Source organism: Anopheles ziemanni, chromosome 2 (assembly GCF_943734765.1).
Source record: "Anopheles ziemanni chromosome 2, idAnoZiCoDA_A2_x.2, whole genome shotgun sequence".
Classification (NCBI taxonomy): Eukaryota; Metazoa; Arthropoda; class Insecta; order Diptera; family Culicidae; genus Anopheles; species Anopheles ziemanni.
The window spans coordinates 49,546,351-49,618,439 of record NC_080705.1 but is presented as its reverse complement, the minus strand read 5'-3'; the positions used below and the strand labels follow the sequence as shown (position 1 = coordinate 49,618,439).

At 43.6% G+C, this 72,089-nt stretch overlaps 1 protein-coding gene and 2 pseudogenes across 1 annotated transcript; 1 reads left to right on the top strand and 2 right to left on the bottom strand.

Moving 5' to 3' along the window:
- The first annotated feature begins 204 nt into the window (after positions 1-204).
- On the top strand, positions 205-828 carry LOC131293760 (putative nuclease HARBI1; annotated as a pseudogene).
- A 10,050-nt stretch (positions 829-10,878) lies between these two features.
- LOC131293759 (uncharacterized) lies at positions 10,879-18,173 on the bottom strand (annotated as a pseudogene).
- A 32,957-nt stretch (positions 18,174-51,130) lies between these two features.
- Positions 51,131-55,725, bottom strand: LOC131293757 (uncharacterized). The gene is given in 4 exon segments (XM_058321821.1): positions 51,131-51,292; positions 51,484-53,375; positions 53,446-53,871; positions 53,874-55,725. Coding segments are annotated over 4 exon segments (4,332 nt in total).
- Positions 55,726-72,089: the final 16,364 nt, after the last annotated feature.

Sequence of the window (72,089 nt, the reverse complement as noted above, 5' to 3'; positions counted from 1 at the left end):
CTACTCGAATTGGTATCGCGAATGTATTCAACTGAGCAGTCGGTAAAATTATAACAACCCATAAAAATACCTATCGAGTAGTTTCTCCGTCTGTCAAATTACCATGGAAACCTAGAGTTTGTTTACTTGTAACAACGTTACAATTAATGCGACTTCTATCGTATTGAGAAGCATTTTAGTTCGTGAAGCATCCAAAAGATTAGAATGATAAATTCATTATTCTTTTTAAAAGATGCGGAGAATGAAGAGGGAATAAATCTAGCAGCGTACCGTAGGCGATTGAAGAAGCATTTTGATCCGGTTGAATTGTCGGATAAAACGTAAGCGTATTGGCTCAACAATCGTTGCCGCTGTGTTAACATGTTCCTTTTTCAGCTTCATTAACAATTACCGAGTTCCGAAGAGGCTGTTTGAAGAAATCCTTGCCAAAGTGGAACTAGCATAAGCATAAGCGTGGGTTATCGGCGAAAGAAAAATTGGGAACAAAACTGCGATTTTTTTCACAAGGGTCGTACCAACAAGGTGTTGGTAACGATTTTACTATGGCAATTGCCCAATCTACTTTTTCTGAAACGCTTAATCAAACTCTAGCCTCGTTGGAATGTAAACTAGCGTATTTCATAACCATGGATATGACTGCCGACGAAAAAGCAGACGCCAGGAGATTTTTTATAAAAAATTACCTGTCCTTGTGTAGTCATGTGCACCGATGGAACTCACATCAGAATTGTCGCACTTTACGACAACCCAATCCAATATTTGAATAGAAAAGGGTTTTACAGTTTAAACGCTTTAAAGGTAAATATTAAATTTAACACTTCTTTATAAAAAGCTTATTGATAATGATCTTCTAGATATGTGACCACAGGCAAATGATCCTATTTGTAGATAATACAATACAAGCCCAATATCTTCATACTTAGAAGAAATATGAAACAGTGGTGACCGAACGATGAAGCTGTTGGGTTTGTCTATTTACATATGACATTCTTGTACCCAAAATTAATTATTTTTTTTATTGTTGTTTAGGGGACTCTGCTTATCCTTTAAAACCATGGATGATGAAGCAACGAATATTTCTATTTTTCTATGCCGATACGACAATCCAATCAATTGTAATTTGAATATAAAACTACATTAACTACCCGTGTAGGCGGTTACATAAAAAACAAATTTTAAAACAAAAAAAAATTTCACCAGAAAAATAATTTTTTTGATGGGCTAAAGTGATTAAAAAATAATAAGAAGCGAAAAATTAACACAGAATAACATGTTTACATATTTTTACATAAAATTTTCCACGGTCAACAGCTCTTTTCAGTATATCGGATGGGTTGAGGCAGTAGTTAAATATATCGGTCGATATAAAAAAAATGTTTCGTTCGCGATGCAAATTAAAGACTTTTTTAACAACTGCTTGATTTTTTCCCCACGATTTGTACGGTAGCCATGGCAATTGTACACGCGTTTTTACGGGTTGATAAATTTGATGCGTTGCGATACCATTCCGCCATTACTGTCATTATATCGGTCGATATGTTTATCGACCGGTTGTTAACTTGGTTCGCGATAGGTACCACTGTTCGCTTTTATATATGTTAGTTCATCAGTATTTTTTATCTTCTTCGACAGGGGAGGGTCCGGTCTCGGTTGGGATTCGAACCCACGCCGTCGAGGTGGTGAGCCTCGGCGCTCATGGGCCGATTTTCTAGCCGGCGTTACCGCTCGGCTGTCGCGGACCCCCCGTATTTTTTATGTTAACTTTAAAAAACTCAAAAATGCGACGTTTGATTACCTTTTCGTAATCAAAGCCCAATTCATTCGCAAATTCATCACACATTTGATAAGACATGCAACTTTTTTTGAAAAATAATAAAATTATTTCAACATTAAAATTTAAGAAAAATAAGGTGGGTAAATGATGGGGCCCTCGATAACTCGGGGCCCTAAGCAGCTGCTTAGTTTGCTTACCCTATGATCCGCCTCTGCATGTGTGCCTCACGTAATTATATATTTAACGTGTTCTTCAAAGTTAAAATTCAACATTATTTCTCTCGATTTGAGGTGACGCACATTTATGTAAATCGTGCAGTGCTGTACGAAATTGCAAGGCTGGAACATATACTTCTTCTTTTTCTTCTGTTTTACGATTTCGGGGTATATCCTCTTACGTTGATTCGAACACTATGTTCACTTTCACGTAATCAGAGGCGTATCGACTCTGTCCGAACTCCTATATAGAGGTTCGTCCTTTGGGAGATATATAGTAGTAGTTAGTTGGTCTGTTTTGATGGTAGTAGAGTGACAGTAGTAGTTAAGGTTGGTATGTGTTTCCATACATAATTTTTCTAGTGATAGGAAGGTGTTATATGTGAGGGGGCAACAGTATTATTTTTCAGAGTTTTTTACCCGGTAGAATGCTCAAGCGGTAACCTGGCGACACTCGTTTTTGCAGAAGCTGCATTTGAATGCTGGAGTTAATTGGTGAGATAATTTTCTTTGCATTTGGAGCATTTGGCAGATTTAGCTTTGTTTAGATTGTAGCTACACCTATTCTGCAACGAAAGGTATACAATGCAATCTAAAGATATACAATGGGTGATATAAATACCGTTATGTGAATTGTTCGTATTAGGTGTCGTGTCAAACTTTTATCGATGAAAGAATAAATGAGACTCCTGACTTCGTTTTCTTGTGCGATGATATACCTAAATTTATGCAATTGGTGATATATTAGTTCGGCAACGCAATCAACCTAGTGGTGCGGTATGAGGGGGGCCCACGGGGGTGTAATGTTAGAGATTTTACATTATCACAAATGACATAGAATGTATTAATTACAAATTCCTAATTGATAGAAAATTTGTGTTCGTCTCGCTTACGCACACGATTTTTTTCTGAAATAACTGAACTATAAGATGAATCATTAGCTGTTACTCTTACATTTGCAAAATCTGCGGGAAAACTCTGGATGAACACTGATCCTTGCAATAGCTCACATTCAACTGTTTGAGGCGTCTTGCTAGTAGCATTTATTTTCTGAAGCAGCGTGTTCCAAATTACGGCCATTAAAACAACCTCATATTTATTCATTTGATGGAGAAGCGTGTTTGTTTCATCTATTGTTATTGCTTTTTCATCTTTAGCGTTACAAATTTTAAGCAATGCATTTTTGATTTCTCCAAACCCGGGTTTTAAAGCTAAGACCGCGTCGACTCTAGTTGACCACCGAGTCATTGAATGATTGTTTTCCTTTTTCATTTTTTTTTGTTACAATTTTCCAAGGATGGGTTGAAGAGGTAAAAATGCGTTTTAGCTGAAAAAATTGCACTGCTGCTTATAATTTGTAGCTGTAAAATTAAAAATTGAATTTTATGAGTGATTTGCACATGGTATATTCCACTCATAGTACCTGCACTGTTCCGCTTAATGCTTGCGCAAAGGCTCAAGTATTTAGCAGACATATTGCAACGTCAAATGACTGTGCTCTACAGTTTGCAATCCCACACAACACGAAGTCGTATTAAGTTGAATAAATTGAATCTCATATTAGTCTATTTCGAATCGGAATCTCATTATGCATAGACAATGTACGGGCAATGTATATTCTTTGTTGCATATGATGCCGATTAAGAATGTAATATGATTTTCTTTATGCATACGTATAGATGAACGAGCAATGTACGGCTGATGTATATCGTAAGTCGTATATGATGCCGACTTAGAAAATATACGACTAAACATATACATTTTGAATAATGTACGGTTAGCGCCTCCACTTTTGTACGTATAGGCATTACTTTTGTATCATTTACGATTCAATCATCAGTCGATCTGTCAATCGGTCATATCGGTCGCGTTCCTTAATCGCTCCGCTAAAATTGTAAAATTTGTGCGTTAAATCAGTGTTGTTAACTATCGGATCTGCTCTTCGTTAGATAGTGATACATACTGTTCATAAATATCACTCACGCTTATTAGCAGCCTCTTCACATTATCACGTTAGTTCGTTATCCTTGGCGTCTGTGTTTTTGTTCGAGCCAGGCCTGAGCTAGAATGGCGTCCGTTTGTTTTGCCTGTGCTAATGAATTTGCCCCAGACGCGGCTACGATGCGATGCTGCTATTGTGAAGAACTTTTTCATGATTCCTGCACCACTTTGCCTGACGATATGGTGACCAATATCAAGCTACGGCACGATGTTCATTGGAGCTGTCCTGGCTGCACCAAAGCTCTTGCCAATCCAAGGAGCAAAGTTATGAAGGAGGTCGGCCTACAGGCGGGGCACGCCTCCGCGATTAGCTCAATCGTTTCATCACTGAAGGACGCTATCCTCGAGCCGTTGTCCACCGAAATGCGTGCCATGGTGGCCCCATGGACCCGGGCCCTTCCCACTCTTTCGGAACCGGCTGATGGTCTGACCAATGGATCTCCACGGCGTCGTGGGCCTTCTTCAGATGCTGTGCGTAATTCGGCCTTTTCAACCATCCGGCGGGCTCAACCTCAGGAATTGTTCGAGACTGTCGCTGAGAAGCCCATTGATTATGCTCGCGCAGTGATCACCGGTTCCAGCATTTCCTCACCGAGCCTAGTTGCCTCCCAGAACGCCAGGCCCCTGCGCTTCTGGTTGCATCTTATGGGCGTTGCACCGAGTGTCACCGTCGATCAAGTTGTCGCGTCGGTGCAACGCAGGCTTGGCACTGACGATGTGATAGCATTCTCTCTTCTGGCGAGAAATGTGAATCCGGCAACTCGCAGTGCTCTCTCCTTCAAGGTGCGGATCCCCATATCCTGCAGTGAGAAAGCTCTCTCTTCAGAAACTTGGCCTACTGGTATCCGTGTCCGGGAGTTTGTGGTCCATTCACGCCCAGAGAATCGCTTTCGTCAACCATCTCCATCTCCACCAGATTCGCCACTCTCACCACTATCGTCCCGCCGTGATACTGGGCGTCATCAACACACTGCTACCCAACACGTAAACAGAACACTTATACACTCGGGCACACCTTCCACTTCAACACCTGGCACCAACTCATTCACCGCTCCTGGTCATCCTTCGCACACCACGTTACCCGCCGCTGACCCGCCACGCAAAAGGAAACGAGGGCCGGCTCCTGATATCAGCCCGAACCAGCCCAAACTGGATACCTTCTTTCGGACAAAGTAATCGGGATGGCATTTCTTTCATTAATCAGAATCCTGCCTTAACTGCACTCCCGATTAACCCACAATCATCGCCTCATACACTCACCATTACGAAAACAACTGCCAAGCATCGTCCTGTCACCCGTCATCAAAATCACAACAGATCAGCACTTTCTATCTACTACCAGAACGTGCGCGGTCTGCGTACGAAAATCACTGACCTGCGGCTGGCTCTTCATGAGTCGGACTATGATATTATTATTTTCACCGAAACATGGCTCATCAACACCATACCCACATCTCTCTTCGCCGATGGACGCTACCGCATTTATCGTTGTGATCGCGCCCCCGATAACAGTATTTTTTCTCGCGGTGGCGGTGTCCTTATTGCCTGCAAAGCTGCCTTGGTTTCATCAGAGCTCACACCGTTTACTGACAATCTTGAGCAAGTCTGGATAAAAGTGCAATTGTCCAATACCTCTGTTACTGTTGGCGCTGTTTACATTCCTCCAACCCATACCACTAACCTAGTCACTATCGATCTCTTACATGATAGTATTCGCGATATGTCGAACCGGACTAGTGATCGTGATCCGCTGTATGTTTTTGGCGACTTTAATAGATCCGATATTGTATGGAAGTGCTCCAACACATCGTCACATGTTGATAGTTCTCAACTTTCCTCGTTAACACACTATGTGCCCGAGTCGCAATCTATGGCCAACACTGGATTCACTGATGGCATGACATTCAACGGTCTATTTCAAATTAACGCTGTTCGCAACTCCTTTGGCCGTCTGCTTGACTTGATCTTCGCTAATTTCACTGCTGCTTCAAGTGTCGCCGATCCAGTTATAAAGTGTCTTAAACCACTACTTAATGAGGATTCATACCATCCTGCCCTGATTTTAGATGTACATCTACCACACTCACGTCAAACCAGAACTGCGACTCCTGGAGGTTCTCGGTCGAATTTTTATAAAGCTGACATCTCCCGACTGACCGATCTTATTGAATCATTTAACCAAAGCTTCGATTGCAATGCTTTCAACTCGGTAGACGATGCTGCAAATCATTTCGTAGCTTACATGCAATCTGCAATTAAAGCATGTGTGCCAGTTTTCAAAGCCAAGTCGGGACCCCCGTGGTCTAATGCTACCCTGCGACGCTTGAAACGCATTAAAGTGAATGCATACAAACTATATCATAGAACGCAGTGTGAAACACATAGCTCTAACCCAAAGCAATTTTGGAAGTTTTTCAATTGTCGTCGCAAATCCGACTCTACTCCATCTATGATGAGCTACAATGGTGAATCCAAAACTGAAGTCCACGACATATGCAACATGTTAGCAGACCGCTTCGCCGATACTTTTCGCCCCACAACTGCGAATTCTACAACACCGACGAATCCTACAATAAATATTCAACCTGACGTCATTGAATTTCATCCACCGACGATTGACGAAGTCCTAGTGTTATTTAAACTTGACAAACTGAAACCAAAGGTCACTTCGGGTCCTTATAACATCCCGGCCTATATTCTTAAACACTGCAGAGTTGCTCTTGCCCCGGTGTTATCTAAATTATTCAACGCATCACTTCAGACAGGCACATACCCTACAGTCTGGAAACACGCGCGTATGGTACCAATCCATAAAAAAGGCAGTCGTAGTGATGCCCTTAACTATCGAGGAATCGTCTCACTATGCGCTTGTGCTAAAGTCTTCGAACAAATTATGTACACGCCTCTGCTCAATGCTGTCAGCAACTACATTAGCCCTAGCCAGCATGGATTTATGCCCAAACGCTCCTCAGCCACCAACCTAATCGAGTTCGTGAGATTCTGCCTGCAAAACATGGACCGTGGCTCACAAGTCGACGCCGTTTACATCGATTTCAAAGCTGCCTTCGATAGCATCTCGCACAAGGTGTTACTCTCCAAATTGTGTAAATTGGGCTTTCCCGGTTCTTTTATCGGCTGGCTTCGTTCGTACCTTCATGGTCGAACCTATCAAGTTGGTATTGGACCACATCTATCGTATACCTTTGCCAGCTCTTCGGGAGTTCCACAAGGCAGTAATCTGGGCCCAGTTTTGTTCCTGATCTACATTAACGATCTGGCGTCCATTCTACCAGCAGGCTCATTCTTGATGTATGCAGATGATATCAAGATATTCTCGGCTGTAAAAAATACGGATGACTGTCTGCGGCTTCAAAACCTGCTCGGGAAACTAGGAGTTTGGTGCACTGATAACAATCTGCAGTTATCTCATGAGAAGTGCTCATCTATTTCATTTAGTAGATCTCGACACCCGCTTCATTACAATTACGTACTTAATGACAATATCCTGTCCAGAACGTCCTGCATTCGCGACCTTGGTGTCCTGCTTGACTCGGAGCTTTCGTTCCGTGAGCACTACGAGTACGTCATCTCTAAGGCCAATCAACTGCTGGGTCTCGTTTTAAGAGTTTGCCGTGACTTTCGCGACCCGATGTGTATCAAAGCTGTATACTGTGCAATTGTACGCTCCGTTCTTGACTATTGTTGTGTGGTTTGGTCTCCACAATCTGCGCACTTCATCACCCGCATCGAGAGTATCCAGCGCAAACTGACCCGGTATGCAGTTCGTCTTCTTCCGTGGCGAAATAATCAGGTGCTGCCTTCCTACAAACAACGGTGCCTTTTGCTGGGCCTTGATCCTCTTGACAAGCGTCGTCAGGACATGCTGTGTACGTTTCTATTTAAACTGCTGAAAGGCGAAATCGACTCCCCTGCCCTTCTGGGTGGGGTCAACTTTTATGCACCCAGCAGATCACTTCGTACGAGGTTTCATTTCCGTACTGAACGTACCAGGACAAACTATGGGCAATGCGACCCGCTACAAGTTATGTGCAACAATTTGAACTCAGTATTAGACTTATGTGACTTTAATCTTTCTACGTCAGTGTTTCGTGAGCGCCTACGTCTTCGCCTCGTATAACGATTCTGTAATCACGCGTTTTAACCCGTTTTTGTAATATATACTTAAGTTGTGTCGTGAAGACCTATGAGATCCGACGACTATACAAATAAATAAATAAATAAATAAATCATATTGCATAGAAGTACGATTATTTCAATTTGATATTCGATTTACATGCATATGTGTTGTGTGGGATATCCATAATTATTGTGTTTTACTTCTTGTTTTCAGTTTTTTCTAACATCTTAGTACTTCTCTCCAATAATTGTGTTTCTTTCCCCTTTCATTTATTAACTTTGTGTCTTCAGTTTGGGTTACCGTATTTAATCGAATATAGTGCGCATTTTTTCTCAAATAAAAGATCGATCAAATACTATCTGCACACTATATTCGGAAGTAACCCATTAGCAAGTAACCAAGATGAACTTCTCAATACTTTTGTTTTAGTTTAGGTGCGCACTATACTCGTCTGCGCACCATACTCGATAAAATACGGTATACTAAACCTTTAGTACAAGTTACAAATAGATGTGATGTGTTCTTTAGATCCATGGGTAATAATTAACACCTTTGGTAGTTTCCGAAAATAACAACCAAGTGCTTTCTTCTGATGCTCCGTTGGTTTTTTCGTCAAAAATGTTCTGTATTGAACTTTCTGCAGTAAACGTCATCCTCATCTTTATAAAGAGGTTTTAGAACTCTTGATATTGCCATAATCTGCAGGTTTTTTTCATTACGTGGTCAATGAAAACATCGGAAAAGATTAGTTTTCATGTTGCAACAGTTTCAAAATCAAAATTTGAAATTGAAACAATTATTTCAGTTTCTTGTTGGTTTTAAGACAAGGTAGTTGTTTCTGGCTCCAGGATCTCCGGTGCTCCTAGAGACGGTTGAGGAGTCTGCATTTTAATTGTCAACCAAGTTCGAACCATTTTAAATCTTATAAATTTACCCAAACCATTTTCTTGAAAATGAATAAATTCTTCTTCTTTTTTAATTTTCAACGGTTTACTGCTCCACTTTCAAACCGCTTCATTTAAGTCGCTTGTTTTGCGTAATTTTATAGTGGTTAATTAACATGTATGTCGCTAATAATTACCAAATTAAACGTAGTAATATGGTAATTTCTAGTAAGAATTGCAAGAATTCTTCACTTCTATCGGTCGTTTGCATACACGATCTTGGTTAACTCGCAATTATGTAGTATGTTTAAAGGGGTTCTCTGACCGGCGAGGCCCCTAGCCAACTCCACCCATAGGATAATCTGCCACTGCGAATGATTTATTGTAGAAATTTGCGCACGATGCGCTCCCAGGTGGCACTTCCATCGACGTAGGAGCTAAGAGGCGTGTTGTCGCTTGTCGATTACTAACTTTATTTTTCGTTCGATACGCTTTTTTACAAATTATAAACCTGTAACTAGGTTACTTACTTGTTTATCGGTTTTTGCCCAGGTAACCGCTTCGCTTCGTCGGCGGCTTTTTTCGATCCCTACTGACCGACCTACTGGCGCTGTGCCTAGTCTACGGTTTCGCTTCCTTCGACGACAATTATCATACTTAAAATTGTTCATGGCTTAACGCTTGGTTGACGGGCGCTTTCCGTTAAAAACAACGTTACGCCAAGCTACCCCGAAAGTGCACGGGCCCCGTCACCAAAGTGTTAAGGCCTATAACTTGGCTTACGTTGTTTTTAATATTATTATATCGTTTGTGTCACTCAGGTTAATGGACAATCGTCGGTAATTCAACATCGGTCGCATCTGTCCCACATGCGGTTCGTGGAGCTGGCGGCTCGTCTTTATCTGAAAACATTTTTAAGCTATCTGAAGATGTCGCCATCTGTGTTCACCTCGCTGTCCAATCTTTGCGCGCCTTATATTCCACGAAAAACATCAGGTGGAATACAATTGTCCACACAGGAACAATAAGCAGCTACTTTGCGTTATCTAATAACCGGGTGAACGGTACCGGACTTGGTGACGTCCACATTCATTGAAAGACGCATGCTGCACCAAGTTATCGCCAGCTGCTGCAAAGCAATCCAGACGGCCTTAATGAACAAATTTCTGCGCGTATGTGCAAATTTCGAGTGTGTTGTATTGCATGCCAAATTTATTAAGGTACACATTTTTCAGTTCCCACAAACCCAACATGAATGGGACACAATTGCAGCGAAGTTTGAGAAAAGTGGGACTTTCCATGCTGCGTGGGAGCCATTGATGGAATACACGTACCAGTGGCTGCCCGGAAAGGAGAAGAGAAGATGCTGGAGAATTATAAACATTTTCGTAGTATTGTTTGGCTGGCATTAGTGAATGCAGACTGTGAAGTTCTGTTTTCAAATGTCGGTGCTCCAGGTCGGATGGCAGACGGTCGGGTCTATCGATCCAGTAGTTTGGAAACTGCTGTGAAACGAATGCCACCTGTAAACGTGCCAGGACCAGAGGGAATTTCAAAGCATGTTCTTGTTGGAAACAAAGCATTCCAAGGATCAGAACAAATGCTGGTCCCGTTTAAAGTTGAGGACACACCAGAACGGCGTATGTTTAACAAGAGGTTTTCTCGGGCGTGGCAAGTGGTGGATCGTACGATCAGCCAAATCACCAACCGATTCCGAATTATAAAAATGAGCAACAAAAATTTAACAGCAGAAAAAAAATTCTCATTGTAACAACTTGTGTTGTTTTACATAACTTTTTAATTGCGGCCGGTAAATGCAATTTCCACGCAGACCGGTTAACAGAATTTATCCATAATATTTCAACTCTAGAAGACGTTAATTTTCCCGATGATGAGCGCCCCATTATCACCGAAGATGAGCGCCTACAACGAAGCGAAAGAGTTAGAGAATTATTCGTTCAAAATTTTCAATCCAACGTAGTTTCTTTTAAATAAGTTCAGTATTCAGTAACAGTAAATTCAAGCTTCAATATTCCATTGCCATTTTATGATTTGGAATCCTTGCGGTATCTGGTGTCTTTACTTCCATCAGTTGATGAACATTCGCTGCTCTGGTGTCTTTCTTCCTTTAATCAGTTGCCAATATTTCTGCAGGAGTGTCTTTTCTTGCAAAAAACATATTGAGATATTCAGTCCTGGCACGTTCAGCAGTATTCGTGGCTACAGTGGTGACTGTCTGTTAGATGACCTGTTGATGTATCCTTTGAGAATATGGCTTCTTTATGTCTGCATAATTTAATGCCCCAAACAACACTATGAAATGTTTAAAGTTGAGCTCATCTTCGAAGCGTCCCACGGCTGAAACTCGGTTGGTACTCCTTCCTCGTGCAATTATATACTGTAGCATACGCTATGCACAATCTTAACTAGACACACTTTTATTGGTCGAAGCCAATCTATTCATATTTGATTCAACCGAAATTATAAAGATGCAGCATAAGCAAATTCCGATCAATGCATCGAAACAGCGCAACTCGTAAACAAGTTGCGACTCAATTGTGCGCCAGCATTGCACCCTAGTAATATGACCCATGGCAAGCCGGCGTCGGGCATTCGAGCCAAGTAAGCATGACCCACAGCGGGCCGGATGTTAGGAAACAGACAGGGAACGATGCGCGCAAAAACCTTTGCGCGATCGAAGTGAATAACCTAACTATTCTTGAAAAACATCAATATATCCAATCAGCATTTATAGAACCGATAAACAACTTTTGTAAAGTAGGTCAGCCTCATTACCAACACTTATTCAACCACCTGTAAACTAGCCCTAAGAAACCGTATAAATAAATCGATACCATTTTCCCTCCGTTCACACTCCTTCGCGCCGATTACTCTGCAAACAAACAACCACCACGACATCCTCGTTCCTGACAGTGTGGCTCACAACTTTCGCCGGACGACAGGCCAGACATCGCATAACCACAATGCTAGAAGTCTAAGCACACAGTTGCATGATCACCGATTGGTTACTGAAGTTCCTAATTCAAATTCAAATTTGGTTAATACGACCGGAACTCGGCTTGACGAGGACTTACGCTCACCCAATGGGGTAATTTGCTTGAAGTGCTACTACCAAAATGTTCGTGGGCTGCGTACAAAACATACCGACCTACTAGTCAACGTCCAAGCGGCCAACTATGATATTATAATGCTCACCGAAACTTGGTTGGATGATTCCTTTCCCTCCTCGCTTCTCTTTGATTGTTCCCGTTATCTAGTATTTCGCTCCGATCGTTCATCTGCGAACAGTGCTAAGAAGCGAGGAGGTGGTGTTTTGATAGCTGTTAAAAGGAATCTTCAAGCTCAACTCTGCCCTCTGAACTCTGATAACATCGAGTGTCTCTGGGTTCGTATCATGTTCCCTCAATGCTGTGTTGCAGTCGGTACTGTATATATTCCACCGGATATCGCAAGCGATGCCAACGTTATTCGCTCCCACTGCTCAGTTTTACGAGGTCTCGTCGAACTGTACCCTTCGGATTCAATACTTCTTACTGGGGACTTCAATCAACCTCTTCTAGTTTGGGATCGTTCCGTGACAAGTGCCATCTCGCTGAAACCTTCACTGTCACGTGTTACTGCAATTAATGCACTTCTTCTAGACGAATGGAACTATGCTGGACTTTGTCAACTGAATCATGTGCACAACGTCGGAGGATCACTGCTGGACCTTGTATTCGTGAATGATTCTTTGCTTGCACACAATTTTGCAGTTGAAGAATGCCTCGATCCTCTTGTAGGACTCGACCTCCATCATCCAGCGCTCGAAATCAACTTTGAAATTCCAAGCAATTCTCAATTGACTTCCGTTCCAAACGTTCAGCGTTTGACGTGGGACTTCCAGAGATCTAACTTTGCTGGTCTTTCCCATGCTCTGAACGGTTCTGACTGGAGTTTTATAGAGTCGTGCCATGACGTCGATGAGCTTGCTCACCAATTTTCGAGATCTGTGGTTGACCATTACGGCAGTTACGTTCCGACCTGCTCTGCTCCTTTAGACCCTCCTTGGACAACAAACGCCCTCAAAAGGCTAAAGACACGTAAACTACGCCTGCATAGAAGGTACCAAAGGCACAAGAATCCAAGAAATCGGATGGAGTATATGGCCGCGGCGAAGCATCTTAAAGAATCAAATAAAAAGGCTTACGCGCGGTATATTCGCAGAATAGAATCTAGATTCAGAATGAATCCAAAAACTTTCTGGAAATTCATAAGTAAATCTAAAAGCGACGGTGGACTTCCGGCATCAATGTCTTTAAATGGCAACATTTACTCTGGCGAAGAGAGTCTCTGTGAAGCTTTTGGCTCCTACTTTTCGTCTCTGTATGACAATGCTTCAGCATGGGTTTACACCGACTCCACAGTTGTTGGAGCCATTCAAGAGCAAGTTGACATTCCGCTGCCATCCTTCACCGTAGACGAGGTACTCGGTGCTGTTAAGGACCTCAAGCCTTCGTACGCAGCTGGGCCTGACTTGATCCCCAGCGCGTTAATCATCAACTGTAAGGAGGCTCTTGTTCCGATCCTAACGAAAATTTTTAACAAATCCTTGCAGTCACGAAGCTTCCCGTTGCTTTGGAAATCTTCTTGGATGTTTCCTGTGCATAAGAAGGCGGACCAGGGTGACATCACCAATTATCGGGGCATCACCATGCTATGCGCGTGCAGCAAGTTGTTTGAGCTTCTCATAGTAAAATATATCCAGCGAGGTTTTCGACAATCGATATCTCCCGTCCAACATGGTTTTATGCCAAATAGATCTATCGAAACCAACTTAATGTGCTTCCTGAACTATTGTTATACGTCCCTCGACAACGCCGGCCAGGTCGACGCTATTTATACGGACTTCCACGCTGCTTTCGACTCAGTCAACCATGCCCTGCTGCTAGACAAACTGACAAGGTATGGTGTTCATGGTGGCCTTGTCCAGTGGATTCGAAGCTTCTTGACTGGAAGACGCATTCAAGTGAACATCGGTTCGAGCTTTGGTGCTCCATTCTGCAACGCTTCTGGAGTTCCCCAAGGTAGTGTCCTCGGACCACTGCTTTTTGTGATTTTTATCAACGATGTCGTGCTACACTTGGCTATGGTCGCTAAGCTCCTGTACGCTGATGATTTAAAAATGTTTGTCTCTGTTAAAGATGTCTCCGACTGCCATCTTCTTCAGGACTGCCTCACTCGTTTCAACGCTAGGTGTTCAGCTAATGGGTTGCGAATTAATGTTAAGAAGTGTTCTGTGATAAGCTTTTCGCGTAAAAAGTCTCCTATTAGTTTTAATTATCATGCTGAAGGCTTCTCGATCCCACGTTTGGAGGTTGTCAGGGATCTAGGTGTTCTACTAGACAGTAAATTGACGCTTTCTGACCACTTCAACTCTATAATTGCCAAAGCTCTACGTCAACTAGGTTTTATTTTTCGTGTTTCTAAGAGCTTTAAGTCCGCGTTTACTTTAAAATCCTTGTACTGTTCGCTGGTAAGACCAATTCTTGAGTTTGCGTGTACTGTCTGGTCACCAGTTCAAACCACGTGGATTGATAGATTGGAGAATATTCAGAGAAGGGCCACACGTGTCTTGTTTTATCGTTTGCCATGGGCTAACCGTCCTCCTTATAGGACTCGCTGTTTATTGTTTGGTCTCGATTCTCTAGAAAATAGGAGGAATGTTTCTCAGTGTATTTTTGTTTTGAAACTTTTCTCAGGTTCGGTTGACGCTCCTGATCTCCTAGAAAAAATTAATCTCTATGCACCGTCGAGAATGTTGAGAAGCGCAAACGCTTTACAGCCGGAGTTCCGCCGGACTGTCTTCTGTACTCAGGACCCGGTGTTCCAAATGTGCCTACTGTATAATGAATGTAGTGCGTTGTTAGATTTTAATATGTCGCTTGGTGAGGCACGGTCCACGATCAAAAATATGCTAATGTGATTAGTTAAGTTTAAGCGTTATGTAGGCCAGCGGGCCAGATAACCTTGTTATTAAATAAATGAAATGAAATGAAATGATACCGAATAGACCAGAGAACTATTCGGTGGACACTGATCGGACGTGGTCGTAATGCCCGTCGCGTATCCAGTAAGTTAAAAACTTCTGAGTTTTCATCTAAGTTCAAGTTGTACACGATGACAAACCCTTCGATTTGATAAGTCCGTTACCGCGAGTGGTTTCACGCAGTATGCGTTGATACAAGGTGACCACGAACTATGGATAACGGAATATCCACCACAATACTATATTTTACAATTGCATTAACTCAGTATCTATTTCAGCCTAGCCAGGAGACACTACATAAGATGACTTCGTAGGGATGTTTGCAGTACCAGCCAGCCAGTCAGCCAGTCAGCCAGCCAGCCAACGTCCGTGTGTCATTATAGGGCAGGGATCAGCATACATTTCTTAACACTCTGACGGCCGGGTACATCTATAGATGTAATGGATCCGTCTCAGTTTGCATCCGATCACATCATTTTGGTGTGCTGTCTCCTGACACGCACCACAGACTACTGGATGTAAACAAATATCAAATGGAAAGTATACAAATTTCACAGGGTGCGTTGCTGTTCGTACGTAAATTCTAATAAAGATTGAAAAAGATTGATCAAACAGGGCGGCCAGATACGGAGGGACTAGTGCAAACGCGCTGGTCGTAAAGCGTTGCGACACCGTGAATTGTGCGGACGTCAAAGTGTTAAAAAGGGCCAGATGATTAATAGAAAACCGAAACTACGGGCCGGATACCTTAAACAATGACTTACACGAATGGTAAGATAAAATATTTGAATTTTTATCATTAAACATTTTTTACACATTTTAATTCTTATTTTCGTTGTATTTTGATGGTTTTTTCAACATATAACAGGAACACCTCGTTGAACAATATCTTCATTTTTGGGAAGAAAACAAACCTGACATCGTTACCAAATCTTATAAAAAATGGGTTGAAGTTTTTGTATGAAACACTAAAATGTTATTACGGGCCGGATAAAATTGGTTGGTGGGCCGGACTTTGCCGACCCCTGTTATAGGGCATAGTTAGTCAGGGATGCGGCACGAGATAAAGTGTAGAAGTGATTATGGCTACTTAAGCAGGGATAGTGTACCATGTATTTCGTTAGGGTTAGGTTAGTTAGGACTCGTTTCAAACAAATAACTGATAGGGCATAGTTAGTCAGGGATGCGACACAAGATGAAGTGTAGGAGATGCGTGATTATGGTTACTTAGGCAGGGATAAGGCTTGGTTCATTTAGAAATGGGGCACTTTGTATTGCGTGTATCTTTTATACCATTAATCCAATTGAAAAACTTTGTTTGAATGAATCGTAGGTTTTGATTTAATATATTTAAAAATAATATTCAAAAAAATACGTTCTGGTTTTACGAATAAATTCTCGTACTTTTTTGTTGATACCGCCCATCAACCAGCGCACAACAGTTTTAGTCACTGTTTTGGCCAGTAAATCAAACCAATTCTTTATTTGTATTATGTCCTTAGTTACTTCTCCCTTCTTCTTTAATTTTTGTTTCATTATTGCCCAATATCGCTTTATTGGGTGAATCTGGAGGCAATTCGGTTGATTTAGCGTTTTTGATAAGAATTTCTCACCATTAACGTTGTACCATTGTAGCACGTCCTTGCTATAATGGCAGCTTGCTAGATCATACCAAAACATGACTGGACCATCAAGAGACCTAAGAAATGGAAAAACTCGTTTCTTAAGGCACTCCTTCTTATACAAGTCCGAATTCATATTCTTATTCGTCATAAACAAGGCGGTCTTTTTGCCACATGAGCAGATTCCTTCCCAAATCATAATTATTTTAGCGAATTTATCGGCGAAAACAATTTTGAACCTCTTTTGGACGTTGCCACTAGCATAAGCCATGTACAATTTTGCGCTCAAAATTTGTTTAAAATCGGATTTAATGTAGGTTGCACGGTCCATCAAAATTAAACCATGCTGTTTGGTCAGCACCTGATCGTACAGCTTTCCAGCCCGGTTTCTGGCCATTGTTTGTTGTTTTAAGTTTCAACTTGTATGTTTACTGACTTGAAAACATTTAAAATCTTCATGGAGTCGGATTCGCCGTTCAGAAGAACGGTCGGCGTTAAGATTTTTGGCCAATTTATAGTCCGAGATGCTTGGGTTAGCTTTGATTTTCCGAAAGACTCTCAATCGCAACTGACGATTCACGATTCCACTCCATCGCTTAGTTTGCACATTACGGGCAATCGTCGGTGTTTTCTTGTACTTTTTAACTAATGGTTTTTTTTTTGGAGTTTGCGGATCGTGTAACGGGGCTCTTAAACGTAGAACTACCCCAAGCGCCACAAGCTTCGGGTCGAGGTAGGGAATTCAATGGGCAAGAGCGAGATGGTGCACCATAATGATATTCTTGTCTCTTTTACACCAACGCAGAAATTCCCCCCTCCCGCCACCGCCAGAAATCTTTCCTTACCGCGCCCATCAATTCGATACATATATACAAATAAAATGAAACAATTGATTGTTAGGCTATCTTATTGAAAGAAAACCAAATTTCAACACATTTTATCTCTATATAATTTTTAGCTGAAAATAATAAATTTACCTTCACATATGACCGTAGAGCTTTAGTAAGGCAGGAGCAAGTTTCCTTGACTATATTGCTTATAGAGGAACGAGACACCTACGATAAAAAAAGAATGTTGAATTTTGTTTTGATCAAACGCGGTTAACTCACCCGAAACAAATACTTCAAGCTACTGAATGTTTCTCCAGTTGCCAAGTAGCGCAGCGTAAGCAACCGTTCTTGGGCTGTTATGGAGTCGCGCATATTTGTGTTCATTCTATTTATTTCTGGGCGTATCATGTCAAGGAGAACATCAAAATCTTCCTTCTTCATGCGAAGAAAGTTAATCAGGGTTTCATTTGCTTGCTCTGCTACAATATTGTCAAGCAAACGGTTGCCATCTTCTTGCCGCCGGAAAAAAATTCGACGCATCCACCACCTACGCACAATACGCCTGTTGCGTTGCCTGTTGCGTTGTTAAGAGTTTTGGGTACTTAACTCGATGACCCTGGATAGGCTAGTTAGCCACTCTTCATTCATCAACAGATTATCCATATTTAACTTTTTGTGTTAACTGAAGATGATATCTTGTTTGCTTTGAAGGCAGCTTTTTGAGCTAACTGATAACAAAAACAAAAACAGCAGAGACTGACGCATGCATAGACTGTCAGAAACTTTTCGCTTGCATTGACTGGCAACAGCATTGGTACCACAAAACGCGGCTACACGAAGCGCAAACTTATTGACGTAAACTTATACGGTTTTTGAGTTTGCGGTTGGAGTTTGCGGTTCGTGTAGCGGCCCGGTAAGTTGTTCAAATAATTTTTCACCTGAAGGGATCGAAAAGTAGTCTCGTGGTCTGTTATGATCTGGGCCGGAATATCTCACGATGTGAAGTATTGTGTTAGTGCACTTTGTACATATGTTATGTTTTTAGCTGCCATTGGAATTAGTTGGATGTGTTTAGAAAATGAGTCAACGAGGGATAGAAAATTACATCTGTCTATTTGGAAAATGTCCATTTGGACTCTTTCGAGAGGCTTGTTAGTAGAAGGTCTTGAAGTCATGATTCTGACTTTTTTCGCCATACATGGAAAAAAGTAGCTCCTTCGAATTTGATTTGCAACTTCCGAAATGCCTCTATGCGCTCGTTCGTGTTCTTTTGTGATTATTGCGTCTTGTCTGTCAGTTTCAGGTCGAAGACGTTACTAACACAAAGTCAGAATGTTAAAATGTTGCCTGTAAACGGATTGTATAAAACCAATCAACTCTTCGGGTGCCATTATTGCCGTCTGTTTTTTATCATGAAATGCTTCCAATGCATTTTTTATGTTTGATTCGTCAAAAAGTGGTTTGCAGATAGTTACTTGATAGTTACTATCTTGTTTTGGATATTTATTTTCTGAATAGGCTCTGGTTGGTTTATTCAGCGCAAACTTGGGCTTTTCTTCATTATGGTGGTTTTTCTGGTTTTGATTGTATGATTTCTTTGGACCTCTTTCATGAGCCATTGCATTCAATTCTTGAGCTTTGTATTTGCACAAGAATGCGTAAGCATCCTCAATATCTCTAGGCCTAGCTGCTGGAGCATGCCCAAAGTATGGTTCACGTAACCCGGCAATAAATGCGGTTAATGCATCTTCATCAATGAAACAATTGATACTGTCCTAATTGCTTCGACATTTCTCCTTCTGTTTGACCAGTGTTTTAATGTTCTGGACAATTTCCTGTGTAAAAGCATAATAAACGTACTTGCTTGGATTAATGTATGTCACTTGACAGTTAAGATAGTGCGTTTATGCCACCAGGTTGAACACCACAATGCAGGCTTCTTAGTTGATACGTATGCAGGCACGTATAAAAATTAAACGCAAAATTGTTCAAAAATACATAAAAATAGCTTTAAAGTATACCAAAATAATAATGTTCATTGTTCTTGGAGTCTTACAATGTATCATAACCACAATTACTTTGGTTTTTCCTTATTTTTCGGCTTGAGTGGGTTGCCTGTGTTAGATACATAGTCAGATGAGTTAGAGACAAAATGAAATGAGTTAAAGACAACTGTCAATGAGCTATGTCCATACCAGTTACTTTAGAGACAACAGTTGATGAGCTATTTCAATCAACGGTGGGTTAGAGTTGAACAAAGGTGGCAAATCCTGTATCTTGTTATATGTTATTTTTTGTTCTCCATATGTTTGACCATTTCCTGGTGTATTGCTAACGTTCCTTCTGTCAATATTTTTAGGGTGTTCGATATTTCTTTTAGATGCATGTTGGTTTCATCGTTCTGCCTTAAAACCTTTTTTTTTTAATCTTGTGGCACGACATCCCCAAGTGGGACAAGAAAGTTTTCGGTGACCGAAAGACGGTATATTTGTTATAGATCGGTGGTCAGCCGTTCGCAATAGCGGGCGGTGCACGACTCAAGATTCGATTCCACACCTGTGGCGTGGTGTTTCCTCGCGCTACCGCTGCGCAATGGGCACACTCAATTCGCATTCATTTCATCACTCATTATTCATTTCGATCGTTTCGTTCGTTTCAAGTATGTCCATAAAATCACTCAAGGAAGGCGCACTACTGTGGCATCTCTAGTGGCGCCAGACGGAAAAGAGAAGTTTTAGTAGTTTTAGTAACTAATAACAATCAAACTGTGAGAACTTCAGACTAGTAATAATTTTTTCCGCTAAATGCCGTACAATTGAAATTGAATGGCCTGAACTGAGCCCGCATAAAATACTGGAGCGCCAGTGCACGTATTGACCAGGCCTGGAATCCATAAAAAAGCAAAAACATTGACAATTATTTTTCTGTGGTACTGTTATGCATAACGTTTGTCATAAAAATAGGTTTTTACTATTTACGAGTTCGCTGTTATAAGCACTCTCACTTTGGGTCGCGTCCTCACCGATGCGCCCTCTCAACTCATGTCTCGTGCTTCCGAGCATCCCATGCACGTTAACATCACCAATCCTACCGACGTTCAACTGCCATCACCGCCTCCCCTCCGTCGCGGCACTGGAGCCCCGGATGCACGTGATCCTAAAAGTGTTCCACTGAACGCGCAAATGTTCTGGCTTTTTATCACCCGGCTGGGCCCGTCCGTCACGGAAAAAGACATTTCGGCCATGGCGTGTAGCCGACTATCACTGAGTGCAGAACACATTATAGTGTGCAAACTGATAAAGCGTGACACCAACTGCAGCACTCTCAACTTTGTGTCTTTCAAAGTTGGGCTGCCTGCATCAATGCAGCGTAAAGCCTTGTCACCAAGCACTTGGCCGCCTACGCTGATTTTTCGCGAATTCATCGATGATAGGACGCGTCGCGTACAACGTGAGTTTACCCCGGTATCCACTCCAGAGCAAGATATAACGCTTACCACGCCGCCTGCTGATTTGATGGCTGTTCTTCCATCCACACCGGCCTCATCTAGAAAGCGGACGCGGAACGACTGCCGATTGCCAAGTAGTCCGGTATCACCTTCGGCCGAAAGCGAGTAGCTTATTTTCCGCACACTAACCGTTGCCGCCCTCTCGCCCGCTGGTATCCTATAATCTGCTGTTATCACCTCGACATTTGGTCGTGCTCCGGTTTACACCCGCCCGCTAACCGCATCCCGCTCTACTGCTATCACCCGATCGCCATCCGTTGCCTGCTCACCTGCTGCTTCCCGCTCGCCTGCATCCACCCGCTCGTCATCCGTCGCCCTGCCAATCATTGGATCTCGATCGCTTGATGCCTTGCACTCGCCCGATGCGGCTGTCCTGCTCACCTCCTCTGCTTCGGCCGATCCGCTGGCTCGCACATCGTTGCAGGTATTTTACCAGAACGTCCGAGGGCTACGCACCAAAATCCTGCGACTTTCGTCAGGCACTCTCCGGCTCGCTGTATGATGTCATCATCGCTACGGAAAGTCCTAGATTCGCTCGCATACTGAAGGTACGGAAGAACTATTACGACTGGAACGCTCGAAACGTTTGTTGTCAGCATTGAAAAAGAAGCATCACATCATCGTCTTCTCCAATGACAAAATGTTCACCATCGATCCTGTTTCTAACACACGTACAGATAGGTTTATTTCGCCGAAGAACATTGAGAATGTTCCAGAGAACGAGAAATTCAACTTTACAACCAAACATCCGGCCGGAGTCATGGTTTTTGGGGCAGTTGCGTTCAATGGCTTGAAAATGCCACCAGTATTTATCAAAGCTGGATTAAAAGTTAATACCGAAGTTAACATGAAGATTTTGTAGGACCACGTTCTGCCATGGATCAAAGCCAACTTCGGAACGCACCAACACGTAATTTTCCAGCAGGATGGAGCACCGTGTCATACCTCAAAAAAGACTCAAACATGGTTGCAGGAAAACATGGAATTTTGGGAAAAAAAAGATTTGGCCTCCCAGCAGCCCGGACTTGAATCCTTTGGATTACTCAATATGGGCATATGTTCAGGCAAAGGCCTGTGAACGTTCACACCCCAGTATTGACGCCCTGAAAGCTTCCATTACCAAGGCATGGAACTCGATGACTGAGTCATTATTAAGGCCATTATTTTTATAATTAGACATTAAAAAGGTATGTTCCCGATTCCGTTCCCATTTGGAGCAGGTGACCGTAAAAAATGGTGGACATATTGAGTAATATTGTCATCAAAGGGTGAATAAACGATTCGCTAAATACAATTATGGCTTTTTTATCATTGTCTATGAAAAAAAAATTGAAACAGAGGTATGAATTTCGCATTTTTTTTAGGAGACATTCTGTAACTGTTGTTCTGTAATAATTAAACAAAACCAGGTTATGAGAAATTTCCATAAAAACTGTTTGAAATTGAATGTGAAAATCCTGCTGTATCGCAGGGCGTTTTCGTGATCTTTATGTAACTGAGGTGGCCGGAAGTGGAGTGATAACTTGGGGTGCTTGGTTATGGGACGTACTGGGTGCTGGAACTATTGAATCGGCTTTCTGTGAGTAATCATGGTCAAAAACTGGTGGTGGTAGAGTAGATGGTGATGGTAGTTGGTTTGCCGATGCTTCTGCCCTAACAACCCTCTGCAATGATACATATCAAGAACACCTATTAAAATTGGCATAAATAAGATTTATTCATCAGTCAACTAAAGAACAATGGACACAAATCTCCGATGAATTTGAGAAAAAATGAAATTTTCCCCATGTCATCCGAGCAATTGATGGCAAACATGTCCGTATTACTGCCGCGAAAAATAGCGGAGCAGAATATTACAATTACAAACAATTCTATAGCAACAGATTACTAGCAATGCTTAAACAGAAACGTCGCCGCGATGGCGATGTTTTTTTAGATAAGTATAAAAAGCATCGAAGGACGCGCCATCGGCTCGTCCGTTTGCTCTTTTGCAAGACGGAACATTGATAAGCCAGACAATTTTTTGGCCTACCAAATGACCTTAGTAGATAAATAATAAAGTTAGTTCAAAGGCAAGAAAAGCTGGTTGCCTTTCATTTCATTCCGTAAAGAGCGCCGCTAAAGGCAATCTGTTTTTAACACTTGTAGAAAGTGAACAGAATGTAAGCAATGGTAGTAGTTTTAACGATGGTATGGCAATACAGGTACAGATAGATAATGTAGGAATACGAAGAGAATAGTAATAGCGAAACTTTGCTAGTTTTGAGGAAGCATTAAGACATTTTTTAGGTATTTCTTGCCTGTCCCGCGGATTCGCTAGCCTGCTCCTGGTGATGTGCTGAAAATTTCTTAAATTGAAATTTCCACGCGATTCACGAACATTCTTAAAAAATTCCCACCAACGTCGGAAAGCAGTTAGCACCGATTGTTGGTGGAAACTTGTGGTATCAAGGGGTGGAGACGGTTCTAAGAAACTATTTTAGAGATATCATCCCGCAAGTATCACATTTTACCATCCAAGTGTCAGTCGACGGGCTTCCACTTTTTGAGAGCTCGGCTAATCAATTTTGGCCAGTTCTTATAAAAGTGGAAGAATTACCAGACCCTCCGGTTATGCCCGTAGCTATTTTCTGCGAGCAAACAAAACCGGAGAGTGTCGAACAGTATTTGCGGCCGTTTGTTCAGGAAATGAACATTCTTATGGAAAGAGGCTTGAAATTCGGCGATAAAGAAGTACGAGGGCTGCCCGACCCGAGTAACAAGAATATCCATGTTGCGCTATGAAAGGGGCGTTTTTCATGGTATCATCGGGCTCCTGATGGAACCTGCGAAATATGTAGGTTGCGTGACAAAAACGACGTGACGCGATGTTTTTTATACAATGCGCGATGTTTTAATGGAGGCGATGTTTTCAATATACATATTGTCATCATATACAAAGGAAAATTCCCAAGTTGTAATTTTATATTAAACGAACATTTTTTATTCAAATATATTTAAGCACTTTACAAACCGTTTGTTCACTTGGAGCCGCAAGCTTGGGACCGCAAAAATCAGCCATCTCCTTGCACCAAACTTTAATTCCACCGATGCCACCGGTTGAGCTTCTGGTGCTGCTGCTGCTCGCGTTGAACTTTGGAAGAGAAAATGAACAAAAATTAACATAGTTTGGATTCTTTCTGATTATAATTCATCTCAATAACGTTTACTTACCGAATATTAACGAAAACTGCCGTTATATTACTCTTTTCTTCACATTTTTGGTGAACTGCAATTTCACTCTGCAAGCGGTGGCAAAATCAAAACAACTCTGTTGACAACAGGCAAAACTGCCCAAGGCCTATAAAGCTGTAGGTTGGTTTACTTTGGATTGTTGACATTTGGTTCAAATTCATAAATGATTGTCAAAATAATATTTTATTTTTTCTTCATCGCTTGGTAATTATGAGCAGTGTTTGAAGTGATGATTGATATAAAACTGAACACATTGATTCTATTTGATGCTCAATATTTGAATCTGGTCCCTTATTTCTCTTTCAGTCACTCAAAAAAGTGTTTTTCAATTCTCCACCACACTTCTACGAATGAAAGTAATAGCTCGGTAGAATACCCATGTTTTTGACTTAATATTTTGTTTCTTTACATTATGAATCAAGATGAATCATGGTATGAGTGATGTATAGCGATTGTTTTGGTTTTTCGCATTCGCTGTAATCAATTAAGCCGTACACAAAGAACATAATAGCGTTACGTTGTCGACAGGCGGCTGTGCGAGCGATCGTTCTTACTCTCGCAACTGCTCAAGATAAAACAAGTGCAGTGCCAATTTTCAACCTATTGATCGAGTATATTTACTGAAGCAAGAAGTTCAAGAACTTCCTGCGAAGTTTGATTTCGCCTGAGATGCGCGAGAGAAAGTCCCTTACTGCGTTTAACGCAGCAATACATAGAAAGTACTGACAGTTAAGAAAACTGATTTCACTGGTATTTAATATAACTCATTTTTTAAGAGCCTTCATCGTAGCCATGGTTAAATTTTGATATGAATCAATTCTCCGATTCAACTTCAGGGTTTTTATGGTTTGAAATGTTTAACGTCATTTACCAAACCTACCCTGTTTAACACGCCTTGGTCCGAACCTGTCCGTGTTGCAGTTCTATCTGCAAGTATGGGTCCATCAGGGGTGGGATGGGGAAATTCCTCCTGATGCATCGCTTCGTCGCGGTGTTTTGTTCGCGATGTTGTGCTACCGCTTGCAAGTATAGACTCGCGGAGAGGAGCACTGGGGTAGCACTTTCATCGCCCGGGCAGTCTTGGCTGAGCAGCCGTCAACGATGGAGGTACCCCTCGCATCAGCGGCCAAGTGCGAATTGCGTTCTGTAATACGTTTTTAGAGTGCGAAAAAGGTGACATCTATTGAAATCCATCGTCAACTAGTTGAAGTTTACGGGGAAAAGTGTATGGACAGTAAAAACGTGCTCAAGTGGAGCCGCGAGTTCAATTCCGGGAGCACTAATGTTCACGACGAGGAGAGAAGTGGCCGACCGTCGGTCTCGGATGCGATTGTTCAAGCAGTGGAGGCAGAAATGCTCAAAAACCGCCGTGCGACAATTAGGGACTTGGAAGAGAAGCTTGGAGGAGTGTGTAGCAGCGAAACAATCCGTCATATCCTTGTGAACAACTTGCAGTATCACAAAGTTTCTGCCCGATGGGTGCCGAAACAGCTAACCGAAGACCACATGAAGCGACGCGTGGAATGTGCGACCAAAGTTGTGGCCCGTTTTGAAGAGGAAGGCGATGATTTTTTGGAAGGGTTTGTTACGGGGGATGAAACGTGGGCTCATCACTACACACCCGAAACAAAGGAGTCGTCCAAACAATGGTGCCATAGCGATTCTCCGAAACCCAAAATGTTTAAGGCGACACTGTCAGCCGGCAAGGTGATGGCTACGGTGTTTTGGGATCGCCACGGGGTATTGTTGGTGGATTTCATGCCAAGGGGAACCACTATCAATGCAGCAAGGTACTGTGAGACCCTGGAAAAGCTTCGTCGTGGCATAAAAAACAAACGCCCGGGATTGCTGAGCAAAGGAGTGAAATTTCACCACGACAACGCGCGCCCGCACACAGCCAACGTTTCCCTTGACCTGCTCAAGAAATTTGGCTGGGACATCATCGACCACCCTTCCTATAGTCCCGACGTGGCCCCAAGTGACTACCACATGTTCCCCGCCCTGAAAAAACATCTCGGAGGGAAGAAGTTTGAAAGTGACGCGGAGGTTCAGAAAGAGGTCAACACCTGGCTGCGCGAGGCGGACGGAGAGTGGTATTCTGCCGGCATAGACAAGTTCATCGTGCGGATGCGCAAGGTGTTGGAAAAAAATGGCGATTATGTAGAAAAGTAGCCAAGAGCTTGGCCTTTCCAACGGTGTATCGCTTTTTGTAAATAAATGTCATTTTCTATGAAAAAAAAAATTGGAGACCTTACTTTATTGTCAGCCCTCGTACGATAGGGTTAGGTTAGTGATCACATAAGCAGATGACTGCCCAGTTTACAGAAGACAGGCATCAAAGATTGCCAAGCATTCTCAACAGTGACAGAGCCAGGCTGGGAAGCAGTGTATCAGTGCAATCGTGCCTACTATGGGCTCCACAAACTCCTGAGGTCCAGATGGCTTTTCCCACACACGAAATGTGTCATATACCGCACGCTAATAAGACCGGTCGTTCTCAATGGGCATGAATCTTGGACTCTGCTCACGGAGGACGCTAACGCTCTCGCAGTCTTCGAGCGGCGCGTGCTCCGGTCTATCTTTGGCGGTGTGTGTGAGCAGGGCGTGTGGAGGAGAAGGATAAACCACGAGCTAGCTGAGCTGAATGGCGAGCCGGACATCCTGACGGTGGCGAAGGCCGGCAGGATTCGTTGGTAGGGGCATGTCATGAGGATGCCGGACTCATGCCCCACCAAGAAGGTGCTCACCAGCGACCCGCCCGGCACGAGACGACGAGGAGCTCAGCGAGCTCGGTGGATGGACCAAGTGGAGCAGAACCTGCGAGACATCGGATGCGACCGGAGTTGGAGGGCTGGAGTCATGGACCGAGCTACCTGGAAAACGATTGGTGACCAGGCCATGTCAGCACGACGTGCTCAACTGTGAGCGGGCCAGAAAAGAAGAAGAAGAAGTTATTTTCACGCAAAGCAGTGCTGTTTAAAATGCACCGGTCTAGGTGTTTACCATAATACTTTGAGGAAGGTTATTTTCCCCTCAAGTGCTGGACCAAAGCGAACGGATAACGCATTCCGAGCAGGCAGTTATAGCGAGCATCATCGATCGAGAACACCTCTACTGAGTATTCGCAACATAGCACTGCTTGAGAAGCTCGTGGATCAATGCGACTCCATTTATGGTGCTGGACACATCTCAAGTAATGTCCATCAATTGTTGCAGGTACAAGATGACGTAGCTAAGTTTGGGCACCTTGAAACAATTTCTTCGTATCGGTTCGAAAGCTTCATGCAACAGCAGAACCGCATGCTCCGTTCAGGACACAAAAATATACATTAGGTTGTGAATAGGACAGCAGAGAAAGAAGCTTTTTGCTTAGTTTACACGAGGCATAAAACTCTGAAAATACAGGCGAAAATATATTTTTTTCTGCCTATATATATTCAGTGTTAATTTGATTGTTTAACTTTAAAAAAACAGCACAGAGGTATTGTGTACACCGAAATCTTATCAACAACCGCTGTACATCATCACAAACAACTATATCCAAGAATAAAAAAGAAAGGGAACCAAACGGTCTTATTCGTTAGCCAGGGTTTTTCTTTAAGACAGAGAATGAGGAATGAATGGTTTTTAACATCGGATAGCAGCATAGTGCAAGTTATGTTTTCAACCCTGGGGCGAGGTTTTTAAAAAACTCCCGTCCTGGTCGACGGTCTTATTCAGACTAACTTTATTATGCTCTTGATCTTTCTACGCTCTTGATCCCTATGTTTGCATCGTTCCTCCCGTGGGAACGGTGCTGATGCTGCGTTTTACTGCGCATCGTGTTGCCGGTGGCTTACGGGCTGCCGCACGCGTAGTCGTTGTCATCGTACGATGCTGATGTTGCGTTTCGCGCGCATCGTATTACTCCACCGCAGAGTATGGGTTGCCGGTCGCGATGTTTACGTTGGCGTACGATAACTTGCAGTATCAGGGTAATGTTGAGGAAGCAGGGTCAATAAGAATATTAGGTAGGGGACTTAACAAGATATATTTCATTTCCAATGTGCAGCGTAGACGTTTTTTCGTTGCTTCAATGTAATCTGAGGAGGCCGCTTAGTCCGCTCATATTTAGATCCGCATCTGCTAAGGAGGGACTAATGATTACACGCCAAAGCAGAATGGAATGGCAGATCTTGCTAACAGAACCAACTTGGCCGGAAACCTAATTTGACTCATATTTGGGTGTTTGGTATCGGAAGCATTGTTTTGGTACCAAAGGTAAAGCGACAGAAATGGGATCCGAAATCCAAAGAGTGTACTTATTGCATTTAACACGTTGACTGCCATGTCACCCAAAAGTGGGTGACAGCAAAACTAAGTTCTAAAAAGTTTTTGACTCATAAATAAATGAAAATGCACATGAAAATTATAGTAATATTTTATATCAATTCTTTGGGAAGCAAAGTTTTTGTTTAGCCTTCATAAATAGTTGGTTTAAAAAATGTTATAAACAAATTTTATTGACATATTTTGTACTAAAAAAATGTGCTAAAAACGCTTGGCAGTCAACGTGTTAAAGAGGACACCAAATGGTATCGGGTTTACGATCCAGCTGCGAGGTGCTTATTGAAAAGTCGCGATGTTATTCTCCACAGTAAATGGGTCCTGTAAACGGGCCGTTTTACTTAGTACAAAAAAAAGCAAAAATATGTAGGAGATTATGTAGGTAGGAAATAAAATTTGAAACTGAAATTTGAAGTCTTATAAGGTTACAACAGTTGGAACTCGTCGGGAGAAGAAATCCCTTGCGTGCTGCTGAAATGTTAAAAACCATTGCTCGTAGACCGGGCTAGAGTTCGTGACCAAGCGATTTTACACCACTCTTGACCATGAGAAATACGGATATTCTGCGGCTGAAATATAACGAAGGAGGAAGATGCCGGACCCAATATTCTACAGATTCAAGCCTACAAGTAGATATGAAAAGCTGTTTCTACAATAAGATGTTTTTCGAATGAAAAATAGTATTTAATCAACTTTCGTTTTTTTTTCAGATCACGTAGAAACCAAAACTAAAGGACATTGTTGAAAACGAAGAAACTTCCTTCTGATATCTAGTAGATTGTAAATAATAGATTAATTATATTTGTAATATTTAGATTAATTATGTACGTGGGGGGACCCAAAAGTAACGGGAATCGGGTTGTAGGGAGAAGAGGGGAAAAAGGGGATCGGGTACAATATTTTTTTTAAAAAGCTTAACATGTTCTTGATCAGTATGCAAAGTTTAGTTTCTGTAAGTGCATCCGCTAGTCTTTGAGAATTTTTTCAGTGTAACGGTTTTAGTGTTTTCGGCGATTTTGTGAGATGGCCAAGTGAAACTGAGGTCAACCTCGTTCTGGGCTCCCCACAGCTTCAAAAGCGGACAAAAATGTTTCAAAACTCAACAACCTTGTTCAGAATGTGTTCCTCCAGGATGGAAAAATGGGTATCATGCCATTTTCGGTTAAAAACAGCCTCATGAACAGCGCTTTGTGGGCAGGTGCGTTGTCGTGGTCTCAGTTCCGTGGAAGAACCAGTCTCGCCACGGATCCGTTGTTTTCTTCTAGCTGTTTCTCCTAAACATCTTCAAATCTGCCTGGTGGATTTTTTAGTTTATCCTCCATCCTGGATAAACAAATGCTGAACAGGATTGTTGATTTTTGAAACATTTTTGTCCGCTTTTGAAGCTGTGGGGAGCCCAGAACGAGGTTGACCTCAGTTTCACTTGGCCATCTCACAAAATCGCCGAAAACACTAAAACCGTTACACTGAAAAAATTCTCAAAGACTAGCGGATGCACGTACAGAAACTAAACTTTGCATACTGATCAAGAACATGTTAAGCTTTTTAAAAAAAATATTGTACCCGATCCCCTTTTTCCCCTCTTCTCCCTACAACCCGATTCCCGTTACTTTTGGGTCCCCCCACGTATGCAATAGTTAGATGTTTTTTTTCAGCCAGCGACATCCGCAATGTTTATTCGCGTAAAGGAGCAGAGCCTTGCTCTAAAAACCGTCGAGCGAAACGACGGAAAACACTAGCTAGAATGCGACGGGAAACTTTTCCCAATCCCGATCACCAAGGTCGATAACTCCGTGGTCGTCAAAGTCCACGACTTGTCTGAAGACGTATCAAACAAGACCATCACAGATTTCTTCTCCCGCTACGGCGAGGTCTGGCGTTTGGTCCAAACCCTATCCATGCGCCGGAATCCCGGACGGATACCGGTATGTGACAGCGGTTATCACAAAGCCGGTGCCTTCATACGTCACTATCGGAGGTGAAGAAACGATGGTGACCTACCGAGGCCAGCACCAAACGTGTCGCACCTGTGGGCTTTCGGTGCACCATGGCATGACCTGCACCCAGGGCAGGAAACTTGTAGCCCAAAAGGCAAGTGTGAACGAGCGATTGTCGTACGCGTCTGCTATGCAAAGCTCAGCCACCGATGCAACAGCAACGAGCTACACATCAGCACCGGTTTGCACCACCAAAGAGCGCCCCGGCAAGTGCACCAGCCGTCCTAGCGTGCGCACCAACCGTCCCGACGAGCGCACCAATCCGACCGTCCCGGCCGACCGTGACACGATGGAGCGAAGCCGGGATAAAAATCAAAAATTCATTTTTGGATTTCAGAAAAATGAAACATGTTTTCTTAAACTACAAGATGAAACTAAGAAATGACCCAAAAACTAGAGCCTCTGTTCTTCCAGGTTCTGAGAAACAGCCCGTCAAAGTCAAGATTTGTGAAAATATTGCGTGAAAAATTGAAAAAAATCCATCAACTTTGAAGGTCTGCAACTCCTATAATAATAGCCGGAATCGGATTTCAAGCACAGTTTTGGAAAGGTATATTATCATGCTTTATAATTGTTGACTATTTGAGTAAATTGAAATTGAATGTCAAAAAATATTAAGCATTGTTTCGCAAAATTCCCGGAAAATTTTTCAATTTTCTGTTTTTAACCTTACGCCATTGCTAAGGATTGTGAAAGATTGTAATATGATGCATACCCACTTATAGTCTAGAATGTTTTGTAACAATAAATGATAGTTTTTTTTGCGCATACGTGCGCATCTCTACGTTATTCTGTACTTTATATGTGAAGCTTATAGTTTATCACCTACTAGGCGTCTCCATCATGCCATATGCAACATCGTGTGTGGTGAGAAATATATGAAATTCTCATTCAATGACAAATGTGAAGCAGGGTAGTGGTTGAACATCACGTAAAAGGTGAAAGACAAGCCAAGTTATTGGCAAAAAATGAAATTTGGTTTGGTTTGCTTTGAATGTATCAGGTCGCTTTTACTTGTTCTACAGCTCACAAATCCATCTTTTTATCCAAAAAATTGCTCAGAATAATGTACCCTACACTAACACTTTGTTCTGTTTGTACCCTTACATATCATATACGTTTTGTTATCATAAACGTTTTGATAAACAATGCTTCTTGCCAGGAAAATATTTGGTATGCGTTAGAGTTCATTGAAAGTAAAGTAAGCATCAAACCGTAAGCATCAATCACACGGCGTGTAGATTATATACAAATGCAGAAATCAAATACAAATACAAAAAGCAGAAATCTTGCGGCACCTTTCATCTTCTTTGTGGGATTCACTAAGCGTCGTATTATTGTGCTCGTGGGGCATTGGCGGATCTAGTGGACATAGCATTTACAATGAACCGCTTCATGGTTCCGGAGAAAATACTGCATCAGACAGTGATGTACTAGTATCGGCATTAACGCCAAAGTGTTAGGTTTTGCAGGCCAATTGTGATCGAGTTTGCGAAAAAGTAAAAAAAAAAGTTATACAAACAGTAGACGAAAGCAAAACCCAAATAACCAGGTTAGTTCCTTATACAATTCAGCTAAATGAAACAAGTTATGTGGCGGTAAACTATTCATTTTTCACGAGTTTATGTCTATGCAAACATGTTGTATATATGGTGCAAAACCAACAGAAATGAACAGTGTAGAGCAATTAGAAAATGGATTTATTCGAAATCCTGAGAATTTATCTTATAGAATATCTCCACTGCACTGTTGGATGAGATTTTTCGAATGCTTGCTTCACATTTCGTACAGAATTGAATTAAACAAATGGAAGGTTACTAAAAATTATAAAAACATGTACAATGATCGAAAAAAAAAATTTTTCATTGGAAAAGATGAACATGGAATTTGGTGTTAAAGTAGATGAACCAAAGCAAATGGGTAGAAATAGTTCGACGATAAATGTTTGTCGTAGGGCTTTTTCAAAGATAGAAAAATTGAGCGACATTTTGCAAATAGAAACAGAACTTATAGAAAGGTTTCTAAATATTTTAATAGCCATCAACTGTTCACAGCCTTTAAATCCAAAAACTATGAGTCTATATTGCCATGACACATACATGTTGTTCATACATCATTAAAATTGGTACAAAATGCCTTTTACTGTCCATAAAGTTCTTGCGCATGTAGAAAAAATAATTGTAAATGCCGCAGGTCCATTGGCATCCTTAGGAGAGGAAGCAGCACCAGGTAGAAATAAAATATAAAGAAGTGATAGAAGAGAACACGCCCGTAAATTGTAACGAGAATTCAATATTAAAGACATTTTTATGAGAGCATTACAAGCATCCGATTCATACATTTCAACAATATCTCTGGCTAAATGGTTGAAAAATTAAAAAAATCCCATACCTAGACGCAGTAAAAACATTTTTCGTAGATTACAGCTCCTTAAATAGTAACAATCCCTTGCCAATTCAAAACTAAGAAGATGATGGTACAAGTTCAGAATATTCAGATAGTAGCTCTTCGTTAGGCGACGTTATGTCCGCGTTAAATGCTTTGAATATCAATTATTTTCTATATGACAATGTTTTGAACGATAGTTTGTAGTAAATCTAGTTTATTTTATATTAAACTAAAAAAAATCTTTGAGTTAATATAAAAAGAAAGATTGAAAAAATAATGCACCCATAGAAAATTCCAAAAATATGTGGTTTTTGCAGCGCCACCTGGCGGGATTGTCTAGAAACATCATAGTTTCGTATAATATAATAGTATTACACGATATTACAATGAAAAAATTGCAAAACATTTGATTCCGAATTTTATCCCGGCAATTTGCTCTTTTCGCTCCATAGTGCGTGAGCGGTATCGCGAAGGATTGAAGAATCGCGCGTGGCTGAACTGACGGCACCTGACTAGTGGGCAGCGACGGCGGTGTGCGAAGGAAAGTAGAGAAAGACTCATTGACTTGCGCTTGCTCCCCGACGGCACGATCAGTGGGCAGCATAGTGCAAATCAGTGGGCAGCATAGTGCAGTGCGCAAAGACAAGACAATATAGAACGGAAGAAGAAAAGTGCGGTGTGCTCCGGTACGACGAGAGACGATGTGGTAACTTGCGACCAATGAGGCGTATGGTATCACTTGCGGTGCGTGAACGAGGACGATTCCGTTTTCAGCCGGGACTGGCAATGTGCACGGTGCGTCGAGGTGCCAGGGGAAGAAACCACGGCGGATCTGGCTCCCGGAACTCCCTTCACGCTGCGTTCCACAACACCGGAGAATCCAACCGTAGCATCATCATCGCTCCGACAATCTAAAATGGACGACACGAGATTTCAAAAATCTTTAAAATGGCGATTGACGCCTACAACGAAGAGCTCCAACGCATCTTGCAGACCACGTCGCAAAAAATGGCCGGTGCTCATGATGGCGAAAAAATGGTGCTCATGATGGCGAACCACCCACCAAGTTCAACGGTGATGTACCAATCGGCAGATGCTGAACCAAGCCGAGCTCAACTGTCGGCGCGACAAGCGGTTTCCGACAAACTTCCTGCCTTTGGTGACAACCCGGAGAAGTGGCCGATGTTTCTGACCACAACGAAACCACGCGGATGTGCGGGTACTCCAACGGAGAAAATATTCTACGTTTTCAGCAGGCCCTTAAAGGGAAAGCGATAAAGGCTGTGCAGTGTCGCCTACGGCATGCGGCGAATCTTAAAGAAGTAATGGACACCCTCCGAACGATGTTCGGACGACCGGAGAAAATCGTGGATTCACTACTGGACCAAATAAGAAGAGCTCCACAACCGAAGGCGGATAAGGTTGAAACTCATCGACTTCGAACTGACCGTCGAGGAGATTTGTTCCACAGTGCGAACGAGTGGCGTCGAAATTCGATTCGATGGTTCGATCCTGCAGGAGCTGGTCGAACGCCTTCCCGAAATAGTAAAGTTGCTATGAGGCCTTCATAGTCTGACGCTAAAGACTGGTTCACTAGAAGAGTTCGTTAAGTGGATCAAAAACACGTCACTGATAGTTACGAAACCTACGTCCACCACTTACGGCTCGCCCCACGAGGAAAAAATCACGTCGCACGGATCAACGTCCATACCGTGGGAGACTCCAAAGCTATTTTATTTCGCTTTAAGGATATTTTAAGTTGCTACTGCAATGTGAAGCTTTCTGGGCCATGCCGGTTACCGAAAGGTGGGAACATGTAAAAAGAAAAAAGCTATGCCTCAAGTCTCACTCCTCAGCCTGCCGGATCATACAACCTTGTGGTAAAGGAGGCTGCACACTAAAGAATAATCGGGCGCTCCACTCCACGGGTGAATCGAAACCTCGACCGGAAGTAGCACAAATGACACACCTAGCAGAAGGAGGCGGCTTGCTGAAGTATCTTCCGATTAGGATACACAAACCAGGTGGAAGCTTAAGTACCTTTGCCTTGCTCGACGACGGTTCTAAAGTAAATCTGATCGAGCATGATTTACTGACGGAAATCGACCTGGAAGGTCGACCAAGACCTCTGTGTCTCAAATGGACGGGCGGTCAGCAGAGAACGGAGCAGGGATCAGTAGAGCTAGCCATCGAGGTATTCGGCGCCGGACCTGAGGATAAAAAGTACTGGATACCTAGCTTACGCAGTGTGGACAAGCTGGATTTGTGTTCGCAATCTGTGAGCATGAAGAAACTGGTGAGCAGATATCCTCATCTGTTGACGGCGCCAGTTGCTTCATATCACAGCGCAAAACCACGGATCCTAATCGGAAGTTCCAGTGCCTTTCTAATGCGCCCGCTGCAGGCAGTGGAAGGAGCGGCGAAAGAACCAATAGCAATTGAAACCCGCCTCGATTGGGTACTATCCGGTAGCTACGGCTTACGAGGTGGACAGCCTCAACAGCTAAGTGTTAACCACATCAGTCTGTGCGAATGTGACGTCTGTGAGAAAGTTTAGAATTAGAAAGTCCAAAATATACTAATTCTCGACTTCTTTGCAGAAACGAGCAGCGGGCAACAGATCTTCTCCACAGCTTGACCAGATTAGTAGACGATACTGGCGATATGATGATATCAAGCTCCCCAATAATCGTTCAATGACCGTGAAGCGTATGAACTGCCTTGAGCGTATGGAAGGCGAACCATTTTTGTGCGACAGGATGAACCAAATAATCTCAGACCTCCTGGAAAAGGGTTACATTCCGAAGCTGCTGGAAAGCGAAAAGGTAATAAAGCACCCTCGCACCTGGTACCTCCCGATCTTCCCAGTGGTCAACCCCAACAAGCCAGGCAATGTTCGCGTAGTGTGGAATGCTGCAGCGGCGGTGAATGGCGTCTCACTGAATTCCATCATGTTGCTGTCAGGACCGGATCTTCTAGTTCCCCTTCCCTGCGTGCTTCGGAAATTTGGGGAATTTCGAGTGGCCATGGCAGCAGATATAACGGAAATGTGGATTCCTGAGGAGTACGTCATGACAAGGATGACGTTCGGTGCAACCTGTTCCCCAAGCTCCGCACAGTACGTTAAGAACCTTAACGCCGACAGGTTCGCCAAATGCTTTCCACGAGGGACTGAATACGTGCAGCAAGAACACTACGTCGATGACATGTTGGTGACCGTCGAAACTGTCGCCGAGGCCACCCAGCTAGCACTAGATGAAATGCACATTCACTCGAAGGGTGGATTTAATCTGCATAACTGGGCGTCCAACTTTGCCGATGTTCTAAGGTGGTTGGTAGAATGGAGAGCCAGTTGAAGGACATGAACCTTAATGCAACTGCGAGACCACAGAAAGTGCTGGGCATGTGGTGGAACACGCATAAACATACGTTCCAATTCAAGGTTCCCGGAAAAGAGCGAGAGATCTTGCAAGGGAAGACTGTGCCAACCAAGAGACAAGTCGTAAGCATTTTAATTTCAATCTACGATCCCCCCGACTTAATCGCAGCTCCGCTCTTCTTCCTCAAGGCTCTTCTCCAAGACATTTGGCGTTCTGGTGTAGGCAGCGATGACGTTGGGACGGTGCTCGACCCAACTTCATTTGTTCGTGGATGCCGGCAAAGACGGGTTTAGAGCGGTAGCCTACTTTCGACTCCAGGCATGTGGAGGGATAGAAGTAGCTCTGATCGAAGGACGAACCCGAGTAACTCCTCTGAAGTACGTCTCCGTTCCTCGGCGGGAACTACAAGCAGCAGTCATCAGGCTCCGGCTAGCAAAAGCTCTCATCGAAAGTCATCGTATCCCAGTTCATCGCAGGATATTCTGGGCGGAATCTAGGGACGTGCTGAGCTTAGTGGCAAGTATAAGTAATTATAAGTAAAGTCATAGTATTATAAGTGATTTTCAAACATAGAACTGTTGAAGATCGTTGTGTACAAGAGATACATTTTAAAACTAATCATTTAAAGTTGTGTTGTGTATGAGCTTAATTGAGGCAAATATGAATGTGTGGTTTGAATGCATGTCATTATTCTTATAAATATAGCTTTTTTGTTTTCCCAAATTTCTCCCATGACTATGGTTACTGTGCAGTGTTTTACCAAACAGAAAGTTCAAATTCCTATAAACTGTTACATTAATTGAAACAAAGACACATCATGAAAAGGTAGGTTTCACACGGAAACAATTATGTCCTCCGCGCGATCATGCGATAAGCGCATATTGATGATGTCCTCCGTGCGACCATCAAATATGCAAATCCTCTCCACGACCCGGAAGATCGTGTGACGTGCCAGACCGCGTGCTGGAATGTCAGCTTATCACCGCGTGCTGGTTCGTCACAGGAGAGAGTGCGTGGGAGAGCTTTCGCTACGGGCAACTCTCCCACGCGTAGGGAAGTGGAGGGGAGCGTTCATACGATAAAACTGTCGATCAACGGATCGACGGGCTCTTTCTGCTTTCGCCTGCCTTCGGTAAGCTTCAGTCATTATTCAATTCTCTCCGTGCAAATAAAGAATCTGGGTGACCCCGACGTGATATCGCTAAGTGCCTTGTATTCCTTTAAACCTTGTGCTTCGTGCCGCCGCGTGACTCTTTGGATTCTTTGCTTCGTGCCGGTTTTCGCTCGGTGCGAACAAACCCAAAAGCTCAACTCGTTTCCAGGTACCAAAGTGAAGCTGAACAGCGCAAAAAAAGTAAAAAAGATGAAGAACTGGTTGAGAGCCAGAGAAATGCACTACACAAGTTTTTGGCAATAGGTTTCTATTCCGTCGTCAAAATGTTCGAGTGAATCAGTGATATGTCCAGATACAACTAAATAGTGTTCAAACAATAAAGTTGCGAGCAAAGATGCCAGTGAAGATGCAAATGAAATTGTGAAAAATAAAACAAATGTAAACAGTAGATCCTCAACCAATTCAGTTAAATTTGTTGAACAAGCCGCTAGTGCTAAAACTTCCCAAGCAATTAATTACCAAACTACCGACGCAGTCACTGATATAGCTTTTTAGCCAACCAATTTTGGGGATAACTTTATTGAACACGTCCTTAAACATAAACCTAAAAATATTGGGGAAATATCTAAATCAAAATGTTTGTACAAAGATAAGGCAGGTGTTTACCATAGAAGTCTAACACTTGAGCATTTTCAACTGAAAAAATCTAATGGTCTCCCAAGTACCATATTTGATCAATGTGTGTTTTTTTTATAGAAGATCATCGAATCTGGAAAGAATAGATTCAAAGGTTGTAGAAGAGCGAATCAATGGAGAAGCATATTGGAAAGAAGTTTTAAAGAGAATCGTCTCGACGGTAAAATTACACAGCCGCTTAGGATTAGGTTGATGCAGGAAAAAACTCAAATAAGAAAGAAAACTATATGACATGTTTAAAATATTAAAGTGAATACGATGATTTTTTGGAGCATCATCTGCAAAAATTTGGAAAAATTTACAATATTTAAGTGAATACGATGATTTTTTGGAGCATCATCTGCAAAAATTTGGAATTGACCGCCAGGCAAGTGATGGGCAAAGATCTCCCGATCTTCAATTGCGACCCAAATGAGTGGGCCTTGTGGCATGCAAATTTTGGGCGAACAACGGAAGCGTGTGGCTTTTCAGAAGATGAAAATCTTCTGCGGCTTCAAAGGTGTTTAAAAGAGTAGGCACTGTAAATGGTGAGTGGGAGACTGTTGCTGCCGAAGAACGTGCCGGGAATTATAGAGCTGCTCAAAATGCGATATGGAAGATCGGAAATTCTCTTACGATCGTTGGTTGAAAAAATTATGGCCAGTCCGTCACCTAAGGCAAATAATCTAAGTAGCTTCAAATCAAATCTGATTCGAATCCCAAACAAATCAAAACAGATTCGAATCCCAAACAAATCAAATCAGATTCGAATCCCAAACAAATCAAATCCGATTTGAATCCTAATCGAATCAAATCTTTAGAATCCGTCAAGTGGGATCCAAATCTTTATAATCCGTCAAATGGGATTCGAATCTTTAGAATCAGTCAAACGGGATTCGAATCTTTAGAATCCCTCTAGGGATCGAATCTTCGAGTCTTCGAGATGAGATGAAGATGAAAAATTCCCAGAAGACTGACAAGCTGGAAATCAGTGGCATGAGTAGCACCAAAACACATCAACTAAGTGGTGTAAACTACCCTTACCTAGAAGGCCTACCGATCAAAGATTTCAAAGACGTGAAACCGAAGCTCTTAATCGGGTTTGATAACTTGAGCCTTACAGTGCCACTGAAGGTACGGGAAGGAGCGTGGGGGCAGCCAGTTGCACTGAAATGCCGACTAGGATGGGGTATAACGGGAAGATACCCAGCCAACATTTCGCTATGGAAAATGACCGCTGCTTTTCTGTGAAGTGTTCGGCTACTTTTCCTATTAAAGCAGCTCCGTTCATTTCTGATGCAGCACCGGAGTTCATGAAATAATTGAAGCGTATGAAATAATTAATGAAATAATTCAACAAATTTAAGCTTTGTTTTGAACCTTTGCAAAAAAATGTGAAAAAATTCAAAAAACATTTCACAACTCTTGTTCCGTTTGTTTCTCTTTCTTCTGTTCTGTTCTGCCTTTCTCGTTCTGCTGCCTCGCTCCCCTCGGCGGTCCTCTTGTAACCTCCTGATGTGTTCTGCTCGCCTGGTAGCAGGTGTTCCGCCGTTCCTTCGGCTTTGGGAGTTGATATGTTGCCTGATGGTGAAAGATGTATATATTTGTCTTTGTTATTAAAGTTTTTACTTACCATTTGATTCTGCCAGTCCGAAGCGTGTGGGGTGTTAATCTCGAATTGTTCCAGTAGTCCACCGAGATTCTTGTACACCCTCGGGTTTAACTAGGGTTTTCTTTAATCGCTTTGGTGTTTGCGTGACAGTACACGCACGCGTCGCTTGATACACACATGTGTATAACGCACGCGCGTTGACCTTGTAAATAGAACCGCTAACAAGAACCAGCTGATTCTTGTTTTGCACACTTGTGTGGCGACAACCGATCGCACCGTATGATTATTTTTGTTATATTTTCGCGCAGCATTAAATAAACATATGCGCATGGAATTTATTTTTGTTTTCATTACATTTGTTCCTCACATTTTTAATATGCAATAAAAGGTACTAAAATATGACCGCAAAATGTTTGATTTCAATTTCAATACAAACTGGCGCTAGTTGCATGCTTTTGTGTAACATGTGCGTTTTACGTAAAGAACATGCAAAACGAAAGTGGATGCTGAGCAAAGAACAATACGAATGATCAAAGATGTACTTTTTCCTCCACGAGGAACTTTGCTTCATACCTAGCTTGCAATATGTTACAGATAAGAAATTACTTTTACAAAGATAGGCCATGCCAAAATCTGGTTAAAAATAATTGCACAGCTTACCCACATCCACTACATCCAAATGCAAGTTGCAATGATTTTTTTTTTAGATTTCGATGTCGCATCGCATTTTTAATTGCTTAACATTTGATTGTTTCATGAGATTACGTCTTTTGGAAACTAGTAAAGATCTACACACAGATCTATAAACCAATTGGAGACAGTATTCGGAAGTAACGGATAAAAATCTAGCTCTTATCAAAAGGTACTTTTGTGTGCAAAATGCGCTCCAACATCTTCTTCTGCCGGAGACATAATCGTTTCCCAGCATAAGGTGAAATCATGTATTGACAGTTTAAAAGAGAGCAGGTTGATGGCACCCCTTAGTCAAAATGCATTCGTTTTTTAATGCTCGTAACCCTAATATAAATACATAAACTCGCGTAGCAACTGCTCAGGTGGATAGAAAATTAACCACTACCGGACAAAGATTACCGTTACTTTGTAATTAACCTTTGAACTGAGAAACACGGCCTTAACGTTTGCATTAAAAAATAGACAAATTTCGTCGGCGATAAGAAAAAAGTCAACCCAGTATATTGAATAAAGTAAATTTTATTGTAAGATTAAGATTTTAGTACTTTCAAAATAACTTCCGACGGCCAGTTGGCCTTGGCCGAAACTTTGGCATAGCCAACCAAACCAACCATGTAGGAATGTTTTCAGTTGTTGTAAATTTTTTTTTCGATTGGTAGTAGTTGATAGGCATGAGCAAGGTGAGCAGTGTGGGATATTTCAATTGTATTTGACCCATTCAACTCCTCCGATCCTCTTTACGCATGATTTACTGTGGCTATGTATGTCCAAACCACTGAATCGTCTTTATCGTGTTTTCTGTTAAAGTGGATTTATTCCGGAAGACACTGCACACTATACACTTCTCCATACGCCGGAAGTCTTGACAGGAAGAACAGCGACTTTGGGCAAATCCTTCTCGCTGATTTTCAGCCACGATATGCCGTTCTATGGGAGTTTAGCGACCACAAAACACTTAATATACTGTAACAAGCTTCAAAAGTAATTTAAAATACTAGGCTTTTTTACCACTTGTCTTCTTCTGGTTTTAAATAATCGTTGGTCACGTGGTCCGCTATTAAGCTGGATGTTTAACACACAATCAAACGTAGATGGTTGTCATCAAACTTGTTTTAAATTTAAACGAAATGCTACTCTTTAATTTGCTTTTAACAGAAAGTAGCTAACGTGTTCCGTTTTTTCATGAAAAGTCGTTAAAATTTGTCTCATATTTTAAATGCCAACGTTATTGTAATATTCCCGAAATGCAAACGTTCGTCATTAATCAAGATTTAATCGGTATAAGGACAGTCTATGTCGATTATCTAAAAAATAAAACGCCCCACTTTTGGACCTCTTTCACGCCCGAAGATAAAACTCGAAAAAGAATTCTATACTTCAAATATCAAATGGCGAACATGAATAATTAACATCAAACACCTCGCAATAATTGGCGTTCGAGATCATTGATTCAAATGATCAATGTATCGCTGGGATATATTTTTGATGTTTTGAATATAATGGACACACTTTGTGAATAACCGAACATATGTTAGTTTGATATGCATTCGTTTATTCACAGGTGTAACACGTACAGCGGTAGCAATGGTAGCAACTGCGGGAGAAGAGTAAAAATTGAATGCGGGAAAAAAAAATATCGCATCCACCCTTCTTAGAACATAACTTGAGCCAGCAACTAGCAAACTCGTAATTTGTTTTTCTAACGATGGAATTGCTGATATGCATGTGCATGTGCATGTGCAAACAGATCGTTTCGAGCCAACAGATAAATATCATTAATAAATTGAATAACATTTGTCTATTTTCTCGTTGTCATTATAAGTATGTAACACATATACGATTTTGTAATAACGTAAATGAAAACTTTCCCACATATATAAATTCTGTCGAAGGATTCTTTATTCTATCCAGTGTTCCTTTGAAGAGACCGCACGAGAATGCTTCGAGTGCTTTTGAAATCATACATCTTTGATCATCTAAAACACAGTCATTTCTGAGGCGATTGAGATGATATAAATATTGTTGCATAGGTATTAGGTGGAACTATGTTTTGTCTCAATGATGCACTTGGCTAGGAATAACCATTAAGGAGCTATTTTTGTGTTATTTCTTCTCTTTATTGTGCATCGATAACAGATTTGAAAGCGTCAATTTTGTTTACATTGGAAAATATTCTACCGTTGGTGGCAGTGCCGGTGCTTTCCGTTCAAACTGTAACGGTTTATGCTTTCCATCCATCGCTTTATTTCATTTTTCATGCAAAGTTTCACTCAAGAGCGGGTTGAAAAATTTCGGCGCTGCAGCGCGAATGCGACGCAGCATAAGTCAGTCGCTGCGTCTCGCTCCGATCCACGGGGATAGGCCTGAGTTCATTCAAAATTGGTAGTAGGGTACCAACCCGCATCAGGAAGCCAGTACGTCGGATGCCATCGTCGTAGTACAACGTATGCAAACGAAGAATTAACCAGCCTGATACGCGAGTTCATCATTCACGACGACCTTATAATAAAGTCAACGAGTCCTTTAGAATCGTAAGAAGATTTAAAAACAAAAAAGGTTCTAGAGGACACCACAAAAAGACTTGGCAGCAGATTCGAGACGGGATTACTGTGGAAAGAAGCTAAACGAGAGTTGCCTCCAAGTTTCCAGATGGCACGAAACGTCTATATCAACTGGAGAATAGTTTAAAAAAGAATGAGGTGGTGTACGATTGAGTACGACATGTAGCCCCCCCGCTTAACCGAGCTTGGGTAAACAGGTCCAATCCCACCCCTTTGGGAGGGTGGGATTGCATGGCTAAGGCAGAAGGGGGGTGAGCAGTCCGGGTAGCCGGGCTGCTTGAACGCCTGGGGGACAACCAGGCGCAACCAAAGCTGCCACTGGATCGCAGGGCAGTCACCCTGCCCCAGTATCATCGACTACTGAAAGACAAAGAAGCATACGGAATGGACTTAACGGTTACACAATTGGACGACGAACAAGCCAAGCTAAACATGGACCTCGTCGCACTTCAAGAGATACGCTGGCTAGGTAGTGGTATGCAGAATAGGCGTGGCAGTAGCTACGACATCTACTATAGCTGCCACGACCGCCACCACATGCTCGGCACGGGCGCTGTAGGTCAACGCGCGAAGTCCGCAGTCATTGATTTCAAGGCTATAAACGATAGGCTATGCTACCTGCGCATGCGAGGCAAATTTTATAACATAAGCCTCATTAACGTTCATGCCCCTACCGAAGACAAAGATGAAGAGGAGAAGGACCTGTTTTACGGCCGCCTCGCGAAACTCTATGAAATCTGGTGGTAGATTGGTCCAGTTCGAAGCAGCGAGCAATCTGGTCGTCGGAAGTACCAAGTTTGCGCGACGGGACATCTACAAAACCACGTGAGTGTCCCCGGATGGAGCCACTTCCAACTAGATCGACCACGTGTTGATAAACCGCCGCCATCAATTGAGTCTGTTAAACGTCAGAACTTATAGAGGGGCCAACATCGATTCTGATCATTACCTGGTTGGCTTAAAGATAAGATGCAGAATCGCCTGCCCACGAGCCAATGTGGGTAGAAACAACACGCAGACACGATACAACACGGACTCTCTTAAGGACAGTCGAGTCCAACTCTCTTACCAGGGAGCCATAGATGAGTCTCTACTACTGCAATAAAGAGAAACAGATACGAGCGGGAACTGTGCCAAAAACATTTTAGGAGAACGTCTTGGCAACACCAGATCTGGCTGGTGCGACGAGGAGTGAAGAACACGAGCATGCGCAGAAGAATATCACCGGTTCAGACGAGAAGAGAAACGAGTTTTCATGCGGTGACCTTTACTCCGAAGGTGACCGCACCTTTACTCCGAAGGTGACCTGCTGTCGCAGCAAGGATAGAGATCTGGTCAGAAACCAGCCAGAGGTCCTCTCGCGGTGGGCTCAGTACTTCGATGAATTACTAAATGATCAGTTTAACGAGCAGCTGGAGGCTCCACCAGCAGATAAAATCATGCTTCAGCCACCTAGCATTGAAGAAACACGAAAGGCTATCCGTCGCCTCAAAAACAATAAGTCGCCTGGCACGGACGAAGTAACAGCCGAACTGATCAAAAACGGAGGCAAAAAATCAAAAAATCTAGAGAATGAAATTTATCGACTGATATCTGAGATATGGGAAAGCGAATCGATGCCTTGTAATTGGAATCTTGGTATCATCTACCCCATAAACAAAAAGGGAGATAAGTTAGACTGCAGTAACTACAGGGGTATAACGGTGTTGAATACCGCCTACAAAATATTCTCCCTCGTTCTTCAAGAATGACTTGACCCATACGCTGAAGAGATAGTAGGAAATTATCAGAGGGGATTCCGAAGGGGGAGATCAACCACTGATCAGATCAGTTACTACCTGTGTATAACGACCCACTTAATCGGACTTTGATAATTTGTGAACTAAAAGGGGGTTGTTATACACGGAATAATACGGTAAGAATTTTATCGCGCCTACGGAACACCAAAGCTATTACGTGCGACTTATTACTTGTCGCCTAAAATCTTCACATCAATCTTTTGGCATTTCTCCTAAAACGAATAACATTCAAGTTTCAATGCCAATAATTTCGGTGATCAACCTAATAATTAAAAAGCTTACTCACCATTAAATTATGTATTCATCTTTTGTTCTGCCGCCAAACAATATGAATATCCTGGAACATTGTGTATTCAGTACATTTTCTGCACCTGTAAAGAAAAAAACGTGCAATCCCCGAAACGAAAATGAGTATCCGTGTTAACACGATTAAAATCAATCTGGCCAACGTTCCGAAACCCGCGTTTCAAATGATCCATGAGATGGTGGCAACCCAACTGGGTTTAGGGCAAGAGGAGGTAGTCATGTTGCAATGCTGCCGACTCGAACCCGTAATCTATGTGAAGGTCACCAATCTGGACATTGCAAACAGGGCGGTCAAAGCGGGACAAGGCGCAACACTAACCATAGCAGGAGAGACTTATGTGATCCCGGTGTCCTTAGTTGATGGGGCAGTGGAAGTTAAAATCAGCGACGCCCCGGACGAGGTCTCCGAGGAAGAGATTAGAAAGCTCCTGAGCGCTTATGGGAAAATCACGGAGATGAAAGCGCTCATGTGGGGAAAACAATATTTATTCCCCACAAAGACGGGAGAATACACCGTACAGATGGTCGTCAAGAAACAAATACCTCAAACACTCATTGTAAGTTAAGATAGTAAAATTAAAATCAAGTACCTTGGGCAGGAACCGGAGTGCCGGTACTATGGAAGGAAGGTGCACATCGGTCATGTGCACAGACCAAGACCTTCGCAGACGTGACCAAGGAACAAACGACCAATACAACATCACAAAAACCCAAACATAAAGTCAAGCTGTCACTTTCAACTAGATCGACCACGTGTTGATAAACCGCCGCCATCAATTGAGTTTGTTAAACGTCAGAACTTATAGAGGGGCCAACATCGATTCTGATCATTACCTGGTTGGCTTAAAGATAAGATGCAGAATCGCCTGCCCACGAACCAATGTGGGTAGAAACAACACGCAGACACGATACAACACGGACTCTCTTAAGGACAGTCGAGTCCAACTCTCTTACCAGGGAGCCATAGATGAGTCTCTACTACTGCAATAAAGAGAAACAGATACGAGCGGGAGATGGGATGCTCTAAAAACAACAATTACGAACTGTGCCAAAAACATTTTAGGAGAACGTCATGGCAACACCAGATCTGGCTGGTACGACAAGGAGTGAAGAACACGGACATGCGCAGAAGAATATCACGGGTTCAGACGAGAAGAGAAACGAGTTTTCATGCGGAAAAAGCAACTGTGGGAGGACGCTAAAATGCGAAAACTCGAGGAAACCAGAGTGCGTTACGGACCCACAAGACAGCATTACCAGGCGATAGCAAGCCACCGAAGCACCTTTACTCCGAAGGTGACCTGCTGTCGTAGCAAGGATGGAGATCTGGTCAGAAACCAGCCAGAGGTCCTCTCGCGGTGGGCTCAGTACTTCGATGAATTACTAAATGATCAGTTTAACGAGCAGCTGGAGGCTCCACCAGCAGATGAAATCATGCTTCAGCCACCTAGCATTGAAGAAACACGAAAGGCTATCCGTCGCCTCAAAAACAATAAGTCGCCTGGCACGGACGAAGTAACAGCCGAACTGATCAAAAACGGAGGCGCAAATCTAGAGAATGAAATTTATCGACTGATATCTGAGATATGGGAAAGCGAATCGATGCCTTGTAATTGGAATCTTGGTATCATCTACCCCATAAACAAAAAGGGAGATAAGTTAGACTGCAGTAACTACAGGGGTACAACGGTGTTGAATACCGCCTACAAAATATTCTCCCTCGTTCTTCAAAAACGGCTTGACCCATACGCTGAAGAGATAGTAGGAAACTATCAGAGGGGATTCCGAAGAGGGAGATCAACCTCTGATCAGATCTTCCACATGCCTCAAGTCTTGGAGAAGATGGCAGAGTACCAACAAAACATTTTCCATCTCTTCATTGACTTTAAAGCCGCATATGATAGCATAGCCAGGGTAAAACTGTATCAAGCCATGAGCTCATTTGGAATCCCGGCTCAATTAATCAGACTTGTAAGAATGACCATGACCAACATCACTTGTCAGGTGGAGGTGGATGGAAAACTCTCAAGTTCCTTTGCTACCACCAAGGGACTGCGCCAAGGGGACCATCTTCTATAAGTCAATCCTGATTGTTACCGGGCGAAATCGGGGTGTCACTAATGTCAGAAATTTCACCCGACGGAAGCGTTAAGTGTCAGCCGAGACCAGAAGTGACCAATTGAGAGAAAGATCTTTCGGTGCGGTGTATAACGACCCACTTAATCGGACTTTGATCATTTTTGAACCAAAAGGGGGTTGTTATACACGGAATAATACGGTAAGAATTTTATCTCGCCTACGGAACACCAAAGCTATTACGTGCGACTTATTACTTGTCGCCTAAAATCTTCACATCAATCTTTTGGCATTTCTCCTAAAACGAATAACATTCAAGTTTCAATGCCAATAATTTCGGTGATCAACCTAATAATTAAAAAGCTTACTCACCATTAAATTATGTATTCATCTTTTGTTCTGCCGCCAAACAATATGAATATCCTGGAACATTGTGTATTCAGTACATTTTCTGCACCTGTAAAGAAAAAAACGTGCAATCCCCGAAACGAAAATGAGTATCCGTGTTAACACGATTAAAATCAATCTGGCCAACGTTCCGAAACCCGCGTTTCAAATGATCCATGAGATGGTGGCAACCCAACTGGGTTTAGGGCAAGAGGAGGTAGTCATGTTGCAATGCTGCCGACTCGAACCCGTAATCTATGTGAAGGTCACCAATCTGGACATTGCAAACAGGGCGGTCAAAGCGGGACAAGGCGCAACACTAACCATAGCAGGAGAGACTTATGTGATCCCGGTGTCCTTAGTTGATGGGGCAGTGGAAGTTAAAATCAGCGACGCCCCGGACGAGGTCTCCGAGGAAGAGATTAGAAAGCTCCTGAGCGCTTATGGGAAAATCACGGAGATGAAAGCGCTCATGTGGGGAAAACAATATTTATTCCCCACAAAGACGGGAGAATACACCGTACAGGTGGTCGTCAAGAAACAAATACCTCAAACACTCATTGTAAGTTAAGATAGTAAAATTAAAATCAAGTACCTTGGGCAGGAACCGGAGTGCCGGTACTATGGAAGGAAGGTGCACATCGGTCATGTGCACAGACCAAGACCTTCGCAGACGTGACCAAGGAACAAACGACCAATACAACATCACAAAAACCCAAACATAAAGTCAAGCTGTCACTTTCAACTAGATCGACCACGTGTTGATAAACCGCCGCCATCAATTGAGTTTGTTAAACGTCAGAACTTATAGAGGGGCCAACATCGATTCTGATCATTACCTGGTTGGCTTAAAGATAAGATGCAGAATCGCCTGCCCACGAACCAATGTGGGTAGAAACAACACGCAGACACGATACAACACGGACTCTCTTAAGGATAGTCGAGTCCAACTCTCTTACCAGGGAGCCATAGATGAGTCTCTACTACTGCAATAAAGAGAAACAGATACGAGCGGGAGATGGGATGCTCTAAAAACAACAATTACGAACTGTGCCAAAAACATTTTAGGAGAACGTCATGGCAACACCAGATCTGGCTGGTACGACAAGGAGTGAAGAACACGGACATGCGCAGAAGAATATCACGGGTTCAGACGAGAAGAGAAACGAGTTTTCATGCGGAAAAAGCAACTGTGGGAGGACGCTAAAATGCGAAAACTCGAGGAAACCAGAGTGCGTTACGGACCCACAAGACAGCATTACCAGGCGATAGCAAGCCACCGAAGCACCTTTACTCCGAAGGTGACCTGCTGTCGTAGCAAGGATGGAGATCTGGTCAGAAACCAGCCAGAGGTCCTCTCGCGGTGGGCTCAGTACTTCGATGAATTACTAAATGATCAGTTTAACGAGCAGCTGGAGGCTCCACCAGCAGATGAAATCATGCTTCAGCCACTGTATGAATTTTCGGATGGTCTTCGTGCTGTGCAATTAAACCTTACACTTTGAGCTCCAGTTTGCTACTGTTTATTAATCTGTCAAATATAGTTCATTCGCGTTACCTTATAATTCATTTGACTTAGTTCCTATTTCCCTTTTCATTAATCCTTTTCGTTAATCCTTTTTTCTATGCTAATGATATCCGCCAGAATGTAGGCAACATACTTGACTTTAATTCCCACATTCCGGCCACCAAAAAAGGGTATCCCTTTTTTAACTGTTGCGTGAGTGTTTTTTTTTATCCTACGCCTATGGGTTTTACACTTGGGGATTGGGAATGAGAGCGAGTCTCGCTGCTGCTCGTACAATTTCCTTCCCTGATGCAGTTCGAATTGTAGCAACTCTAACTATGCTATCCTTCCCTGGATGCACTGCTGTTATTCGCCCCATGGGCCACATAGTTGGAGGTACGTTATCTTCTTTGATCAAGACGAGTTGTCCCTTTTCTAGCTCTACAGGGTTATTTGAACAGTTTTTAGCACGCGCTTGTAATTGTTGAAGGTATTCCGGATACCAGCGCGCCCAGATGGCTTGTAAATGTTTCTGTACTAGCTCAAATTCCTTCAACCTATTTGATGGTTCCTGCGACCTATCAATTTGTGGTAATGCACACATATTGGAGCCTACTAGAAAATGCCCTGGTGTTAGTGGCTCTGTATCTGTGGGTTCGTTTGACAATGGCACTAGCGGTCGTGAATTTAAACATTGTCCGACTTGGGCTTACAGAGTTACCATTGCCTCATAAGTTAAGCTCGTACTTCCTACTGTGCGAACAATGTGTTGTTTTACGGAACGTACCGCTGCCTCCCAAAGACCGCCAAAATGCGGAGCACGTGGTGGAATGAATTTCCATTTAATTTCGTTGTTCGCACACCAGTTGAAAATCTCGTCCCGCTCTTGTTGAATGCATTTGAGCATCTTATAGAGGCGATGAAGCTCATGCGCGGCGCCCTTGAATGTCGTTGCATTATCGGAGTGAAGTTCTGAGATATTCCCTCTTGTTGCAACAAAACGTCGAAGTGCTGCCAGAAAGGACGTCGTCGTGAGATCACCCACTAATTCAATGTGTACCGCCCTGGTCGCGAAACACACGAATATAGCTATGTACGCCTTCGTCGGGCTGCGGTTCCGAATCGTTGACTTTAGTAAGACTGGTCCGCAGTAGTCAATTCCACTGACAGCAAACGGTCTCGTAGGTGTTACCCGTGAAATTGGGAGGTCCGCGATGCTTTGCTTCACCAATGTTGGCTTCGCCTTGAAACATTGTTGGCAATGGTGGTAAACAGACTTAGCGAGACTGCGCCCGCCAATTATCCAAAATCGTTGACGTAGTGTGGCTAATAATAACTGAGGTCCGGCGTGCAATAATTTCAAGTGATACGCGACTGTCAATAACTTGGCCAATGAATGATTACTGGAGAGCAGAATCGGGTGTTTGGTCGCGTCCTGAATCTGCGCATTGTGAAGCCGACCACCGACTCGCAGTAATCCCTTTGAGTCAACAAAAGGCGATAGCCACCTCAACTTCGATGTTTTCGGAATCTCCTTGCCATGCTTTACGGTGTGCAGTTCCTCTGCAAAGCTATCCTCCTGCGACAACCGGCACAACTGGATTTCAGCCTGGAGTAGTTCGTCCCGTGTTAATGGTGGCACTCTCTCAACCAGTGAGCGTTGTTCCGTTGGATTTCCGTCTTCCGTGGTTCTGAATGCACCGCGTCCTGCCAGACAGTGAATAAAACGCAGACAAAACGCCATAGATCTGCGAAGACGATGATATGCCGAAAATGATGCAAAGAGTTTGTTGCTGAAATCTGCCGTCGTTGATACGGCAACCACACGTGGCGTCACTGCTCTTTCCTCCGATACACAATCTCCCTCCTCTGTAGATAGGTTGTGCACAGGCCAGCTTTCTTCGTTGCAGGACAACCAGTGCGGGCCATGGAACCACCGATCGCATTCCAATAGCTTATCTGCATGAAGACCACGCGAGATGTCATCTGCAGGATTATCTGTGCCCGGTACATGCTTCCAGCACGTAATGCTGGACTCCTTCTGTATGAGAGCCACCCTATTTGCCACATATGGTTTCCAACGTCGAGGTGAGGAATTCAACCAATGTATCACGGTCATGGAATCGGTCCAGCATACCGTGGATTGTATAGTAATGTTTAAGGATTGGCTGACCTTCCGGTATAAGTGTGTTGCCAGTCGAGCCGCACATAGTTCCAATCTAGCGATAGAATGCGGGTTATCTAATGGAACGATTTTGGATTTGGCTGCCACGAGTTGAACAGAAATCCCGTCTCGATTTACAGTTCGAAGGTAGCAGCATGCCCCAAATGCAGCTTGGGATGCATCTGCAAAGATGTGTAGTTGTATGCTCGTGGGTTCCCGGCTTGATATGTAACGCGGGATGCGTACTTCCCGAAGAAGATGTAATGTAGAGTAAAACTTGTGCCATTCCTTTTGGACCTGTGATGGCAGCTCAACGTCCCAGTCCCAAGCTTTCCCGTCTTGCTTTAGCAACCAAAGCTGTTGCATGAATAGCTTGGCTACTGTTATGGCTGGTCCCAACAATCCGAGTGGATCAAATATCTTTGCAATGTAAGACATTGTTATCCTTCGTGTCCATATTGGTGCTGTAGATGGAAGATCGATCCGGAACCGAAGCAAGTCGAGGGCAGGCTCCCATACAAGCCCGAGAGTGGATACACATTGCGCGTCTCGTAATTCGTATGTTGGTAAGATCGCTACGTCTTCTGGTGGAATGCGAGAGAGCACTTCAGGTATGTTCGATGCCCACTTTTTTAGCGATAAACCAGCTGACTGCAGCATTTCTGTAACTTGGCTCACTATTTCGATTGCATCTGTTTGATCGTCAGCACCGGTTAGTAGGTCATCCACGTAGAAATCGTACAGTACAGGGCTAACTGCGCGTGGATATTGCTCCCCATGATCGTTTGCAATCTGCTTCAGAGTTCGTGTAGCTAAGAATGGTGCCGATGCCGTGCCGTAGGTAACCGTTTGTAGTTCGTAGGTGCTTATGGGTTCTGCGAAATTTTCTCTGTACCGAATGCGAAGAAAATTCTTGTCTTGGGCGTGATGAAGGAATTGACGATACATTTTCTCCACGTCTGCAGTAATTGCTATCGCATGAGCCCGAAAACGCATGACAATCGAAAGCAGATCTTGCTGTACTACCGGACCGATGAGCAAAGTGTCGTTTAGTGAAAACCCGGAAGTTGTCTTGCAGGATGCATCAAAGACAACCCTAACCTTAGTGGTCGTACTGGTCTCCTTTACTACTGCATGATGCGGCAGATAGTAATGCGGAACTGAATCATCAACGGGTTCGCTAAGTTTCTTCATGTGCCCCAAACGCTCGTAGTCCTTCATAAACTTGATGTATGCCTCTTTCATTTGCGGGTTGGAATTCAGCCGACGTTCCATTCCCGCCCACCGGCGATCGGCGATCTCCTTGGAAGCTCCTAAAATTGTATTGGCATTCGAGTTAAACGGTAAACTAACCACATACCTTCCCGCAGCGTCCCGAGTCGTCGTAGAAACGTAATGTTTCTCGCAGAGGTCCTCCTCGGCCGAAAACGTTGCTTCGTTGGGAAGGGTTTCGCATTCCCAGAACCGGTTCAGGATCACTTCCAGTGGGGTGTTTGACGTAGCCACATGGCAAATTCGTGGAACCTCCTTTGCAGCTTGGGCAGTGTTACCCGCGACGACCCAACCGAAGGGAGTCTCGACCAGCCACGGACGTCCCTTGCCAAGCGACCGTTTCCTTCCGGAATGAATCTCCCAGAACGCATCTCCCCCGATGACGATGTCAATTCTGCCTGGGATGTAGAACGATGGATCCGCCAAAACTGCATCTACCGGCATCCTCCAGGAAGACACGTTAGTGGGAGTCGTTGGGATGTCCGCCGATGGGTTATTCAGGATCAGGAATTCCATTTGAGTCGCGAATGGTTGTATCTTCGACTGGACGGTTGCCACAATCGACCCGTTCACCAACTGCGACGCCATACCGATGCCAGAGATGGAAACGTTGACCTTAGACCGAGAGGCCATTAATTTCCGAGCGAACGCTTCCGAGATGAAGTTAGACATCGATCCGGAATCGAGAAGCGCTCTCGCCTCGTGCCTTGTTCCGTAGTCATCGACGAGATGTAGCACCGCCGTCTCAAGGAACACCGTTTCGTCTTCCGAGTTCACTCCCATCGATATCGTCGAAGAAATGTGTAGCAGTGAATGATGACGCTCCCCACACGTGCGACAGGACCGATCCGACTTGCAGTCCTTCGCTAGATGCGTATTGCTTAGGCAATTCCAGCAACAACGCTTCTTTGCCACGATGTCGCGTCGCTGCTGCACATCCTTGCCAAAGCAGATCTTGCTGTACTACCGGACCGATGAGCAAAGTGTCGTTTAGTGAAAACCCGGAAGTTGTCTTGCAGGATGCATCAAAGACAACCCTAACCTTAGTGGTCGTACTGGTCTCCTTTACTACTGCATGATGCGGCAGATAGTAATGCGGAACTGAATCATCAACGGGTTCGCTAAGTTTCTTCATGTGCCCCAAACGCTCGTAGTCCTTCATAAACTTGATGTATGCCTCTTTCATTTGCGGGTTGGAATTCAGCCGACGTTCCATTCCCGCCCACCGGCGATCGGCGATCTCCTTGGAAGCTCCTAAAATTGTATTGGCATTCGAGTTAAACGGTAAACTAACCACATACCTTCCCGCAGCGTCCCGAGTCGTCGTAGAAACGTAATGTTTCTCGCAGAGGTCCTCCTCGGAGAAAACGTTGCTTCGTTGGGAAGGGTTTCGCATTCCCAGAACCGGTTCAGGATCACTTCCAGTGGGGTGTTTGACGTAGCCACATGGCAAATTCGTGGAACCTCCTTTGCAGCTTGGGCAGTGTTACCCGCGACGACCCAACCGAAGGGAGTCTCGACCAGCCACGGACGTCCCTTGCCAAGCGACCGTTTCCTTCCGGAATGAATCTCCCAGAACGCATCTCCCCCGATGACGATGTCAATTCTGCCTGGGATGTAGAACGATGGATCCGCCAAAACTGCATCTACCGGCATCCTCCAGGAAGACACGTTAGTGGGAGTCGTTGGGATGTCCGCCGATGGGTTATTCAGGATCAGGAATTCCATTTGAGTCGCGAATGGTTGTATCTTCGACTGGACGGTTGCCACAATCGACCCGTTCACCAACTGCGACGCCATACCGATGCCAGAGATGGAAACGTTGACCTTAGACCGAGAGGCCATTAATTTCCGAGCGAACGCTTCCGAGATGAAGTTAGACATCGATCCGGAATCGAGAAGCGCTCTCGCCTCGTGCCTTGTTCCGTAGTCATCGACGAGATGTAGCACCGCCGTCTCAAGGAACACCGTTTCGTCTTCCGAGTTCACTCCCATCGATATCGTCGAAGAAATGTGTAGCAGTGAATGATGACGCTCCCCACACGTGCGACAGGACCGATCCGACTTGCAGTCCTTCGCTAGATGCGTATTGCTTAGGCAATTCCAGCAACAGCGCTTCTTTGCCACGATGCCGCGTCGCTGCTGCACATCCTTGCCGTTGAATATTGGACACATGCGTAGCGAGTGATTTTCAGCGCACTCCAATAAACACCGTGGTTGCCCCGAGGATTTATGAATGGCTGCGGTGTTTGTAATGGCTCTCCGTGAGGTATTTTGCCGTGCGTTGCCGGCCACCTTAATCGTCGAATCCTCTACAATGGTAAGGCTTTTAGTGGATTTGAGGATCTGGATCCGATCTTCGACAAATTTCATCAGTTCCTGATATTTGTCCCGCTCGAAGTGGACGGAATGCTTCTCCCACGCAAGAATGGTCTCGCTGTCGAACTTCATCAGCAGCATGTTGGACAAAGGAGTATCCCATGCCTCCACAGGTTCTTTCAGCTTGGCCAAACCATTCAAATGCCGTGTGAATTCATCCACTAAATTAGTTAGATCTTCGACGCTCTCTGATTTTACCACCGGAAGAAAATGAAGTTTCCGCCAATACTCACGAATAAGGCTACGTGTATTGTCGTATCTTTTCAACAGCGCCTTCCAAGTGACCGCGTAGTTTTCGTTTGTTAACGGTGTGTGCTCGAAGGGTAATGCAGCGTCGCCCTTTAAAGATGACAGTAGATACTGCAGTTTAGCAATCGATGACAATTCTGCCGAATCATCGATCATCGATACAAAACGGTCGCGAAACGAGAGCCATTTTGTAGAGTCACCGTCGAACGTAGGCAATTCGATTTTTGGAAGCCGAAGATTGGTTGCAGTTGGCCGTCCAAATGCCATTGTTGAGTTTGCCAGCATCGAAGAATCTGGTGTCTCCTTCGGAAGATTCGTCCGCAAGAATGCCTTCAAACGTTGGCAACGCTCCTCCATGTCAATCCTATCGCTGATACACGATTCCAACGCTTCACTGCTATCATCGAGTTCTTCTAATTTCGCCATCGCTGCGAAGAAATCCTCCTTTTGCTGCTGAAGCCTCTCCAATGCACCTGGAAGCTGACCCACTTCATCCTTGGAGAACGTGGTCACAAATCTTTCAAGCGATTTGATATTCTCCAACGCAACCTTCTTTTTATGCTGAGCCGCTTTGAGTTTTTTCTCCATTTCTCTTAAAAGTTTTTTGTTTTCACTGTGGCCTTTTTTCGCTGTCCCCCAAGGGTTAACCGGTGACGCGCTGGAAGATCAAATGCGCGCGAACTCTCTCACACTTTGATGGCGCGCAAAACGTGATGGCGGTTAGATGATGCAGCACTATCGAGATGCGGTGAGATGCGTAGGCGACTTTCACTAACTTCGTATTGTGTGCACTCTTTCTCACTGCACTGTTGTTTGCGTTGCACCCGTTGTGCAAATCAGTGTTCACAATTGACGAGGAACTCGTCGAATGTTCTCCTAACACTTGCTTCGCGGTCTTGACGTCGTGAACGTCGAAGAAAACAATTGTCCGTAAGACACTGCGTACGTCGTAGACGTAAACCGAGATAATTGTTCGTAAAACAATTACTGAGTAAAACTTTCACTCAACACGAAAGATCCGGTTCGAAGGACCAAATGTATGAATTTTCGGATGGTCTTCGTGCTGTGCAATTAAACCTTACACTTTGAGCTCCAGTTTGCTACTGTTTATTAATCTGTCAAATATAGTCGTAGCAAGGATGGAGATCTGGTCAGAAACCAGCCAGAGGTCCTCTCGCGGTGGGCTCAGTACTTCGATGAATTACTAAATGATCAGTTTAACGAGCAGCTGGAGGCTCCACCAGCAGATGAAATCATGCTTCAGCCACCTAGCATTGAAGAAACACGAAAGGCTATCCGTCGCCTCAAAAACAATAAGTCGCCTGGCACGGACGAAGTAACAGCCGAACTGATCAAAAACGGAGGCGCAAATCTAGAGAATGAAATTTATCGACTGATATCTGAGATATGGGAAAGCGAATCGATGCCTTGTAATTGGAATCTTGGTATCATCTACCCCATAAACAAAAAGGGAGATAAGTTAGACTGCAGTAACTACAGGGGTACAACGGTGTTGAATACCGCCTACAAAATATTCTCCCTCGTTCTTCAAAAACGGCTTGACCCATACGCTGAAGAGATAGTAGGAAACTATCAGAGGGGATTCCGAAGAGGGAGATCAACCTCTGATCAGATCTTCCACATGCCTCAAGTCTTGGAGAAGATGGCAGAGTACCAACAAAACATTTTCCATCTCTTCATTGACTTTAAAGCCGCATATGATAGCATAGCCAGGGTAAAACTGTATCAAGCCATGAGCTCATTTGGAATCCCGGCTCAATTAATCAGACTTGTAAGAATGACCATGACCAACATCACTTGTCAGGTGGAGGTGGATGGAAAACTCTCAAGTTCCTTTGCTACCACCAAGGGACTGCGCCAAGGGGACCATCTTCTATAAGTCAATCCAGATTGTTACCGGGCGAAATCGGGGTGTCACTAATGTCAGAAATTTCACCCGACGGAAGGGTTAAGTGTCAGCCGAGATCAGAAGTGACCAATTGAGAGAAAGAGCTTTCGGTGCGGTGTATAACGACCCACTTAATCGGACTTTGATCATTTTTGAACCAAAAGGGGGTTGTTATACACGGAATAATACGGTAAGAATTTTATCTCGCCTACGGAACACCAAAGCTATTACGTGCGACTTATTACTTGTCGCCTAAAATCTTCACATCAATCTTTTGGCATTTCTCCTAAAACGAATAACATTCAAGTTTCAATGCCAATAATTTCGGTGATCAACCTAATAATTAAAAAGCTTACTCACCATTAAATTATGTATTCATCTTTTGTTCTGCCGCCAAACAATATGAATATCCTGGAACATTGTGTATCCAGTACATTTTCTGCACCTGTAAAGAAAAAAACGTGCAATCCCCGAAACGAAAATGAGTATCCGTGTTAACACGATTAAAGTCAATCTGGCCAACGTTCCGAAACCCGCGTTTCAAATGATCCATGAGATGGTGGCAACCCAACTGGGTTTAGGGCAAGAGGAGGTAGTCATGTTGCAATGCTGCCGACTCGAACCCGTAATCTATGTGAAGGTCACCAATCTGGACATTGCAAACAGGGCGGTCAAAGCGGGACAAGGCGCAACACTAACCATAGCAGGAGAGACTTATGTGATCCCGGTGTCCTTAGTTGATGGGGCAGTGGAAGTTAAAATCAGCGACGCCCCGGACGAGGTCTCCGAGGAAGAGATTAGAAAGCTCCTGAGCGCTTATGGGAAAATCACGGAGATGAAAGCGCTCATGTGGGGAAAACAATATTTATTCCCCACAAAGACGGGAGAATATACCGTACAGATGGTCGTCAAGAAACAAATACCTCAAACACTCATTGTAAGTTAAGATAGTAAAATTAAAATCAAGTACCTTGGGCAGGAACCGGAGTGCCGGTACTATGGAAGGAAGGTGCACATCGGTCATGTGCACAGACCAAGACCTTCGCAGACGTGACCAAGGAACAAACGACCAATACAACATCACAAAAACCCAAACATAAAGTCAAGCTGTCACTTTCAACTAGATCGACCACGTGTTGATAAACCGCCGCCATCAATTGAGTTTGTTAAACGTCAGAACTTATAGAGGGGCCAACATCGATTCTGATCATTACCTGGTTGGCTTAAAGATAAGATGCAGAATCGCCTGCCCACGAACCAATGTGGGTAGAAACAACACGCAGACACGATACAACACGGACTCTCTTAAGGATAGTCGAGTCCAACTCTCTTACCAGGGAGCCATAGATGAGTCTCTACTACTGCAATAAAGAGAAACAGATACGAGCGGGAGATGGGATGCTCTAAAAACAACAATTACGAACTGTGCCAAAAACATTTTAGGAGAACGTCATGGCAACACCAGATCTGGCTGGTACGACAAGGAGTGAAGAACACGGACATGCGCAGAAGAATATCACGGGTTCAGACGAGAAGAGAAACGAGTTTTCATGCGGAAAAAGCAACTGTGGGAGGACGCTAAAATGCGAAAACTCGAGGAAACCAGAGTGCGTTACGGACCCACAAGACAGCATTACCAGGCGATAGCAAGCCACCGAAGCACCTTTACTCCGAAGGTGACCTGCTGTCGTAGCAAGGATGGAGATCTGGTCAGAAACCAGCCAGAGGTCCTCTCGCGGTGGGCTCAGTACTTCGATGAATTACTAAATGATCAGTTTAACGAGCAGCTGGAGGCTCCACCAGCAGATGAAATCATGCTTCAGCCACCTAGCATTGAAGAAACACGAAAGGCTATCCGTCGCCTCAAAAACAATAAGTCGCCTGGCACGGACGAAGTAACAGCCGAACTGATCAAAAACGGAGGCGCAAATCTAGAGAATGAAATTTATCGACTGATATCTGAGATATGGGAAAGCGAATCGATGCCTTGTAATTGGAATCTTGGTATCATCTACCCCATAAACAAAAAGGGAGATAAGTTAGACTGCAGTAACTACAGGGGTACAACGGTGTTGAATACCGCCTACAAAATATTCTCCCTCGTTCTTCAAAAACGGCTTGACCCATACGCTGAAGAGATAGTAGGAAACTATCAGAGGGGATTCCGAAGAGGGAGATCAACCTCTGATCAGATCTTCCACATGCCTCAAGTCTTGGAGAAGATGGCAGAGTACCAACAAAACATTTTCCATCTCTTCATTGACTTTAAAGCCGCATATGATAGCATAGCCAGGGTAAAACTGTATCAAGCCATGAGCTCATTTGGAATCCCGGCTCAATTAATCAGACTTGTAAGAATGACCATGACCAACATCACTTGTCAGGTGGAGGTGGATGGAAAACTCTCAAGTTCCTTTGCTACCACCAAGGGACTGCGCCAAGGGGACCATCTTCTATAAGTCAATCCAGATTGTTACCGGGCGAAATCGGGGTGTCACTAATGTCAGAAATTTCACCCGACGGAAGGGTTAAGTGTCAGCCGAGATCAGAAGTGACCAATTGAGAGAAAGAGCTTTCGGTGCGGTGTATAACGACCCACTTAATCGGACTTTGATCATTTTTGAACCAAAAGGGGGTTGTTATACACGGAATAATACGGTAAGAATTTTATCGCGCCTACGGAACACCAAAGCTATTACGTGCGACTTATTACTTGACGCCTAAAATCTTCACATCAATCTTTTGGCATTTCTCCTAAAACGAATAACATTCAAGTTTCAATGCCAATAATTTCGGTGATCAACCTAATAATTAAAAAGCTTACTCACCATTAAATTATGTATTCATCTTTTGTTCTGCCGCCAAACAATATGAATATCCTGGAACATTGTGTATCCAGTACATTTTCTGCACCTGTAAAGAAAAAAACGTGCAATCCCCGAAACGAAAATGAGTATCCGTGTTAACACGATTAAAGTCAATCTGGCCAACGTTCCGAAACCCGCGTTTCAAATGATCCATGAGATGGTGGCAACCCAACTGGGTTTAGGGCAAGAGGAGGTAGTCATGTTGCAATGCTGCCGACTCGAACCCGTAATCTATGTGAAGGTCACCAATCTGGACATTGCAAACAGGGCGGTCAAAGCGGAACAAGGCGCAACACTAACCATAGCAGGAGAGACTTATGTGATCAAAAATTACTATCCTCCAAACAAACATAAACAGCATAAACAAAAACAAGGATGAACTACAAAGAATCATGGTGGCCAAGGACATCACGGCGGCCTGCGTCATGGAGACGTGGCTGAGTGACGAAACTTATTGGTCGATTTTATAAATGATCTTAAACAGATTTTAAGAAATGAAAATATCCCAAGATCAGTTATGGTTATGGATAACGTAGCTTTTCATCGTTCAATAGAAGTAAGAGAGGCAATTGAAGAAAGTGACCAAGTCTTGTATTTACCCACGTACTCACCATTTCTGAATCCAATTGAAAATTTATTTAGTAAATGGAAAAATTTTGTGAGAAGAGCGAATATTCAAAACCTAGCTGGCTTGATTGAGGCTGTAGAAAATGGAAGACAACGCATAACAAGAGAAGACTGCGAAGGCTACGTAAATAACATGCTTAGATATATCACTCGATGCCTTAGAGAAGAACAAATATGTATATGATTGAGGAAAAACTTACAATGTCAAAGCTACGTTTAATTACTTATAACTTGCAGCATTAACAAATTTGAAGTGTTTCTATAAAAATATAATAAAAACTATAGTTTAGTCGAAATAGCAAACCTCAAACGTGTACTTTCAATTGCATGCCAAAGAAACAATACAACAATGTAACAATGCTTTTCAGTGGTTTGAGATAAACTGATCCTCTGAAAATGTTTTGAACCGTGTATGAAAATGTTTTAAATCTAGGCCCTGCATGATTATTTGCATGGTATGCAACATTTAAGCGTGGGTTTTAGGAATTCATACATAGATCACCACAAAAATGAACAAAATATAAATAGCTTTCTTAGCCTCGCCTTCGAACAATGAGGGCTCATTCAGAAAGCGGTGGGTTTGTTCGTTGATTGTTGATTTCATCAAATGCCGTCGTTGCAGTGTTGCTGTTCATCGTCTTGAGCTGACACCATGCTTGTTTTCACATAACAGGTTGGCTGATAAGTCCCCGGTCTGACACATTAATGGCGCCGCTAGTATTAAATGCATATTATTTTTATATAGTACCAACCTTCAAATGATTCGTGTCAAAATTTGACGTCTGTATGTCAATTAGTTTGTGAGACAGAGCGTCTTTTGTCAAGCAACTTTTGTTATTGTGGAAAAAATGGAAAAAAAGGAATTTCGTGTGTTGATAAAATACTGTTTTCTGAAGGGAAAAAATACAGTGGAAGCAAAAACTTGGCTTGATAATGAGTTTCCGGACTCTGCCCCAGGGAAATCAACAATAATTGATTGGTATGCAAAATTCAATCGTGGTGAAATGAGCACGGAGGACGGTGAACGCAGTGGACGCCGGAAAGAGGTGGTTACCGACGAAAACATCAAAAAAATCCACAAAATGATTTTGAATGACCGTAAAATAAAGTTGATCGAGATAGCAGAGGCCTTAAAGATATCAAAGGAACGTGTTGGTCATATCATTCATCAATATTTGGATATGCGGAAGCTCTTTGCAAAATGGGTGCCGCGCGAGCTCACATTTGACCAAAAACACCAACGTGTTGATGATTCTGAGCGGTGTTTGCAGCTGTTAACTCGTAATACACCCGAGTTTTTGCGTCGATATGTGACAATGGATGAAACATGGCTCCATCACTACACTCCTGAGTCCAATCGACAGTCGGCTCAGTGGACAGCGACCGGTGAACCGGCTCCGAAGCGTGGAAAGACTCAAAAGTCCGCTGGCAAAGTAATGGCCTCTGTTTTTTGGGATGCGCATGGAATAATTTTTATCGATTATCTTGAGATGGGAAAAACCATCAACAGTGACTATTATATGGCGTTATTGGAGCGTTTGAAGGTCGAAATCGCGGCAAAACGGCCCCATATGAAGAAGAAAAAAGTGTTGTTCCACCAAGACAACGCACCGTGCCACAAGTCATTGAGAACGATGGCAAAAATTCATGAATTGGGCTTCGAATTGCTTCCCCACCCACCGTATTCTCCAGATCTGGCCCCCAGCGACTTTTTCTTGTTCTCAGACCTCAAAAGGATGCTCGCAGGGAAAAAATTTGGCTGCAATGAAGAGGTGGTCGCCGAAACTGAGGCCTATTTTGAGACAAAACCGAAGGAGTACTACCAAAATGGTATCAAAAAATTGGAAGGTCGTTATAATCGTTGTATCGCTCTTGAAGGGAACTATGTTGAATAATAAAAACGAATTTTGACAAAAAAATTTGTTTTTCTTTGTTAGACCGGGGACTTATCAGCCAACCTGTTATGCACCCAGCAGGACCAGTGCCTCCAACGCGTCATTCTTTTCTAACACTTCTTTTCCAGTTTGAATGGGGAATAAAAGGCCAACTCACTACTCCTCAGTGGGCAAATTAATCCTGTTTCTCCTTCGCTGAGCTTGTTTATCACGGAATCTGAAATTCTCACTTGCAATTACCTTCACCGCAGCATATCTAAGCTTACTAGATTGGTAAGAATAAATCTTACATTTCCGTTTCTATGGGCCCTCCTATGATTTGTGTATACCACAATATACCATTTCCATAACAGATATTCAATAGAACCGTTCAATCCTTTAAAATAATTGATTCACAGCGTGGATACAATTTGTGAACAGTAACGTCTTTTTCGAATGGTTGACTATATATGTATGTGTACACAATTTGCATCTATGAAACCCAAAACAAACCGGCCTCCAATTTGACAGGGCGATAATGAAGTTTACAGAAATCATATTCGAGTTTAAAGAATCATTAATGACGGTGACAAACGCGATGAAGGATTGCAAGATGTCATATTCCGGTTTCCAGACGCGATAACGGAGTTTACAAAGGCGTTCAACGCGTTTCAACTTATGCTATCCATCGTAAAAGGCTGTATATATCCCGAAACAAACCTCGACAAATGAATCTCATTCTACCACCGTGATTTTATTCGATAGATCATGTAAAATTTATTCACGCCTACGCAATACGAAATCGTAGAAAGTTATATAAATTTGATCTCAAATCAGTATTTTTCGAATCGAAATCGAATCGGCCTGCAGTAGACCGGACATCATCGTAGAACGAAACCCGATGGCTTGCGCTGAGAGTATCGCATCCGGAAGCGAAGATTCACGAGTTGTCCACCGTCCGAACCGTCAAGGCGCTTGCGTTACCTGCACAGACAATGGATTTAACGAAATTAACGGCAAATATATGAAATATTGCATCCGTCAATTAGCAGCTTAAGTGGCCACACGGCACGTAATTTTCAATTGATAAAGAAACCGGAAACCGGAAGAAAGAATCCCCGAAGCAGAAATGGAGTTACAGAAAGTAAAGAAGTTGCAACACAGGAAGACATAGAGCTCAGTTTGTTCAGTTCTGGTCGATCGATTGAATTGACAATATTTCAAGGTCAATTTCTGCTGAAACTGTCCGAATTTTTTTTATTCCGAGATATTGTTCACTGACGAAAAATAAATAATTTACGCGAAGCATTTAAATACCAACCATCATCAAAAGCATAACGGTGCAAACGTTAGCATTCATTGAAACCACGATGGTCAAAATGATGTTTTAAACATCTTGAAAAAACACCAAATAAAGAAAAAACACCAAATCCACCATCGAACAGATCTTCACACTACCGCAGATCCTCCAGAAGTGCCGAGAGCAACAGATCCCGCAGCACCACCTCTTCATTGAGTTTTCCCAAGAAGCTGGTTCGGCTATTAGAAGCCACAGTGGAGGGGGTGCTGAGGCAAGGTGATGGACTCTCCTGCCTTCTATGCAACATCGCTCTGGAAGGTGTCATGAGAAGCGCGGGCTTCGACATCCGTGGCACGATTTTCTCCCGCTCTCTCCAATTTCTCATCTTCGCGGATGACATCGACATCACCGGTCGGAACACTAGGATGATGTGCGAGGCGTACAGCCCACTGAAACGCGAGGCCGCAAGGATTGAACTAATGATCAATGCGACGAATACAAAGTACCTGCTCGTCGGAGGCTCTGACAGTGACAGAGCCAGGCTGGGGAGCAGTGCATCAGTGGACGGCGACGAACTTGAGGTAGTAGAGGAGTTTTGCTACCTCGGCACTGTCGTAACTCCGGACAACAACGTAAGCTGCTAAATCCGGAGGCCTATTGTTTAGGGGAATCGTGCCTACTATGGACTCCACAAACTCCTGAGGTCCAGATGGCTTCTCCCACGCACTAGGAGTGCCATATACCGCACGCTGATTAGACCGGTCGTTCTCTATAGGCATGAATCTTGGACTCTGCTCACGGAGGACGCTAACGTTCTATCTTCGGTGGTGAGCAGAGCGTGTGGAGGAGAAGGATGAACCACGAGGTAGATGAGCTCTATGGCGAGCCGGACATCCTGACGGTGGCGAACTCCAGCAGGATTTGTTGGTTGGGGCATGTCATCAGGATCCCAGACTCATAACTCTTCAACCAAGCTGTAGTTAGGACGTGCTTTTCTCGCTCCTGCTTACTTTTCATTTTTTGCGTGATTTCGTGCGCCTTGGTTCCGACAAAGTTTAGTATCGTGTTTCGCAAGTTCGCGCCTCGCCCTACCGTCGTTTCGGTCGCCGTTTCCGCACCCGTTCGAGCGAGTTTTATCCCTTTTGGTACACTCGATTTCTGTCGATCACCTGTTTCGGCGCCATAACTTTGCCGTGTCATCGACCCCAGGATCCTGCCAAGAGAGCCGAGTTGTTTACATTTGCTCTCTGACCCGACCCACTGGCCTCACTCGCTCACTTCATCATGAACACCATATGCCAGATTTGTGATTCGGCTGTTCTTAGAGATCCGGTGGCTTGCAGTGGAAATGGGATTTTTTCCACCTGCCAAGCTTTATTTCACCCGGAATGTCTGAAGCATGCCGGTACGTGCGTCAAGGAACTGGCACGCAATCGTGGCCTCGGCTGGACATGCGAGAAATGTCGAGGACTGAAGGCCGATTGTGTCTCTGCCTTGGCAGAATGGCTGAGCAAACTAAAAGTTGAGCTGGCAAATGAACTTCGCTCTGAACTTGATCGTCGAATCCCTGCTATCACAACCACTGCTCCAAATAAGGATACGTATGCCAACGCTGCGCGCCCACGCACACGCACTGGCCCGCCTTCTGAGCCTGTCGTGAGATCTCCGTCCTACCGCTCAACGCAACACACCCACACCAGTCCTGCCAGCACCGGTCCAGATTCCTCCAACTCCATTCGTTGAGGGCACGAGCACGAGTACACCGACTAACGCGATCCGCTTCGTGCCGCCACCTACGTCCATGGCTTGGCTCTTCTTTACCCGAGTCCATTGTGATGTAACTGACGAACAGATGAAGGCCTTTATTAGTGACCATGTTGGCTCTAACGATATCGATGTGTTCCGGCTGTCTTCGCGCGATCGTGATCTACCTAAACGCCGCTTCTCTTCTTTTAAAGTGGGAGTTCCGACAACACTTCGCGAAAAAGCGCTATGCCCCGATACTTGGCCCTGTGGAACTGTCCTGCACGAGTTCGAGTTCCGACCTCGACTTCACACTCGCAATAACTTTCATCACTCTATTCACTCCACAACAACAAACCAGAATTGCATTACCGCTCCACATAGGGGAGGATGGGGTAATACGCACCCCTTAAGGAAAACTATAAAATTTTCTAACAGCTTGGCTCTTGATTGTTGATTTTATCACTGGATAGGATTCATAAAGGTTCAAACTAGTTACCAATTCAGGAATGTTTGCTTTTTTTGCTAAGAAAAACGTTTTTTTTTTCAGTTTCGAAAAAGTTCAATTTTTGATCCGTTTTGTAATACGCACCACAACAAAGGGGCAATACGCACCACAACAAAGGGGCAATACGCACCATAACAAAGAGGCAATATGCACCACAACAAAGAGGCAACATCCACTGTCAAATAAAGATAGTTTGTTTACAAACTGGTGCATTTTACCCCGACATACTGGGTGCATATTGCCCCCATTCATAGTTCCCCACATTTTCAACTAAAATATGAGTAAATTTGCATACTTTCCGAAATTTTCATGAATAGTCTCAAGCACTGATTCTCGATTCACTAAATTTCGTATTCCTCGTGGGTAAATATCGGTTTTTGCACTTAATATTCCTTAGCGGAATGGTAAGTCACATTATAACAAAAACTGTCTGAGCTGAGAATCATTTTGTTTTTGCGTTTATTTCGCGTTTCTGTTGATGTCTTCTTCTTCTTCTTCTTCTTGGCGTAACGACCTCTTGGTCATGCCTGCCCGTTAAGGGCTTACGAGACTTGTTTCCCTGTTGTACGTGGATAGTCAATCCTCTCGTACAGGGGAGGGTCCGGTCTCGGTTGGGATTCGAACCCACGCTCGAACCGCTCGGCTGTCGCGGACCCCCAAATCTACATCTGTTGATGTAGAGCTATCAAACTCACAGGGTGACCATATTTCAGGTTGATCTTGCAGGGTGGCTACTTTTTACGCGTTGAAAACTCGTTTTTCAATGGAAATGGGAAAGGGTGCGTATTGCCTCAGGGGTGCGTATTACCCCAGCCACCCCTACAACAACCCGCCAACTGAACTTATCTACATCGCCGATGCCGATTACGTCTCTGCTACCCTCCGATGCACCATCGATTGCGTCCGACCGCCCAAATGTGAGTTTTTAGCGATCATTACATTCGTCATCCTTCCGTATCGCATTCTGAGCTTCTTCTTCTTCTTCTTCTTGGCGTAACGACCTCTTGGTCATGCCTGCCCGTTAAGGGCTTACGAGACTTATTTCCCTGTTGTACGTGGATAGTCAGTCCTCTCGTACAGGGGAGGGTCCGGTCTCGGTTGGGATTCGAACCCACGTCGTCGAGGTGGTGAGCTTGACATCTATTATCAAAATGTGAGAGGTTTACGTACTAAACTCAACACACTCAGACTCGCACTAACTGAAACGGATTTTGACGTGCTTGTATTCACTGAAACGTGGCTAGACGACTCTATACCCTCATCTTTATTCTCCTATGCCAACTTTATCATCTATCGCTATGACCGCAACCTGGACAATAGTTCACACTCTCGTGGTGGCGGTGTGCTTATCGCCTGTGCAGTCGCTCTAGATTCATTTTTAATTCAACATTCATATACATCGCTTGAGCTTGCATGGGTATGCATAAAACTACACAACTGGTCTCTCTTCATCGGTGCGATCTACATCGCACCAGATCGTAGTTCTTCCGATGATGTTTTTGAAAATCTCCATGAAAGTGTGAGTGTAATCTCCGTACGCATGAAGCCCGCAGACCAGATGCTGCTGTTTGGAGATTTCAACAAACCCATGATTACATGGAACGCCGGTCCGCGGGGGGGGGGGGTCCGCGACAGCCGAGCGGTAGCGCCGGTTAGAAAATCGGCCCATGAGCGCCGGGGCTCACCACCTCGACGGCGTGGGTTCGAATCCCAACAGAGACCGGACCCTCCCCTGTACGAGAGGACTGACTATCCACGTACAACAGGGAAACAAGTCTCGTAAGCCCTTAACGGGCAGGCATGACCAAGAGGTCGTTACGCCAAGAAGAAGAAGAAGAAGACATGGAACGCCACTACCACATCACCACTACACTACACCCCAAGCTGCTCCCCGCAAGGATGCAGCTCTCTCGTCGATGGTATGGCATTCAATGGACTAGCTCAGCTATCCGAAGTGACCAATCACCGTGGTCGCCAACTGGACCTCATTTTTGCTAATGAAACTGCCACCAAGGCGTGCTCATGTGTTAGGGCCGCCCCTGCCTGATCCTGCCCCTTGACGATTACCATCCAGCCCTTGAAGTCACCGTTCCCGTTGTGCAGCCTGTTCCGTCTTCAACTGGAAACCCGCGTCGCACTCGCCCCTCGTCCGGTTTCAACTTTCAAAAAATCAATTATACGAGATTCATCACAGAAGTAACCAGCGTTAACTGGTCGTTCATCGAAGATGCTGTATCCGTTGATGCTGCCGTTTCAATGTTTAATAATAAGCTTAACTCTATATTTCCCTTATGTTGCCCCTCTCTCAATCCTCCTCCTAATCCTCCGTAGTCAAACAGGTCCCGGCGTCTGCTGAAGGCGAAGAAGCGAGCGCAGCGTAGGTACCACAGAGACCGTAACAATCTTATCTCGCTACGTATTTACAAATATGCCACCTGTACTTATCGTAACTACAATCGACGGCGATATTCATCATACATTGTCAGGTTACAGGATCGATTCATAAACGACCCTAGAACTTTCTGGCGGTTCTCTAATTCGCGTCGTAAACAAAAAGGCCTCCCCCCTGTCCTATCCTTGCATGACAAAACTGCCTCCACTCCACACGAAAAGTGTTGCCTTTTTGCTGAGCACTTCTCCAGCGTGTTTGTCGAGCCCAGTAGTCGTGGTGTGCCTCTGGCTGATGGTCTTTCCTTCACCCCTTGTGACGTCTTTCATTTAAACCATATTTCCATTGACATCCCTGCTGTGCTTCTATCTTTGTCGAAGCTAAAAATGTCCTCTCCTGGCCCCGACGGAATTCCTTCGTCGATCGTAAAAAAAAGTGTTCATCTCTGTTTGCCCCTCTTCTGTTACGTTTATTTAACCGTTCCATCCTTGAAGGCTCCTTCCCAACCATTTGGAAGTCTGCTTGGTTAATCCCTCACCATAAAAAAAAGGATCGTTCAGTATGCTCGAATTACCGTGGTATCTCGATCCTTTGCTCCCCATCCAAAGTCTTCGAATCCATCATCCATTCTTCTATTCTTCCTGTTATCGTCAGTCATCTTTCTGCTAACCAACATGGTTTTATTCCCAAACGTTCCACTTCCTCCAACCTTATGTGTTTATTTTCCTCTGCCTTCAATAACATGGTCTCCAGCCACCTATATCTCCCACCCACCTATATACCCACAACTGATGTTATATATACTGACTTTAAGGCAGCATTTGATAGTGTTCCCCTCGATCTGTTAGTGGCCAAACTGGAAAAACTTGGAATGGTTGGTCATCTGCTTTCTTGGTTCAAGTCCTACTTATATGGTAGAGTGTACAAGGTCAAGATACATACCAGTTACTCTGAACCCTTTGTAGGCTTGTCGGGAGTTCCTCAAGGCAGTGTTCTAAGTCCCCTTCTATTTGTTCTCTTTATCAATGATTGTACTTATATCCTTCCTCGAGACGGTTGCCTGCTCTATGCTGATGAACTCAAAATATTTCTACCTGTGTCATCGTTTCTTGACTGTTGCGCGCTCCAAAATGTCCTGGACTCCTTTTCTTTGTGGTGTAATGCCAATGGTCTTCTTCTTTGTCCTGATAAATGTTGTGTCATCTCGTTTGGTAGATCCTGTAAATTTTCTTATACTTACTCTCTATGCAATACCCCCATTAGTCGAGTAACTTCGGTAAAAGACTTGGGAGTATGACTAGATGAGGCTCTTAACTTTAATTTACATGTTGATTATGTTGTAAAAAAGGCTAACAAAACTTTGGGGCTTATTGTTAGACTTTCGTCCGAAATCACAGACCCTCGTTGCCTTAAAGCACTCTGCTGTTGCTGGGTCCGATCCACTCTGGATTACGCCGCCGTTATCTGGTCACCACCTGGTTCTGTTGCGATGGCCAGGCTGGAGAGTGTTCAGCGTAAGTTCACTCGTGTAACGTTTCGACGTTTCCTTGTAGGACACCATGTGGAAGTCCCATCCTATCCTATCCGCTGCCAGATTCTAGAGCTCGACACTATAGAAGTTCGGCATTCCCATTCTAGAGCTTGCTTCATTGCAAGCCTCCTATCCCATGACCTCGATGTTCCTGCTTTATTATCCTCTGTCCCTTTTTATGCCCCTTCACGTCACCTACGTGACAGACCCCTCTTGTATATCCCTTCCCGCCTTATGCGTTTTGGATCTAACGACCCGTTTCTTCGTGCGCTTTCCGCTTTCAACAGCTCGTACCACCTGTTTGACTACAATCTTTCCTCGTCCCACTTCCGCTCACACCTTCGTGCCTCCTCTCCTCTCCTATCCCGTTAGTTATAAGTCTATTCATAATATTAAAGCATTGTGTAACCCTAGCGGCAGACAATTTGTACAAATAAATAAACAAAAATAAATAAAAAGAAAAGGTGTTCAACAGCGACCCGCCCCGCACGAGATGTCGAGGAGCTCAGCGAGCTCGGTGGATGGCCCAAGTGAACCAGAACCTGCGGGACATCGAATGCGACCGGGGATGGAGCTGCATCCATGGACCGAGCTACCTGGAGAACGATTGGTGACCAGGCCATGTCGGCACAACGTGGTCAACTATAAGAGCCATTAAAGAAGAAGAAAAATGGTAATGGCTTGAAACTAAGCCAATTTGGCCTATAAAAATCGTGTTAGAGGCTTACTTGGAGTGTTGCAAGTTCCTCTACTATATGGTTTCAGAATTCTACGGCTATGATGAGAATTCTCCAAGATAATTGGGGTTATACTGTACGAGACTGTATCTTCACTTTTGGGAGGAACTGTATATTAGACTTGCTCATGTATTTTAAGTCTTTTGAGTTTCATGTTAACTAAGCATATTCAAAAATTTGCTACATTAAAGTCAACCACATTAACTCTGTTCTGGCAGAGCGAGCAGGGCACTTGGCCTAATAACGCCCATGACAGCGGAACTCCGGGACCCCTTTTATCTGAGGGCGCTGTACAGCTGCTGGGTCCGCGCAATATTGGAATATTTCTGTGTTGTGTGGTCCCTTGCGGGGGTTACAGCAAGGAACATGCTAGAAGGTGTGCAGCGTAAGTTAACTCGCCACGCTGCGAGACGTTTCGTAAACGACTCCACAGCTCCTAGTCCCCCCTACCCTTCGCGTAGTCATTTCCTTTGGTTTCATACCATTCAGCAACGACACGCGACCACCCAATCCTTGTTCATTGCAAACCATAGCCTTGATGCTCCTCTCCTCCTGTCGTCCTTACCCTTCTACATCCCTTCGCGCCATCTTCGCGATAGACCTCCTTTCCTACTTCCCACTCGTCGCACTACTTATGGCCAGAATGATCCGTTACTTCGCTCGCTATCGGCCTTCAATGCAATTAGTGGCCTATTTGAATTCAACATCACCATCTCCCTATTCCGTACTCGTATCCTCTCCAGTGATGATGGTCAAGGGCTGCCGGGGTACAAAATCTTAACCATTTAACATTATATAAAGCTACATAAACCATCCAAAACATTAAAAACATGAAATCGTAAGATGTATTGTAATGTAAGAGACTCGCCGTACTCAACACATATTATGTCTCACCAGATGATCTTAAATAATCAAAGAAACGCTGAACTTGATATAAATGTTAGAAACGTTAGTGTTAATTATCATGCAAGTGTTAGTACAACTTAAAAAATCCAACAAGTGAAACAATGAACACTCACCACAATTTATAAAGTTCTCACTCGTCTTCGTGGACGCTATTGATCACAATCACATACTTCACGAGTATATACTGAAATGACAAAATGGATACAAAACCAAATCAGAAAAACCCACTATAGGATTCACGCATACATGTGAAATGGTTAATGATCATTTTTTTACGTAATGTTGTATCATTTCTGCATAGATCGAAAATTCTATTTCAAGAATCTTGATTGACCCAAAACATGAATAATTACATACTTTTTAGTAAACTATCTTCTTCTTCTTCTCCTTTCGTTATGCGAGTCGGGATATATCCTCCTACGCTAAGTCGAACAATTTGTTCCCTTACTCGTAATCAGAGGCGTACCGACTCGGTCCGAACTCCTATCAATGGTCATTTTTTCAATTACGTAATGTTGTATCATTTCTGCATAGATCGAAAATTAGATTTTAAGAATCTTG